General features: G+C 38.5%; 1 protein-coding gene across 4 annotated transcripts; it reads right to left on the reverse strand.

Moving 5' to 3' along the window:
• Positions 1-10,489: 10,489 nt before the first annotated feature.
• On the reverse strand, positions 10,490-44,479 carry LOC101540186 (cytochrome P450 2C5-like). 4 transcript variants are annotated; one of them, XM_004621961.2, is made up of 10 exons: positions 44,470-44,479; positions 41,650-41,807; positions 41,124-41,286; positions 40,820-40,972; positions 35,680-35,840; positions 33,705-33,881; positions 26,848-26,989; positions 21,771-21,958; positions 12,176-12,317; positions 10,490-10,671 (listed from the first exon to the last, which is right to left on the reverse strand). In XM_004621961.2, exons 1-10 carry the CDS (start codon positions 44,477-44,479, stop codon positions 10,490-10,492), a joined length of 1,476 nt encoding a protein of 491 aa, XP_004622018.2. The 4 variants fall into 4 exon arrangements, with proteins under 4 accessions (XP_004622018.2, XP_004622019.2, XP_004622017.2 ...); XM_004621962.2 differs by lacking the exon at positions 44,470-44,479 and having other exon boundaries at positions 40,820-40,963; positions 41,118-41,286; positions 41,650-41,817; XM_004621960.2 differs by lacking the exon at positions 44,470-44,479 and having other exon boundaries at positions 41,118-41,286; positions 41,650-41,817.
• Between the last annotated feature and the right edge of the window lie 18,433 nt (positions 44,480-62,912).

A 62,912-nucleotide genomic window follows, 5' to 3' on the forward strand; every position in this document is an offset into this window, starting at 1 on the left:
AGGTCTGTCTTTCTTGGGGGTAAACTCCAACAACAATAGTGAGTTTTGTGTTGAAATATGGAACGTAATCAAAATAAAGAAAAAATGAAGTGAAATTCATCAGTTATACAGTTGGGGGTGGGGAGCGGAGGCGGGGTGTATACCAGGGATTTTGGTGGTGGAATATGGGTACTGGTGAAGGAATGGAGTTTGAATATTGTATGGCTGAGACATAGACCTGAGAGCTTTGTAACTTTCCACATGGTGATAAAATAAAAATTTTCGAACATAAAATAAAATAATTCTTAAAAAGTGGTTCCAAAATGCAGCCATGATATGTAAACACTGAAATAAATAATTTAATATCAGAAATGACTCATCTTTAGATTCATGTTGACTTGGAAATTATGACTTTGAAGATGAATGTATATATAAGTATATTTATTATGCAAATTAATTGGATGATTTATGTAAATTGAACATTTTTATATTTTACAATACTGTGAGAGCAAAAGTTATACATAAAAAACTTCATATAACTAAACACTTTGAATGAGCAAATACATTTTTTTTTACTAGTGCTATATTTTATTTTTAGCTATGTGGCATCAATGTATTTTTATACAAATGTAGTTGCATGCATCTCAGCCTCTAACTTCGCCCTCTCTACTTCCCCTACACCCAGAATATTACTATTTCGTCTTTAAAAGCTGATTTATGATCTTGCCACAATCAATAGAGAAGCGGCCAGGCATTCTGGTGAGCAACGCGGCCCGGAAAATGCTCCGGACCTGAACTGGGGCCAACAACACCAGGGAGCCGGAAGGAGGAGGTGCAGCCTGCACATCTTCTCCAGATGGAGCCCTGGCGACACTGAGCAGCAACTAACACGGCTCTGGGATTCGGGACTGGGACACATCTGAGCCGCGCAGCCACTAACGCGGCCGCGCAACCTTTTCTAAAACCTGAAAACATACAATCTTTTAATGGAAAACTAATTATCAAATGCTTCCTTAATAGGGTTAGCTTGTTTGGGGGTATAAACTTCCCCCAAGTTTATAAACTTATAAAGTTTATAAACTTATAAACTTCCACAACAATAGTGAGTTTTGTGTTGAAATATGGAACGTAATCAAGGTGAAGAGAAAATGAAGTGAAATTCATCAGTTATACAGTTGGGGTGGGGGGCGGGGGGTATACCGGGGATTTTGGTGCTGGAATATGGGCACTGGTGAAGGGATGGTGTTTGAATACGATATAACTGAGACATAAAACTGAGAACTTTGTAACTTTCCACATGGTGATAAAATAAATTTTTTTTAAAAAAGAGGCTGATTTATGTTGTTCCATTACTTCCGCTATTTCTTTCTTTTTTTACCTATTTATTTATTTATTTATTTATTTATCACCGTGATGTATAGTTACAGACTTACAAACTTTCTTGCTTAAGTTTCAGTCATACAGTGATTGAGTACCCATCCCTCCACCAGTGCCCATTCTCCACCACCAATGATCCCATTATCCCTCTCACCACCACCACCACCCCCCACTTCCACCCACCTGTGTGGCAGGGCATTCCCTTTTTCTCTTTTGAATGAGCAAATACTTATAAAGTAATTACCTAAGCAAATTTATATGTGTTTGCCAGGAGATATTACCTCCTTTACACATACTCCTGAAAAAAACTGAAAAATATGAGATTGTAGTTTGTATTTTTTATAATAAGTAAAGGGTAAACAGAAAGAACTAGTAGTCTTTCCTGTCCTTATTGTATACCTAATATTTCTTAATTAGGAATTAAACTAAGATCTGCTTCCCATAAAAATAGTTACAAAGACCACCAAATTAACTTGATTTGCTCTATGATTCAGTGTTTCAAGATAAATTGAGATTTTTCAAATGTGTGTAGTTAATAATTATATAATTTAATCAAAAACAGGGTCAGAAAAGTTTCTTCAAATAACCTTTAAACTTAAGTGAGTACACTTTGATTTGGTGTAACTTTTGAAAAAATTTCTTCACCATTAGGTACAGTAACAAAAATTTCAGGTTTGAACATCGGTCATACGGTCATCAAACACCCATCCCTTCACCAGTGCACGTTTTCCACCACCCAAATCCTCAGTATCCCCCCTACTCCTGTATTCTACACCTCCTCTTGTCTGTGTGGCAGACAATTTGCAAAATATTCTTTCTCTATTTTAGTTACCTTTGATATTTCAAGACCAGTCCTACCATACCTCATACCCACCAAAAACGCAATCTAGACAATGTGTTTTGTATTGCTTGTTATGTATATAATATAACATCACTCTAGGCATTTGAAGATTTTAATAATTAGGGTCTAAGGAAATCTCTGTTGCAAGTTGCTTGGGTCCGTGATTCATTTGTATGTCTCTGGATCATGACTGTGTGGGAACTTAAGTAGATGGTGGTGGATGTGGCGTCATCTCGGAGTCCCATCCAGGCAGGGAAGGAAAAGGGCCCAACTCCTTCCCTGTCCTGCAAGACTTGGGATTTGCTTCTTAAAAGAGACTCACTTTAACTATCTATCATGACTTGAACTATCATGATAAACACGGGCTTAAAGCAAAAAAAAAAGTTAAAAACCAATCCTACAGATAATAAAAGGCTAAGAAAAGGTAGGAATAGTCATATCAGATTAAATGGACTTCAGTCTATAAAGGTAATAAAAGACAGATGGACATTACATATCAATCAAAGAATGTATACACTAAAAAATATCCTAAAATATATGCATTAAACAAAGGATCATCAGAATACGTGTAGTAACTACTAGCAGGCATAAATAAACTATTTACAGTAATATAGTAGTAGTAAGATATTTTACTACCACACTCTCATCATTGGATCAATCAATCAGAATGAGAACCATTAAGGAAATTGGACTCTTAAAGAAAGAGATGGGTATAATAGATCTATAGGACTCTCCATTCCCCGAAAGCTGAGTTCATGTTCCTTTCCTGTGCTCATAGATAATTCTTGTTTGCTTTATTTTGGTGCTACACCCAGTGGTGCCCAGAGGTTATCTTGGCTCTGTGTATGGGGATCACTCCCAATTGGGCTCAGGGACCATATGGAGTGCCAGGGATTAAACCCAAGTTGGCCATGTGCAAGGCGAGTGCCGTATTTGCTGTACTATTTCTTTAGTCCGTTGTTCTTTTTTTAAATTTAATTTTATTTTTGTAAGGTTGTTCACAATAATTTATTGCATTCAAGATTCCAACACCAATCCTACCACCATTACACCTTCTCACCACCATTACTTTGAATTTTCCCAACAACTCCACCCCCAAGCCTGCCCCCAAAGCAAGACCTAAATAATTTATTTGGTGTTGCTTGTTATGAATAATGTACTAAAAACAATCCAACAGTTTTCTTAGAAAAAAGTGTGTGAAGATTGTTGTATCTCACCAAAAACAAAAAAAGAAAAAATAAAAGAAGAAAAAATGAAATCATGCAAGTTTCCAGTTAATGAATGGAACTAGAGGGAATAACGCTAAGTGAAATCAATCAGAGGAAGAGAGACAAACACAGAATAATCTCTCTCATGTGTGGAGCATAAAGAAACATGAAAAGAGAATAAAAACAATGATTGGTGGCTTCAGACCCTGAGACTGGCCAAAAGAAGTGTTTGCCAAGACAGTGAGGCAAAGGGTACATGATAGAAATAGAGGGATATTAAGACATTGGAAGTGGATGGAATACTGTCTACCTGAAACTTTGTTATTAATAGTGTTGTTTATCATGGTACTTTTTAAATAAATGTTTAAAGAATAAAAAATAAGAGGAGATAATCGGGACTGGAAAAATAGAACAGTGGTAGGGTGCTTGCCTTGCATGCAGCTGACCCTGTTTTAATCCCTGGTATCCCATAGGGTTCCTGGAGCTCACCAGAAATGATTCCTGAGTGCAGAACCAGGAGTAACCCCTGAGCACTGCCAGGAATGGCAAATCAATTATATTCTATTTATAGGTTCCTCTTAGTGAACTTTGGTCCACTGGTAATAAAGACAGATTGTCTGTTGTCTATTTTCCTTCTAAAAACCAGTCATGATTGTGCTTTATCAGTGTGCAGGGGAGGGAGGTGAGGGCAGGGGTAGGGTAGAGGTATTTATAATTTTTTCAGCCTTCCAATGTGCATGTAGGATTCAAAACCACTGATATAAATCTTTTGATGCCAAAGTGACTCAAATCTCTGAGTTCAAACTAACCGCCAGAAAGTTAATGTTTTTAGAGTAATCAATGTTTTCTGTGCTTTTCACAATGAAAAATAATGGCAATGCTAGATCTAACATAAGGTACCCTGTCCTTGAAAATGAAAATTTTTCTACAATAGCATTTAAAAAAAAGAAAATGAAATTTTTTGATGGAATGGAGAGATAATATAGCAGATAGGACACTTGCCTTACACATAGTCAACTAAGGTTCAGTCCCCGGCATCCCATATGGTCCCCTGAGCACTGCCAAAAGTAATTTCTGAGTGCAGAGCCAGGAGTAAATTCTGAACACTGCCAAGTGTGGCCCCCAAACAAACAAAAACCAAAAACACAAAATTTTAACTTTTTTGAGAAACAGTAACAGTAGGCTGGAGGATGAGTCCAGAGGTTAAGGCACTTGGTTTGCACTAAAGCCAACCCAGTTGGATTCCCTGCACAGGTATGTTCCTCCATACACTCCCAGGATCCCTCTGAGCACAAAGCTAGAAACAGTATCTGAATATTGAGGGTGTGCTCTACATCCCCTACAAAAAAACCCAAACTAAAATTAAATGTAAGTAAAATATAGTGATAAATAGCATTTAAACTATGGATGCCTCTGTGTGAACTCATGGAAGTCACTCTATGTACTGTGTATACAGTAACACTGAGATTTGATGATCTGTTAAAATTTGACTTTCGAAATATCTAAATTGATTAATGATTACTGAATGACTAAACTTGGCAGCTTGAAGTTTACTTTTATAAGATTTCAACTCAGTGGAATGTAAGACTCACTGTAATTATTACCTAAACAGAGAAAAGTTGCATCACTACAATTTTAAGCAAAAACTACCTAAAACCCTAAACATGGTATTATGAATATATACCCTGTGACTATTACAAAATAACAGCTTCCTATTATATAGGTGTTTCTTGCTTGAGTTCAAGGATAAAGATGCTATAGATTCTCAGGAAAAGAATAAAATTAAGACATCCTCCTTCTCTCCATCCCATAAGAGATGAAATTTGCTTAACCCAATCTCAAAACATCAGGGACAGAGTTTGAGAATCTGGGTTCCCAGCTGGGTACTCCAGGCATAACTGCTTCTAATGCCTTTTTCAAATGTGCCTTCATCAAAAGTAGTGTAATGAAGTATGCACAATAATGAAGGGAAATTAGCACAAAAAAAGTATTTATTCAGTGGAACAAGGGAGGCTTCACTAAAAAGACCAAGGGCCTAGAATCATCACCACATTTATACTGATCAATAGATGACATTTAATGGTCACAACACTCTAAATGTCAATGGGTGGCCAGATTGATAGTACAGGTGGTAAGGAGCTAGCCTTGCACACAGCCAACCTGGGTTATTTCTTGGTACTGAATATTGTCCCCAGCATATCACCAGGAGTGATTTCTAAGCATGAAAACAGGAGTAAACCCTGAGCACTGCCCAGTATGACCCCAACATACATACATAGAATATATGTTTTTATACATGTTTTTATATCAGGGAGTGATAGTTACAAGATAGCACTGTAGCACTGTAGCACTATCATACGGTTGTATATCAATTTGCTTGAGCAGGCAGCAGTAAAGATTCCATTATGAGACTTGTTGTTACTGGTTTTTATTTTGGCATATTAAATATGCCTCATGTAGCTTGCCAGGCGGGCGGGGTACTCTTGGTTGCTTGCCAGGATCTCCAAGAGGGACACAGGAATTGAACCCATGTCAGCCGCGTGCAAGGCAAACGGTTTGTTCTAAATTAAACCACTGTATCATAGTCATCCTGTTGTTCATCGATTTGCTCGAACAGGCACCAGCAATGCATCCATTCATGTTAGCCCTGAGATTTTAGCTCGTCCTTCCCATGGTGCCACATTGGATGCTCTTTCAGAGTCAGGGAAATGAGACCCATCATTATTACTGTTTTTGGCATATAGAATATACATAGGGAGCTTGCCAGGCTCTGCTGTGAGGGCAGGATACTCTCAATAGCTTGCCAGGTTCTCCAGAGGGAGAACTAGGCTATGAGAGGTCGCTTCTGGGACCTTTGTTTTATAGTCTCTGGATCTTGGCCATTGATCAGATTACATGGCTCTAAGCCTTTTGTGGATGTGACTGACTAGCTACTGGAAATTGGGGGATCTGGGTGGAGGAGACCCAGTCCCAATCCAAGCCGGCCTGAAAATCTCAGCCCGGGGTCCCACACACCTGGGTTCCTCTGCTGAAACCTTCATGCATGAAGCCTGTCCATGCATGTGGAGAGTGGCCTGGAGCAGGGCTGTGACTGAGTTCTGAAGGTTTTCGGCTGCTGGGACTCTGCTGGGGGCCGGGAGATAAATTTAACCCGCCCCCCTCTGATGGGCCCTGGTGAACACAGCCAGGCACAGGGGCAGGAGACTCTGCTCTCTTCCGGGAGTTTCGTTTTATAGTCTCAGGATCTTAGCAAAAGATGGGATTACACGACGCTGGGGCTAGTTACATTAAATAGTTAAATTAAATTAAATAGTTCAATTATTCATACACTCATTTAGAAAATAAAAAATGCTTTGTCAAGACATTATGAAATGTTTTATTGCTCTTTCATGTGGATTCTGGGGCCTGAACAATAGTTCAGTGGGTAGAGTATTTGTCTTGAATGAAGCTGACCTATATAAGATGCCTGGGAGACCATATGTCCTCCTAAACAACACCACTGTTGGTGTATAACATCTTACATATTTCAGGCCTAGCTAGGCTTGGATGTAAAAATTGTTTTTCCGTTACTGTAACTGACTATGTTTCCATTTATGTAACTGACTTAGATTATGTTTCTGTTGACTAAGTTAATTTACATACTCTGCCTATGTGTCTGCATATTATTGGTTAGGATGATTAAGCTAGTTAATAAAGAGGGGCTGAACAGGCTGCTCTTTGTCACCAGAGATAGTTTGTGATCCTCTATAAATCCTTTATTTTTTTCGCATGCATATCTCAGTGCCTCAGACAGCCTAACCAAACCTTAGTGCAACATCAGGCCCCAGTGTGAGGCTCAAAGATAAAGGCCTGGTACGGAAGAAATCAAGAAGGAAAATGATGCACTAAGCGTGCATAGCCTCTCAGCAGATTGGAGAAAGTGAAAAGAAGAAAGAAAGGAAGAAAGAAAGAAAGAAAGAAAGAAAGAAAGAAAGAAAGAAAGAAAGAAAGAAAGAAAGAAAGAAAGAAAGAGAGAGAGAGAGAGAGAGAGAGAGAGAGAGAAAGGAAGGAAGGAAGGAAGGAAGGAAGGAAGGAAGGAAGAAAGAAAGAAAGAAAGAAAGAAAGAAAGAAAGAAAGAAAGAAAGAAAGAAAGAAAGAAAGAAAGAAAGAAAGAAAGAAAGAAAGAAAGAAAGAAAGAAAAGGTGATTTTGGAAGCACTAATGTAGAAATATTTTGGGCAAAAAAGATTACTGATGATAAGCCTACTTTAGATATGACCTTTGAGAATGGGACAAAACTGGAGGGTATGTTACATTCAGGTGCTGATGTTACTGTTGTTGCCTCTCATCATTGGCCTGTGGTTTAGCAAAAGCATGGTGTGAACCTTACTTTTTCTAGTATGGGAGTGGTCACTGATGTTCAACAGAGTATACAACCTCTTCACTGAAGTGATCCTGATGGAGACACAGCAGTCATCCAGCCATATATTGCTCCAAAAGCTATCACCCGATGGGGATGAGATTTGTTGCAAAAACTTGGTGTGAAATAATTTAAAGAAAAAAAGGTGTCTCAGCAATCGCCTTTTTAATTTGGGCTGCTGCTCGAAGGACAGCTCTCCCAATAGTCTGGAAAAAGGTTCAGCCTGTGTCCATACAAACATAGCTAGTATTAAGATGTTGATGGAGTTTTTGGACTGAGGAAAGGAGAAAAACACCTTAAGAGGTATTTTACCTGCTGGCAGTCAGGAAGGGCTTTGGAATGCCCCTAGGTGGTGTTTCCTTTGAACCTCAGGAAGGGCTTTCTTATGTTGATTTTGCTACCATACTGGGTGTACCCTAGCAGGCAATGTGTAGAGAGAGAAGTGGGGGAGACTAGTGAAGGAGGAGGGGAATCCAGAGAGCAGGGATGAAGGAGTGAGGTGCTAGGAAGGAAGAGTGGGGGGGCGAGGAGAGAGAGGAGAGAGGAGAAATGGGAAGCTCAGAGAGACTGGAACAGGCGTGTGGAAAGAATAGAATAAACGGCATCTGATCAATCAACCGGCTTGGCCCTCCTTTCTTAATTTCAAGTTCACTTTTTTCCATTGTTGGTAACCTGAAGTTCTTGTCAGGGTCACCAAGGACAATGTTCCTAATGGCCTGAATAGTTGTCGAAAGGCTTTCTTTTATATTTTTACTCCTGATATGTGCATTAGCGATTATAAGATTTTCATGACCAGATTAGGATACCAATGTGCGCTTTCTCATATATATGAAGAAGTGAAGTATTACTCTACTAAGCGCTTTTTTCCTAAGTCTTGAACTGGGGGCAAAATTTTTCTGAGTTCAGCTTCCTAGCTAAATGGCATTGCCAACAACACATGAGTGTTCTTATTCTTCTGCACCCCTGGTGGCACTGGTTGTTTATTTTTATTATTTTGTGGGGTTTTTTTGGGGGAGGGATGAAAGGTACAACCAGCAGTGCTCAGAGCTTACTCCTGGCTCTGTGCTCAGGGATCAGTCCTGGTGGGGTTTGGAGGGTTATATGGAGTGCTAGCGATCAAATTCCAGTTGACTGTCTGCAAGGTAAGTGCCCTATTTACTATCACTTCCGCCCCGTTCCTACTTTTTCTGATGTGTGTCAATCTCACTGGTGTGAAGTAAAAACTCATTTTGATTTGTATAACTCTAATGGTGAGTAGAACATTTTTCCATATGCCTATTGGATATCTGGGTGCCTTCTTTGAGGACATGTCTGTTCATCTATTCTCTCCATTTTTTTATAGAGCTATTATTTTCTTATTACTTTTTTGAATGCTTCATGTATCTTCTAATTTAGTGCTTTACTAAGTGTGTGATGAGCAGATATTTTATATACATTATCAAATATTGGGCAAAAACTTGCTCATACTACTTATTTTCTTAATTCTTTTAATTTCAGTGAAATCAAGCAATGATATCGTGTTAAATTTGGTATTAGACATTTGTATCTTCTCTCTTTTTTCAGAGTAGTCTGGTGTTATCAACATGATTAACTATTTTAAAGAGTTTTGCTTTCATTGTTTTCCTATATTGATTGTATGCTTGTAATTTCATTGATTTCTGCTCTTATTTTTCTTGGTAGTCTTCATGGCTTATGGGGATAAAATGCATCACCATCACTTATTTCAATATCTCCTTACAGAATAAAGCTGCTTTTGAACAGCTTTCCCACACTTTCAAAATTGGTATCAATATCTCTCAATAATACTAAACCCAAAGGCCTCTTCTATTCTCTTTCACTCTTTCCTGTGTGAATCATTATTAAGGTCAAAATATCTTCTTTGCATTATTTTCATTTTTGGAGGCTAGAATACCCAGCAGTGCTCGGGGCTCATTCATTGGGGTTTACTCCTCAGGGACTACAACTGATGGTACATTTAGAACTATATGGGGTGCCTAGGATTAAAACCAGGTCCACTGCATGCAAGGCAAATGTCCTCCCTGCTTATTATCTCTTTAGCCTCTCATTTTCATTCTTCTTTTCTTATCTGAATTATGTAAAAAGGAATAAAATCTAGTACTTGGCTCATCAAACTATAATTTTTGTTTAGAACATAAAGAGGAGAAATATATTTATGAATAATTTGAAATATATTAATCATCTTCCTCTGTCACACTGTCTATCTAGAACTACTCAATATTAAGTAAATATTATTATGTATAGTGGCCAGTACAAAAGTTATAGATTAATGAAGTAACTCATACATGTGCATTGAGATTAAGGAAATTCTCTTATTTTAAATTTATTTTATTTTATTTTTCTCTCTTGATGTCACACCCAGCGATGCACAGGGGTTACTCCTGGCTCTACACTCAGGAATTTGTCCTGGGGTGCTCAGGGGACCACATGGAATGCTGGGAATCAAACCTAGGTTCGTGCAAGGCAAACACTTTACCCGCTGTACTATCTTTCCTGCCCTGGAAACGCTCTTTTAATGTAAATTGGTTGTTCTGGGTTTTCAATGAAGATGGAAGAGGTAGACAGGGCAATTTCAGATAATGGATAAAAATGAAAGGAGGAAAACCCAGCCTAAAGTGAGTAGAAGTCATAGATAACATCACAGTAAAAACCAAATGGTCTGTACTCTTCACACAGGAATGAAGCAGAGTTTGTAGTTTGGAGGCACAGAAATAAATCCATTGGAAGTTGGAGTGGTGTCAATGTCCTTGGGGTCAACTTCAGATTTCAAGGTAAAATTCTGTAAAATGGTGGTGAGAAACAAAAACAGCTCCATACGAGCCAGACTCTCTCCAGCACATGCCCGTTTCCCTGAAAATAACAAACACAGAATGCAAAAATTTCTTGAATATTTTTTCTCTTGTGAGGAGAATATGCAATACCTATATGATGAACAGTTGCATTAGACAGAAGTTTGAATAGGCAGATGGACAAAAGGTAAATACATATGCTATCCACTTACCTAAACACATATTTCTCTTTAAGCAAATATTTACTGAGGTTCAATATTATGCCAAACACTTCATTAGATAATTCTATAGTTGCTATTTTTACATCTAAAATTTTGATCAGTGTTTCTCTAGAAATGCACATGCATTAGTAGAAATTTCTGTTCCTACTCTGTTATTCCATTACTTTGTTTTCATTCTTCATAACCTCACATTTCTGCTATTACTTCCTTTGTGAAAATTCAATGAACCAAGAAATTTAGAAATTTTACTACACTGTTATTTTTAGTATGCCCTTCATTTATATTTTCAATAATTAGATTAAATTGTGTTTCCAACCTTTTGAAAAACTGGATGAAATATCCAAAGATCCAGTGATCTGGATCAATAATTATTATCATAAAAAGGAAATTGCATGAATACTAAGATTGATGTTTTTATTTAAAGACAGCAATTCTATCAACCCACTCAAGTGTCCAAGAATAGATGACTAGATAAAGAAATTATAGTACATATACAAAATATACTATTACTCAGACATAGAAAGTATAAAGAAATTTGCTACTGCTACATGGAGAAACCTGGAGAGTATCATGTTAAGTGAAGCTAGAGAGAGAGAGAGAGATACACACACAATGATCTCTCTCATATGCAGGATATAAAGAACCATATTGGTGGGACAACATATGCCTAAAGACAGTGGAAATGAAGAACATGAGAACTGGTCTTCAGTAGGAAACATGCCACTTGAGAATGCTAGGGGATAGGACAGGGAGGGGCAAAATATCTAGGGTGGAGGGGAGTGTTCAAGCAGGAGGAGGAGATGATGCTGAAAGGTGGTAAAGTGTATGTATGAAACTCTATCAGCAACAGTACTGTAAATCACAGTGCAAAAACTTACATAGAGTTTTTTCCAAAAGCACCTCTCGTAGGAGCAGACTGGTGTATGGGAGGTAAATGGGGTTTGGGGTGGAGAGCAATGAAAGAGGGAAGTGGACACTGGTGAAGGAATCCATGTTGAAACATTGTATGCCTGAAACCCAATCAAGAATAACTTTTGTTTGTCCGTTTGGGGGCTACATCTGGCAATGCTCAGGGGTTACTCCTGGCTCTGCCCTCAGGAATAACCCCTGGAAGTGCTCAAGGGACATGACCGTGTGGGCACTGGGAATCCAACCCAGGTTGCCTTGTGCAAGGAAAACATTCTATCCTCTGCACTATTGCTCCAATCCCCCACCAATCATGAATAACTATTGTAATTTCACAAAGGCTAATTTTGGAAAAATAGAATGGGTGCTACATGGGTTTTTACTAATTCCCAAACTGTACCTTGTCCTCCAAGTACAAAGGAATTAAGCATTTGTTACCTGCTGAGAAAGCCATGAAATGGTCACTTTTCTTAAACTTGCCGTTCTTATCCAGAAAGTGACCAGGGTCAAACACCTTTGGGTTGGTAAATTCTTTGTCATCATGCAGGACTGAAGTCAGTGATGTTAATATGATTGTGCCCTGAAATAAATATAAACTCGGTTAGGAAGAAGTTGTGAGGCTGGAAGAAATACTCAAAATAATTCATTTCACTATTATAGATTTTTTCAAAAATCTAGTTCCAAGAAATGTCAGTGCAACTTGCGTCATATAAAATGAAAAATAAAGAACAATAAGTATAAAACTAGTGGTGGTTATGTTAAATAACTAGGGCTTCAATAGTGTTTAAATACTGAATACTTGGAATTTAGGATACCAGACCTCAGAATCCATCCTGCTTATTTGGACACTGATATCTTAAACTATCAGATGTATTATCTTATTTCTATCTTCACTAATTTCTAATTTGGATAAAAAATAAAATGGAAATATGTCTGAAATTTGAAGATTTTAGTATTATCTGCATAAGACTTCTATAAATAAAAATGTAATCAAATAAAAGATACTACCTTTGTATTAATTAAATAGCACAGTAACAAATACTAGTATTTAGTATAGACACATAGTTTGCTTTTCTTAACTAAAGAACATGTGATGGTCTTTTTAACAATGTTGATGAACTAGACTATGTTTACACTTTCTTCTGTCCCCTTTTATTTCTTTTAGAAGTGATTTATAATTTTTCACTAAGTAGTTGTTTCTTCCTTTTTAAAGTGAATTCATAGATATTTAACTATTTTTGAGATGATAATAAAAATGGAACCACTTATTTTTTCTCTCTTTTCCATATCTTTGTTAACACACCAGAATGTAATATTTTTGTACATTTGATTTTCTAGCCTGTAACTTCATGGTTTTTTGGTTCTAGGACAGTTTTAGTGGAATTTTGGATTCTCTTTGTATAATATGATGTCCTATTTACGTAGTGATCATATAGCTTCTTTACTAATCTGAATTCCTTTATTTTATATTCTTGTCTAATTGCTGTATCAAGGATTTCTCATGTAATACTTGTCTTGTGCCTAAACTAAGGGGAAAGCCTTTCAATTTTCCCTCTGATAGCACAGTGGTTGGGCGTTCGCCTTTCACGCGGCCGACCCGAGTTTGATTCCTCCACCCCTCTCGGAGAGCCCGGCAAGCTACCGAGAGTATCGAGCCCACACGGCAGAGCCTGACAAGCTATCCGTGCATATTGGATATGCCAAAAACAGTAACAATAAGTCTCTCAATGAGAGACGTTACTGGTGCCTGCTCGAACAAATTAATGATATCCATGAGTTTATTGTATAAGGCTTTTACACTACAGAGATAAGTTCCCTCAACCCCTATTCTGTTGAGAGTCTCTACCAGGATGATTAGATTTTGTTAAATGGTTCTTCTGCATCTAAAAATATAATCAGACCTGCTGAGAACGGGAGATGTGTGCTGAAAGTAGACTATAGATTGAACACGATGGCCGCTCAATACCTCTATTGCAAAACACAACACCCAAAAGGAGAGAGAACAATAGGGAATGCCTTACCACAGAGTGGGGTGGAGAGGGGAGGAGGGAGTGGGGGGGAGGGATACTGGGATCATCGGTGGTGGAGAATGGACACTGCTGGAGGGATGGGTACTCAAGCATTGTATGACTAAAATACAACCGTGAACATATGTAAATCTGTAACTGTACCCTCATGGTGATTCACTAATAAAAAAATAAATCAATAAAAAAATATATATAATCATGTGGTTCTTGTCCTGTTAAAACTGCTGTGAATCATATTAAGTATGTATGTTAAAACAAACTTGCTGTGAATTACAGAATTATTTATGTTAAAGCAAACTTGCTTCCCTGGGACAAATACTATCTCACTTGATCATCATGTATGATATTTTCAATGCAGTATCAACATTGTAAAAATGACTATTTTACCCAATGTATTTTATGGATGCAACACCATGCTCATAAAAATTTCTATGGAACTTTATGTATATCTATTATTTATATAAAACCTTAATACAAACAAAACAGCCAATATAATCCTAAGAAAAAAGTATCTGGGAAACATCTCATTCTCAAACTTTAATCTTTATTACAAAGCTATAGTAATTAAAACTGCATGGTAATGAAACAAAGACTCTCAGATCAGCAAACTATAATTTTAGATACAGAGATTAATTTCAGATGTATGGGCAGTGAATTTATAACAAAGGACCTAAGTTTATGAAGTGAAGCAAAAATAGCCCTTTAATAAATGATATTGGAAGAAATGGTTAACTAAATACAAACAAATAGAAAAAACCCTGGACCCCTTCCTCGCACAGCAAATTATAGTTGATTCAACATTGGTTAAAAACACCAATATCAAATCTTTATTCATAAAATATACTGAGGAAAATATAGACAGAGCTGCAAGATCTTGACCTCAGAGGAGGTTTCAAAGATATGACCCCACTGGCAAAGAAAACAAAGCAGAAAACATCAAATGGGACTATATCAAATAAACGCTCCTTTACTGCGGAAGAAATGAGGTGTAAAATAAAAATATACCCAAGTGACTGGTAGAAATTCTCTGAATATCACATATAAGATAGAGAGCACAAATAGTATCAATGCCTATATTATCACCGTGAAAGCTCAACAACACAAAATAATAAACAACCCTATCAAAATAGGAAGGGTGAATGGACAATTTCTCAAAGATGTATAAAGACAGCCAAGACATTGGAAAAATGTCACACCATCACAATTAATCAGGGAAACTCAAATCAAAGTGATAATGACAGCATTTTACACTAGTAAGGATGGTTTATATAGAAAGATCTGGAAACAGTAAGTTTGGTAGATCAGTGGGGAACCAGAAACTATCTACTGCTGTTTAGACTGTTTCTTACTTCAGCCTCTGGAAAATGGTTTGTACAGTCTCAAAAAAATTAGGAACAGAGTTTTCCTTTGACCCTGCAGTTTTATTATTGGCCACTACCACCACAACCTGAAAACATTAATCAAAAAGACTGTCATTCCGTTGCTCATCGATTTGTTTGAGCAGGCACCAGTAACGTCTCTCGTTGTGAGACTTATTGTTACTGTTTTTGGCATATTCAATATGCCACGGGAAGCTTGCCAGGCTCTGCCATTGGGCGAGATACTCTTGGTAGCTTGCCAGGCTCCCCGAGAGGGGCGGAGGAATCGAACACGGGTCGGCTGCCTTTTAGTGCCACCAATAGCCCAACCTGTACCCGAGATGGATGGGGAGCAAAGTGCATCCACAGTCTGACGGTGCCTTTAAGCTTTAAGTTTCTGATACTCCCAAATTGCTGCTGTATCACTGGCCAAACTCCAACAATTCAGAACCAAGTTTCTCTGATAAATTAAAAGGCCAAAGGTTAGGTATGTGAGAGCCATGCCCACAAACCACCTCCAGCTCAGCTATACTAGCTTTTTTATGGGCCTTGCTTGACAGAGCCATAAACAAATCTTGGAAGAGATCAAAAACTGCATTTAATCTCAGGCCTGTGCAAGGCTGAACAGACCAGGGTAAATCGGAGGGGGCAGGGTCAGCCTGGGGTACACCCGATCAGAGAGTTGGCAGCCTCTTGCTCCCACAATCCAAAATCATCGCCATGGCCCCACTAGACTCCACCATCTCAAGACAGACCTTAATGAGATAATAACCTGTTGAAAATTTGAGTATGCGGATTTTGTGACTCAAATCCCCAGGCTTTCTTGGGGTTGGGATGAGATACCACCTCTCACTTCCCTATACTCCTGGAAGCTCCGGCAATCACCCCCACCAACCGACTCCCAGTGCCTCCATGTAAGCTCTTCTATCGGCCTTGCTTCAGAGACCAATAAATAAATCTCAAAAGCCACAGTTAATCTCGGGCCTGTGCAAGGCTGAACAAGAAAAATAGGAGTGGCATGGGTCAGCCTGGTGCCCACCCAAGCAGAAACCCCCTCCCTCACCCCCAGCTGCTTGCTTCCACAATCCAAAATCACTGGCATGTCTCTTGCCAGACTCCACCATCTTGGGACAGACCTCAAAAAGATAGAATCTGCTGAAAATTTGAGTAAGCAGATTTTGTGACTGAAATCTACAGGCCTTTGGGGTGTGGGGGGGTCAGGCTGGGCTACCTTCCCCCACCTCCTTCTGGAAGCCTCAGCAGTCACGTCCACATGCCAAAATCCACCCAGTTAAAAAAAGCTACTCAAGCCTTACCTTCCCAATAAAATTACAAAATGCCCTGAACAAACACAATGACCTCCTCTTAGCACCTGTATTGCAAACCATAATGTACAAAAGGAGAGAGATGCAGGTGGGAGGGGGTGTTGGAGAATGGTCGGATGGAAATGGGGGTCATTGGTGGTGGGAAATGTGCACTGGTGGAGGAATGGGTGTTGTATCATTGTATGACTGAAATCTAATCATAAACAGCTTTGTAATGGTCTTACAAATATTCAATAAAATTTTAGAAAACACATGTACATCTATGTTTATCACAGCATTATTCACAACAACCAAGATTTAGAAACAAATCCAAATGCCCAACGATTGAATGATAAAAAAACTTGTGGTGTATACACAATGGAATCCTACTCAGCTATGAAATAAGATTAAATTTGATAGTTCACTGGATGGAATTAGACAAAGTCATACTGAATTATGTGAACCAGAACAAAAAAGTACAAGGATTAGGTGACTCCTCTCATTTTAGAATCTAAAGGAAAAATCAAGTGATTGTAAAATTCGCAGTGGAAACAACTGCAAGTTATGATCACGAGAACCATGACCTGAGTGTGCTGGTGAGAGAGGAACCAGGGAATAAGGGTAAAGGGATCCTTACACTTTGATAGGAGCCATGTTGTAGCAGTAAGAAAGTAGATAACAGTAATATTTTGTACTATCATAAAAAATACTTGGGCTATAAGGCTAAAGGTGAGAGAGGCCCTGGATTCGACACACGGCATACACAGCCTGGAACCCTGAGAACTGTGAGGATTAGCTTGAGAATCTGGCATTTTCTGGAATGGTCCTGGCACGAAGACTACCTCTGGATTTGACCTCTCGAAATAAATTTTTAAAATACAGCACATTCTCACACTATGCACATAAATTAATTCAAGCTAGATTAAGAACTATATAAAATACATATTTTATGATATAAAATACATGGAAGGAAAAATGATATTGACTTCTATAAGTTCTTCAGTTATTTAATAAGAGAAATAAAGGTATAATAAGCAAATTAAAATACATCAAACTATAAACATTCTTCACTATGAAAGAAACTCACTGAAACAAAAGACATCATATTGAATGAGTAAATTATCCACTATTACAATATGACACATGGCAAATATTGAAGATATTTAAGGAGTACACAAAACTGCAATAAAACTAACAGAGGAGGCAGCAAGAAGCCGGGCCGGCAGCACCGCAAGCTGGAGAATGCTCCAGACCTCAGACCAAGCCAACAACACCAGGATGCCAGATGGAGAAGGTGCAGAGTCCCCGCCTTCTCCAGATGGAGTCCCGGCGACACTGAGCTTCTACTAACATGGCTCTGGTTTGTGGGACTGGGATATCTCTCCAAACCACGCAGCCACTTACGCGGCTGCACAACTTTTCCTGATATCCAAAGAAAACACTCAGGAACGGCTCCGCCACCTCTAAGCAGCCATTATACCAGAGGCACAGAAACCCAAAGACTGCTGGCAGCTGCATTCGTGGACTTTGAATTTAAGTACGGTCCCGTGCAGCCCCTGGAGAAAAAGGGTTTTTGTCCTCATCCTTTTCCCCTCTCAGCAGCATGGTGACCACCACCGTTTAGTGCCAACTGGACAGAGAGATAGGAGCTTGTAATGATGGGATGCATGGGGAATCTCTCCATGGGTGGGGGCCCCCCCGCAGGGCAGAACCAGCCCTGCTTCCTGCCCAAATGAGACCTCAGCGTCCTCCCACAAACAGCTCCCCCACTTCTGAACAGCCATGATCCCAGAGGCACACAAACCAATCTTGGAATGCAGCGGCTGCTGGCAAAAATACTTCTGGACTTAATACCAGAATCTCAAAACTAGGCGGCCACTTTCACGACTGTGCAACATCATATGGTCATTGTTATCAACAATAGAAAAAATACAATCTAATGATGCCATTCTGACAGGTCTGACTGTTGGGGGGAAAACTCCAAATAATGATAGTGAGTTTTCAGTCAAAAATTGAATGTTATCATAGCAATGAGAGAGTTAATTAAAAATCATCTTCCACACAGGCAGAGGGGTAGAGGGAGGGAGGGTCTCTGGGGTTCTTGATGGTGGATCATGTGCACTGGTGAAGGAATGGGTGTTTGATCATTGTATGACTGAGACTTGAAAAAAAATATATGTTAAAAATATACCAAAAAAACCTAACAAAGGACCCCATCAGAAAGGGGAAGAGGTAAACAATGAAGAGATAAAGATGTCCTTAAGGCACGTGGGAATATGGGAATAATGATTATTATCAGTGATTATTAAATAAAACTGTGAATGAGATAGCATCTCATATAGTGAGAGTGACATATATCAAAATGACCAGAAATTATGAGAGCCAGCAGGGAAGTAGTGAAATATGAACCTTCATTCAGTGTTGGTAGGAACATAAACTGGTTTAACTACTATGGAAAACAGTATGAAGACCACAAAAATATTAAAAATAGAACACCATATGACACATAAATTGTACTTCGAGTATCTTCCAAGAACACAAAAACACTTATTTGAAAAGATATATGCACATCCATTGTTCATTAAAGCACGACTTACAATAGCCAAGATCTGGAAAACAACTTAAGAGCTCAATGACAGATGAGTGAACAAAGGTGTGGAACACCTACACAATGGAAAACTACTCAGCCATGAGAGAAGATGAACTCTTGCTTCTTAGTCTAACCTGAACTGGAGGATGTCATGCTAGTGAAATCAGTCAGAAAGTGAAAGACAAATACTGGGTGACCTCCTTCACATGTAGTAAAGTAAGAAAGTAAGGAAATAGACTATTGAGAATGAAAATATTCCCTAGGCATCCATGTCTACCTCCCACAACTGCCTGCAATATTGACTTACCCACAGGTCCTGTTCTACCAGTTCATGACTAAATCTTCAAAGAGATGAAAGCTAAACAGCTAAAATGTATGGACATTCTGGGATACCCTCGGGAAGCAGGCAGGCTGAGTACCCTGCTGAAGCCCCAACAGCTGTACTCACACCCCACCACTGGAGCCACACCAAGGGTTAACTCCACCACTCCACTAATAATCTCTGCAGAGACACCAAATTGCAAAATATTTCTAGTACCCTGGTGCCAAGGCTGGGAAATCTGGGGTCTTCTCAGAGTGGGGGTAGGAAGCCTCCTCCTAGACCCCATATTTCAGGAAGCTGCGGCAGCCACAATCACATCCCACAGCCACGACCACGTCTACTTATTGGCTCAGACCAAAGATCCTGAAGTCTCTGGTATGTGACTACACAACACCTAATTTCTCAAGATGCTGAAATTTCAGCAGGAAGACACCCAACTGGATGCTAAAGTAACATAGAATCCAGCCAAACTCAACAAACAGAAACAATAATACAGAAGGCTCAACTAGTAACGAAGAGCTTAGTAAATCCTTAGATACGGACTTAACAACCCAGTGATGAGATATATCAATTTTCACAAAAATTGAGTTTTATACTTATCAATTTTAATATTGGAGCTTTGTTATCTAATAAAATTTTAGCTATAGAATTAATTATACCAACAGTTGTGGCTTTTTTAACATTAAAATAAATATATAATTTCAAATTTTTAAGATTTACCACAGAAATTAAGTTGCCTTGTGGAGGAGAGTGGGCTAAAAGTAACCACTGTACTGTGGTGGAGTGTACTGTCACTATGCTAGTAGCAAAGTGTGTACCTTATGAGTGTGTAAACATTTACATGTTTGCAAACCAATGTTACCTCAAAAAATTTAAAACAAATATGGATCAGATTTCCACAAAGATTGATCCTAACTAGATGCACAGAAAGATAAAATTAAATAAATCATCATATGCAATAACTCATAAGCGATTACTGACTCAAGTGGTTTTTATCCATTAGGCTAAACCTTTTGGGAAATTATTGGTCAGTATCTTGTTTATAACTCACTGTGGTGTCATTCCTAGTTTCATATTATTGAAATGTGAAAACCAAAGCAAACAAAAACAAAGTAAAGCAAAACCTAAAAATACCCAAACAGATATCTCCTTAAACATGAGCACAAAAATGTATAAATCTGTAACTGTACCCTCACGTTGACTCACTAATTAAAAATAAACTATTAATTTTAAAAAAATTACTGGAACAGAATAATGAATACTGGCATAAATGATATGATCCACTTCCCTAATCAGTGGGACATACAAAGCACCTACGTGCTTTTTTTGTCAAAGTTGTAACTGAAATCTAATCTCTGGAAAACAATCACACAAACACTTATTGAAAAGAAAATATGAAATTTTAATGTATTGATGATGACTTGAGTTTGAATGCCATAAAACCACTAGAAACAAAAATAAATTATTATTAAATATATATACTGAAGTACTTAAGGTGTTGATAGATGCATTTATATCTGCAAATGCATCTAAATGTATACACATGAATTTATATATTATACAATGCTAAGCACAAATATTTTTTGGTTTTAGTTTTTTTTAAATTTTTTAATGTAAATCTGGGAAATTCCATTCCTTAAAGTTGTTATGTAAAAGATCTGTGACTCTATTTTAATAATTGTTCCTTCGTATGTTTTCAAGTAATATAAAAAAATTCTACTTAAGCTTAAAAAAGTAAAAATAAGAAGAGTCAATATATATTTTTCTTGCTTTTTTGCTTTTTTTTTTTGCTCACACCCAGCGATGATCAGGGGTTACTCCTGGCTCTGCACTCAGGAATTACTTCTGGAGGTGCTCAGGGAACCATATGGGGTGCTGGGAATCGAACCCAGGTCGGCCGCAGCAAGGCAAATGTCCTATCTGCTGTGCTATTACTCCAGTCCCCAAGCAGCCAATATTTTTCTTATTAAATATTGTTCAAACAGTTGAATATTTTTAAAGAAATAAAAAGAACCATAACTATTTTACCACAGTGGAATAAAAAACTTATGTAAACTCTTACCTGAATTTAAACCCACTGTAAAAATTGATTATAATAATTTTTTTAAATTCTTACCTAGATTGAAAAATTACTTAAATACAAGCATTAAATCTGTAAAGTTTGGTAAATAAATGATGGTAACTCTTTGGGCCCCTGTACTTGGAAATGTCCTTTACACAGTAGGGGGAAGCCACAAATACATCAATGCAATGTGGTCTATTTGATCATCTTATAACAGACATTGATACCAACAATCAATATGCAGATTGATTCTCTCACCTTTTTGCATGCTCATCTTATATTCTTAGATGATTGGATACATAATGTGAAAGAAATACCTTTTCAATAGAACCACTCAGAACAGAATAACAACAACAATAAAAGTTCTTACCTTGGGGATAAAGTAATTTCTGAATTTAACATCACGGGTCACAGCATGAGGCAAATTGTTGGGAAGGAGGTCAATGAATCTCTGGACCTCATGCACCAAGGCATCCATGTAGGGCATGTTGCTCCTGTCCTGCATGCAGGGCCTCCGGTGTCTGCCAATTACACGCTGGATCTCCTCTTGGGCTTTAGCTGATGAAATGCAAGTAAAACTCATTAAAAAAGAGAATGATAAGTACCACATGTGTATACCATTTCAGGGATATGCAAAGCATTATTTAAGTCCTAGCATCGTTATAGGCACCAGCTACATTTCAGAATTTGAAGATGTATTTAACTCACAAATAAGATACATCTCTCCACACCCATATACTAGCACATGTGATAATAAAAAATAATGTCTCAAAATATAAATAAAATTAAGAAAATTTAGACTGTTTAAAAAAGGTAGGAAGTATTAATTTTATATCTAATAATTATCAGTTAAAAATTAAATTACAGGGGCTGAAGTGCAACAAGACTGCCAGGAGTGATCCCTGAGAGTAAGCCCTGAGAACTGCCGAGTGTGGTCCACAAACAAATTGAATTACAATGACTTTAAATGTGGTGTTGCAGCCATCAGACCAGAATCCATAAGGTACATTGAAGACAAGGTCGGTAAAACCCTCCACGATATTGAATATAAAGGTATCTTCAAAGATGACACGCAACTGATCAACCAAATGGGAATAGAGATAAACAAATGGGACTATATTAAACTAAGAAGCTACCGCACCACAAAAGATACAGTGACCAGAATACAAACACAATCTACAGAATGGGAAAGGATATTCACCCAATACCCATCTGATAATGGGTTGATATCAAAGGTATATAAGGCACTGGTTGAACTTTCTAAGAAAACATCCAACCCCATCAGAAAATGGAAAAAGAAATGAACAGAAACTTTCTCAAGGAAGAAATACAAATGGCCAAAAGGCACATGAAAAAATGCTCTTCATTGCTAATTATCAAGGGAGATGCAGATCAAAACAACTATGACATACCACCTCACACCACAGAGAATGGCACACATCCAAAAGAACAAAAGCAACCGCTGTTGGCATGGATGTGGGGAGAAAGGGGCACTTCTACACTGTTGGTGGGAATGCCAACTGGTTCAGCCCTTTTGGAAAACAATATGGACGATTCTCAAAAAACTAGAGGTAGAGCTCCCATTTGACCCGGCAATACCACTTCTGGGAATATATCCCGGAGAAGCAAAAAGTATTGTCAAAACGACATCTGCACTTATATGTTCATCGCAGAACTGTTTACAATAGCCAGAATCTGGAAAAAAACCCGAGTGCCCAAGCACAGATGACTGGTTGAAGAAACTTTGGTACATCTATACAATGGAATATTATGCAGCTGTTAGAAAAGATGAAGTCATGAACTTTGCATATAAGTGGATCAACATGGAAGGTATCATGCTAAGTGAAATGAGTCAGAATGAAAGAGACAGACATAGAAACATTGTGCTCATCTGTGGAACATGAAATAACAGAATAGGAGACTAACACCCAAGAATAGTAGAAATAAGTACCAGGAGGTTTGCTTCATGGCTTGGAAGCCGGCCTCACATGCTGGGGGGAAAAGGCAGCTCAGATAGAGAAGGGAACACCAAGTAAAATGTGGCTGGAGGACCTGCTCAGGAGGGGAGATGTGTGCTGAAAGTAGACTATAGATTGAACATGATGGCCACTCAATACCTCTATTGCAAACCACAACATCCAAAAGGAGAGAGAGAACAAAAGGTAATACCCTGCCACAGAGGCGGGGTGGGGTGTGGGGGGTATGGGTTTGGGGGATGGGTGGGATACCGGGTTCATCGGTGGTGAAGAATGGGCACTGGTGGAGGGATGGGTTCTCGAACATTGTATGATGGAAACACAAGCACAAAAATGTGTAAATCTGTAGCGGTACCCTCAAGGTTATTCACTAATAAAAATGAATAATAAAAAAAATTTGGTGTTGCAGCATAATTGTGTATTGTTTGCATATTCGATTTTTAAGAGTGCTGCTTTCATCTTACAACTTTCCGAAAGCTTTAAATGCTGAAGCTTGTTTCTTCTCAAATTTATTCTCCATTTCTAAATTAAACTCCATTTCTATTTCTTACCTGTTTTTAGACTTTCTGATTTTATTTACCATGTCTAGCCCCATCTCACACAGAAGATACAGTTCATGTAGAAATACAAACACAAACAATCACACACATATATTATCCTTATTTATTCCTCTAATATACTTAGACCACAATTTTTGGCTATTAGAATATTCATTTTAACATAATTCTAACTATGCAAACCAGGTGTCCTAGTAAAACAACTATGATTATGCAAAATGTGGGTTATTTTATTCCACTTAATAATGTATCTTTATTTTAGTTTATACTTTTAAAGAATGTTTTGATGTACAATTATTTCCACGTTCTGAGATAGCTTGTTGCAAAACTGAATTAAAATAAGTATTACATTAATAATTGATAATAAAAGGAAAACTGTGCTAATTAAGCACTACTCTTGTTCTTTGTATCTCCTCGGATAACTGTTTTTCCATAATTCTATTTTGAATTTTCTGTTTTCCTGGCCTGGTATCATGTAACTTCCTGACACTATCATTCTAAACAAGCTCCCCAGATTCTTGAAGTTCATTAATTCTCCTGACATAATCTCAGACAATGAGAGGGTAAAGGAAAAAGTGAGTGTGGGGACGTGGAGGGATTTGTCAAACATACAGGTCTGGGTATACTTTCACCAAAACACAATTAAACAGTTGCTGTTAAGAACTCTAATAATGGGGCCAGAGTGATAGTACAGCAGGTAGGGCATTTGCATTGCATGTCGCTGACTCAGGTTCAATTTCTGGTATTCCATATGTTCCCCCGAGCCTCTCCAGGAATAATTCCTGAATAAAGAGCCAAAGTAACCCCTAAGTATTGCTGAGTGTGACCCCAAACCCACAAAGGAAAAAAAAGAATTCTAATGCTGTAATGCAGTTCTAAATCCTCATCTATTTTATAGGACCTAATGAATCTCTCTGTAATATTCCTAATCTCTCCTCAATACTGATGTGAAATTCTTTAAATCTGTGTGCGTTTGTGTGTGTTGGGGGGAAGTGTATGCTTTATATTTCATATGCAATAATGACAACCAAGTACCTACCTTTATTGAAAACAGGGAAGTCTTCTCTACAGTAATTCACTATCTAGAGGGTGTTTATTTTTGTTTCTTTTTAAAAACCAGTTCCCTAAATTTCAGAAGACAGAAGAGTAGTTGAGGATCTCTGAATTCAAGAACTGAATTCTTATTTTTCTTTCCAGTTGTGCACATCACACTTTTCCTGTTCCTTCCTGTCAGGCCCCTTAGATTCAGATTCGCCAGAGAGAAAACATCCCTCACCCTACTGAGGTAAAACATTGAAGAAGTTGTGGAGGGAAGACAGCAGAAAGAGCTCTCACCCTCAGTCTATTCCTCTATTTTCATTGACTCTAATTTCCAATTACTCAAACTTAAAACTTAGGGACATGAAAGTTTCTCCTCAATATAACTACCTCTTCTGACAGACTACAGCCTCATTTTATCAATGGAGTACCTTGTTGCTAGATATATTTTATATGTTTCAGAAAACTGCTAAAAGTTCAATGTTTTTAAAGCTATTTCCACACTTCTTTACTTTAGTCACATTCATCAACGTAACAGGATGTATAATACTGTTAATTAGATATATATATATATATACACATATATATAGCTTTTTTTTAGTCACATCTGGCGATGTTCAGGGGGTCTCCTGGCTTTGCATTCAGGAATCAATCCTGGAAGTTCTCAGGAGACCATATGAGATGCTGGGAATTGAACCCAGGTCAGCTGCATGCAAGGCAAACACCCTACCCGCTGTGCTATCACTCCACTGTAGCACTGTAGCACGATCATCCCTTTGTTCATCAATTTGCTCGTGCGGGCATCAGTAACATCTCCACTGTGAGACTTGCTATTACTGTTTTTGGCATTTCAAATACGCCACAGGTAGTTTGCCAGGCTCTGCTGTGCGGGCAGGATACTCTCAGTAGCTCGCCCGGCTGTCTGAGAGGGATGGAGGAATCAAACCAAGGTTAGCTGCGTGCAAGGCAAATGCCCTACCTGCTGTGCTATCACTTTAGTCCTGCTATCACTCCAGCCCCTGTTAATGATACTTTTAATGCATACATCATTTCAACACCACACTCATCACCAGAGAGACCACTTCCCTCCAGTGTCCCAAGGGCTCCTCCTAGCACCCTTCCCATATAAACTTATATAGACAAAATCTCTAGTTATGATGACTTTGACTATTTATTGTTCCCTCACTGTGTATCTGGTTTTAGTCCCACACATGAAGATCTTTTTAAAAAAATTTACTGTGGATGTGGTGACACCTACATGCATATAGATCATGTAGATCATATGGGTGAGTAAAACTAAGTTCCTGAAATTCCACAAAAATATAAATCAATGGTAAGTTGTTAAAATAAGCCTGAAGATTATTACATTTATTGTGAATACAACCTTTAACAATACTTTCCTGTCAATGGAAATTATTTAAGAAACATTCAGTAGATTTCTAAAATTTCAAGCTGTGCTTTAAGATGGATAATTTATATTTTCTATTTCCTGACTTCTGGATAGTGCATTATCAGTACAGGAGAGGTCTCTAATAATACATGTACTGTTCAGACTAATTTTTTTCATACAATAACAAATATGTAGTTCTTGCCAATTCAAGATGGACATCCTGTCACAGATAACCGCCCATGAAATCCAATCACTGTTTTCCTTTTTTTTGTTTTCTCCCTACTATGATTTAATTTGTCCCAATTATACTCTCATATTATACAAAGATTCCCATTATTTCGTCTCTATTACATTTAAGAAGATTAAGCAAGTAGTGAGACAATTGAATGATGAAGTTTTTCTAAGAAAAACAAGACTCTCTGTGTGCCTTTGCTCTGTCTATCAAGATGCTTCTGAAATTCTCCCAGTCTACCATGCTGGTGATACCTGTGACATCTGGGTGCTTTAGCAGCAGAAGCAAAGCATATCTCAGTGTGGTGCTTGTTGTCTCTGTCCCAGCTCCAAATATATCAAGTATAGCGATCACCAAATTTTCTAAAGTAAATATCAGCTCTTGACTCTGTTTTTCCTAAAAAGATTTTGACAAAATTATTTGAGAAATAATTTCCAGAACTAAAGCTGATCCAATATGGCTCACATTATGAAATCAAACAACATATAATTTCCAGTTATATTTTATAAAATATTACCATATGATATGATAAAACAAATAGATCAGATGACTAGAAGGTTATTTTCCAGTATCTAATCCCTTGCTCACCTAGAAGTTCTGATTATTAGATTTTTTCACAGTTCGATGTGTCATGCAACATAATCTTTATCAGTAAAGAAATAAGGGGAGATTGAACGTGTTATTTTCTCTACTTCTCCTTTTTATCCCAAATTAAGATGGAAGAGCATAGTAGATAACATATTGGGTGAGAGAAATCAACATTAATTAAGGCTTATTACAAAACACTCTGTGTGGATGAAGAATACTGGAAGGCACTTGATTCTGATATTTCAGGGTCACTGTATTAAACTATACTAATATCATTATAGTCCCTGAATGGGAGGTGAATACATGCATTACTTGTGAGAATAATAATAAATCTACTCTGAATTATAGAGAAGCATAATATTAATTATTAGAAAAAGCTGAACTGGATGTTTGTCATGGAAGATACAAATATCTGATTCAAGATTTTACAATTTTCTCAGTGGAAAATTTATATGAATTCAATATTGTAAGTTCTTTGAAATTCTATGATAGCTAATATGGCAGCTCAACCTTAAATATATTCTAGCAAAATAGATTAACAAAGACAATATAGTCTCATAAAATATTATATATCATGTTCAATGAAATGGGCATTTTGACTTAGGACACAAATTTAAGAATAAATATAGATTTAGAAGACACTGCAAATTTACCAGTTACACATGCGGGGTGGGGGGCTGGGGAGGTGGGGGGAAGGGGGGAGGTATATCGTGATTCTTGGTGGTGGAATATGTGCACTGGTGAAGGGATGGGTGTTTGAGCATTGTATAACTGAGACTTTAACCTGAAAGCTTTGTAACTTTCCACATGATGAATCAATAAAATAATTTAAAAAATAATAAAATAAAAAAAGAAGACACCGCAAAAACCCTCACCCCCAGAGTCCCCCAAGAGTGATTCCTGAGTGCAGAACCAGGAGTTACCCCCTGAACACCGCTGGGTGTGGCCCAAAAACTAAAAATAAAAAAGAACTGAAGTAAAGATGTGACATAGAATAGCAAGGGGAAGTTCTACATGTGGAAGGTATCATTAACATACAAAAGAGTATGTATTTGCAAACATATCCCTCAGCTTGCACTAATATTATCATGCTCATGTAATTATCAGTGAGCAAATACATGTTGAATACTATGTATAAACATAATAAAGCAGAGTTAAGTCTTCTGAATGTTTGAAATTTCTCGATATTCATGTCCTTGTTATCATTGGCTTCACATAGTACTTAAATTTCTCAGTTCAAAATAACTCTAATCATCATGAACACTGCAAACCACAGTGTTTATATAAAGGGGAAAACAAAATTTTAAAATTAATTAAAAAACTCTAATATCGGTAAAAAGAACAGTATTACTCATCATTATCCCATTGATTGTCGAATTTCTCGAGCAGTCTCAGTAACGTCTCCATTTGTCCTAGCCATGAGATTTTTAGAAGCCTCTCTTTACTTGTCAAGTAAATACGAGTAAAGTATACTCACAAAACATTATTTTCATTTTCTGAATTAAGTTTGAGATGCAGTGGGTATGTACACATGGGCTATGATTATTAAAGTGGACAAAACAATGTTAACATGAATTACATGAAATAATGCTGAGAGAAATCAAAGATGATCTAAATAATCAGAAAGTCTTCCCTTAGACACTCTATGTTGTTATAATGACATTACTAGTGTAACCTCACAATGATGGCAGAGACAAAGTTCCCAACAATCAGTCCTTACACTAAAACAACTATTAACCATGCACAAACTTTTTAAATGGTCACTTGAATCTGATGATTTTTTTGGTCAATACACAATGCAGTGCTTAAATCAGTGTCTTGCACATTTGACACATCATGACTTATATTCTTCTTATATTTTTCCAAGGCAGACAATTCCTGAGAGTATGTATGGCATTTCTGCCACAGATAAAGTTTCCAAAGTGGCAAAAGAGATAGAATTTTCAGAACTGGAGTAGCATTCTGATCACTGGGAGGGTGACAGAGAGAATAGCTAAATCCTGACAGCCTTTAGAAACTTCTCCACTGGCTTTCACCCAGGATACAAACAGAAAGCTACCTTTTACTTCGCTTTTTTTTTAAATATAGGCATTTAAGGGCAACTCTCTGTAAGGGCACTGATCACAGAGATAATTAGAGATTTAAGTATCTACACAGATGAGAAATAAAAGTATTGGCAAAAGTGATAGAGAAAATTACTAAACAAATATGTAGTAAACAACAATGTAATTCCAAAAGAGAAAATTCTTATTTGTCAAGGTACCTTATAACAATAATATTGATCTATTACCGGGCTGGAGTGATAGCACAGCGGGTAGGGCACTTGCTTTGCATGTGGCCAACTCGGGTTCGATTCCTCTGCTCCTCTTGGAGAGGCAGGCAAGCTACTGAGAGTATCCCACCTGAATGGGAGAGCCCTGCAAGCTATCTGTGGCATATTCAATATGCCAAAAACAGTAACAACAAGACTCACAATGGAGACATTACTGGTGCCCGCTCAAACAAATCTATGGTATAACAGTGACAGTGATCTATTACCAACAGAAAAAAAAGCATGAGCTTTTTTTAAAAGACAGAGGCGTATGATCCATTAATAGATAAAAATTTAAATTGACACAAAATGTTTGAGTAAGCCCAAAAATTCCATTTACAAGATAATACTTTAAATAATTGTCTTAAATATGCTCAATAAGAATATAAATAAGAATGTAAATGTCTTAAATATAAAAATCAAGAGATAATCATAAATCTGCATAAACAAGCTGAGAATTTATAATAAAAAATAAGCTAATAGTTTCAGATACTAAAAAGTACAATATCATAAACAGACCACCAGGATTATAAGGATAATACAGCAGGTAGGGTGCTTGCCTTGCCTGCTGCTTACTTGGGTTGGATCCTCAGCATTTTATATGGATCCCTGAGCACCTCCAGGAACCCTGAGTACAGAGGAGTAAGCCCTGAGCTACAGTTTTATGTGGCCTAAGCATCACCCTCCCTCCAAAAAAAAATCCAGAAATAGGCAACCATAAAGAGTATGTTTTAATGTCTAAAAGTAGGGAGAGAGTATGGGGAAAACTGTCTTCCATAGAGGCAGGGGGAGGGCTGGGATGGGGGGGGGCAGATACTGGTAGACATCGGTGGTAGAAAATGTGCGCTGGTGGAGAGATGGGTGTTCGATCATTGTATGACTGAAACTCAAGCATGAAAACTTTGTAACTGTATCTCATGGCGATTCAATAATTTTTTTAAAAAAAGAGTATGTTAAATCTAACTAGAAATAACTAATGAACATAATAAAGTGACAAGCTACAAAATCAATATATTAAAGTCTTATAGTGTTAAAATGTCCATCTTATCTATACAGTTTACAGATTCAACATAATACCCATCAAAATCCTAAAAACATTTTAAGGAAATAAGACAAGTAACATTTGTATGTAATATTTACCATTTATAAGTTTTGGTGACATTTATGTGGAACTACAACTACTGTGGACAAAAAAGTCCTAAGGTGAAAAATATGGAGCTATCATAGGACTCTAACTCAAACTACATTACAAAGAATCACTAATAATAAAAATTAAGATATTGAACAAAAATAGACATAGGATATGGAATATAATTGGGAGTCTTGAAAGAAGCACCAGTACATATGGACAGTTAACTTATAACAAAAGAGTAAGACCGTACATTGAAGAAGAAAGTTTCTTGAACACACAGTGTTCGGACAGTTGTATAGCCACAGGGGAAAATGACAAATGAAAATAGATCATTATTTAACACCTTGTGCAAAACTATGAAAATAACTGAAAGGTGCCAGATAATCTCGTCATTGGCCACGGTGCAGAGTGCATGCCATCTCCTGGAAGGGAGCAGAATATGACACTTGCCATAACCATACTACCGGACCTTGCATCAGGCTGTTTCATTCGGGGCGCCCTAAAGAGGGGTGGGTGAGACCCCTCCCCTTCCCAAGGGACCCGGCCCTAGGAGCCAAAACCTCTGGAACTCAACCGTTGCCATGCTCAGGCTGCTCTCCACATGCTCTGGCCAAGCCTCACTCAGAAATGAATGTATTTCTGAACACGCAGAAGCTCATACCTCACACCACCCATACTCCAAGAGTACCACACAACATTTGATGGGGTTTAAAGTAGGAGGCAAGCAATCTTAGAGAAAAATATTTTTTTACAGATATATATGTGTGTGTATACATACATACACATATACATATGTGTGTATATATGTAGATAGATGATAGATAGATAGATAGATAGATAGATAGATAGATAGATAGATAGATAGATAGATAGATCACTGTCACTGTATAAGCACACAGAGCCTGGCAAACCGTGGTGTATTCGATATGCCAAAAACAGTAACAATAATGGATTTCATTCCCCTGACCAAGACACGACAAGGATAAATGGAGATGTTACAGGTGCCCATTCAAGCAAATCGATGAGCAATGAGATGAAAGTGATACAGTGATACAGTGATATATAAGCACACAAGGCTCTTATAGAAAGAAGGGCTTAATGGCCCCTGGGTGAAATCCAATATTATTCACACTCTTTCCTCTAAGGAAACTTTTTTGTAGCATTTTCAGCTGTTTTTCATAACAAACAATGCAAAATAATTTACTTCGGTTCTGCTTTGGGGCAAGGGTTGGGGATTCAGGATGGAAACATCTGAAATATGGCAGTAAGAAGGTGTAATAGAGGTGGGATTGGTGTTCAAATATTAAATGTAATCAAATATTATGAACTACTTTATAAAATAAAGAAAACAAAAAACAAAATAACTCAAATATTCAACTATAGATGAATGAGGAAGTTGTGATATATATGTATATACACACACAATAGAATACAGTCATAGAAGGTCATGAGCACTTTGGTGGTAGTGACATGTAGTAATGTAGTAATGTTGTGTATAAATACCATAAAAGCTCTTAACTCTAATAAAAGTTTTTAAAAATCAATTCAAATTTTATAACACGTTGCACCCTGTGAGATGGTTTATATTTTTAAATATTAGAAATAAAGGTTGACAAAGGTATGGAAAAAACAAACTCATGCATGTTTGGTATGTAATTCTATAGAAAATTTCATGAATATTCTTCTAAAAACTAAAGATGGAAATACTATAGTATCCAAAATTTCTATTTCTAGTTATTTATTTGAAGAATATGAAAGCAGTCAAAAAACTTATACATCTCTACATTGACTGTAAATTATTCTTAATAGCCAAAACATGAAAGGAGCCTTAATGTCTATGAATAAATCATTTGAAAGAGTAATGTGGCTTATATGGTTTACATACTAAATGGAATACTAAAAATGATGAGGTTATGTTGTATTTGGGCATGATAAAATCTTCCTTGTAAAGTAAAATAAGACAGAAAGTGCAAAGTAAAATAAGACAGAAAGTGAAAGATAAATTCTGGATGCTTTTATTCACATCTATGATACAAATAAAGGATCAAACTAACCAAATACCAACACAAAAATAACTTTTTGGGACCAGAGCAATAGTACTGTGGGTAGGGCTGTACTATTTCCACTCTGGAGAAGACTTTGTTCTCCCTTAAACACATTCCCCCTTTTTTCTCCTCTTACATCTCTAAAAGTAATTTTTATTTAATAAAAACTATCTTGCTTCAAAAAATATGTTTACGACTTTGTTCAAAATGCATGTGGAAATTCAATGGACCCAGAATAATAAAGAAGATAAAAATCTTGAAAAATAACAGATAAGATTTACAGTTCAATTTCAAATTTCTATAAAGCTAGTTATTTAGACTAGTAGTAGAAATCCAAAATTTCATTTCTTATATTTAAATCAACTGATTTTTGACAAGGTATTATAATTGTTTACTCCTGTGGGAAAAATCAACTTTTCAACAGATGTTTTCAAATAACCCTCCTCCTCCATATCATGTTTCCAAACACAACCCTCCTCTTCCATTTCAAATTCTCTCTAATTTATATTCAAGTACTTTTATTTTTATCTACATTATCCAAACATAGAACTCTATATGTTATATGCGTTAATATCATATCTGAAATTCCTTTTCCTGTCTTTCCTGAAAATATTTGAGATTTATCTGCAGTCACCAGCTATAGAAGAAGACCATCATCCTGAGCCCTCTTTAACCTTCCCTTACACACTGTATATAATGATTATGTTTATCTTCCTATTACAACGTGGTATTCTATAATTTCCAAATTTTCTGTAATTGTATCCATTTTAGTTGAGTATCATTTTCTCACTTCTTGAGTGAATTATTAGTTACCATAGAATAGGACAAAATATTCTACTTATTTTTAACAATTCAATTTGCATTTTCCCTAATGATTAGTGTAGATTCCTGCATATAATACACAATGAAAGTACTTGACGGCATTATTTGTATACTTATTGAGAGATCCCTGGTAAATGCAGAACTATTCAACAAACCACAAAGTGTCAAAAGTGTACTAACAATCAAGTAATTGAACTTCCACTAACATCTTACCTGCTCCATTTTGATGAGGAAACAATCAATAAAGTCTCTAGGATTATCAGTGTCCAAGGATGCCTGATGTTCCACCATTTTTTCCATAAAATAACTTTTGAAATAAGAAATATTTTGATGTAACTTTTTATAAATCCCTGGGTAATAATCAAGGAGAATTGGAAAAGAATTGCAGAGCTAAAAGAGAAAACAAGTATATTAAATAGCGAACATTTAAAAATCTACATATAAACACCAAGCCTGGTTAGGAACTGCATTATATATTTAAATAAGTCTTTGTCTTAAGAGAAAACATTTACTTTTTTAATAGCTGCTATTTTTATGCTGATAGATGATTTATTAGAAAAATTTTTAGCCAGGTGATCAATCTGATAATCATGCCTTTCATTCATATGTAATGTTTATAGAATTCAAGAATCCATATCAATACTCTGATGTATAGATTAAATCTTTCATATACTCTTAAAATATTGAAACTACTAGAATTCACGTTTCGTGGGTTTTAGACAACACTCAAGAGATACACTGGTGGCTACCCCCTACCTCTGTGATCAGGAGGTAGATTTACATATTTTATTTTACTTTTGTTTTGTTTTTTGTGCTTCATGCTATAATACCAATGGCTTACTCCTGGCACTGTGCTCAGGGATCACTCCTGGCAAGACTGGAGAATCATCTGTGGTGCCGGGGAGTGAACCTAGATCAGTTGTTTGGAAGGAAAATATCTTACTTCCTGTACTGTCCCTGCACATCCACAAATGAACATATATTAAATGACTGTCACCGTCACTGCCACTGTCATCCCGTTGTTCATCAATTTACTTAAGCGAGCACCAGTAATGTCTCTATTATACTCAGTCCTGAGATTTTAGAAGCTTCTCCTTACTCGTCTTTCCCAACGATTGGAGGCTCTTTCAGGGCCAGGGGAATGAGACTTATCTTTACTGTTTTTGGCATATCGAATACGCTATGGGTAGCTTGCCTAGCTTGCCAGGCTCTACCAATATTAAATGACACCAGAGATTAAGGAAGTTTGGGCAGTAAAGAAAATCCTGCTATTTCTACTAGCTTCAAATACAGAATTAGTGTTTTAGAAGTGCAAGTGTCTTTAAGATACTGTGAAATATCTCAACAGAAGATACTATCTAAATATTCTACAAATATAGAAACTGTGCATTAGAATAGTGAGATTTCTTTGAAATAACATCACTATCCATGAGGCAGAGTACAAATGCATCAGCTAATACAGAGGAAAACTATGATTTTCCTTGTCACCCTTCAAAAAAAACCCAATTATTTTGTTAGCTTGGAGGCCACTTGAAGCTTAACACGTCACTAAAATAGTACTCCTTGAAAAAATATTGTCCTCTTCCCTAAATACAGATAGTTTTGCATCTAATGTGATGAAAGTATTATTCAGAGTTGAAAGACAATATTTGTAGGGAACAAAATCTTTTAATGATTGTAAAGAAACCGTAATGCAATGGACATGTTTTGGGGAAGTTACCAAAGTACTTTATAGATTTGAAGTTTAGTGAGAAAAGCACGTAGCAAACTCAAGGGTATTTAATTCCAGGGGGCAAGGCCGTATGATGAGACTGACGCTCTGCCTACTGCGCTAAGAGGACTGCTGGGGCAAGGCCACATCTCAGAGATGAGCAATCTGAGAGCTAAGCTCTGCAGGGCTGTGGGGTCCACATATTTACTAATCAGCTTAGTCTGCTGAAAGGTTTGCCATCTTGGAGAAAAGAACAAAATAAGGACTGGAGAAATATCACAGTGGGTAGGGCATTTGCCTTGCACGTGGCTGTCTGGGGTTCGGTTCCCAGCATCCCATATGGTCCCCTGAGCACTATCAGGGGGTAATTCCTGGGTGCAGAGCCAGTAGTAACCCCTGTGCATTGCTGGGTGTGATCCAAAAAGAAAAAAAAAAAGAACAAAATTATTCCTATGTAAAAGTGAAAGATGGCCTCACCTGAATCCATGGGGAGCTAAAAATTTCACTATTTTCATTCAATTTTTTCATCAAGTTTAGAAAATCTTGATCTGTATAATTAAAACGATTCTGGAAAATAATGGAGCAGATCACATTGCATGGAGCACATCCCAGGATAAAGGTGGGGTCACAAGGTGAACCTAAAGATCAGAGAATATTTTAAAATACAATTAAAATATGCACATGAAGCACGGTCTTTTAGATGACAAGTAAACCAAAAAAATTAACCTTTAAAATAAAATATTCCCTAAAAATTCCCTTAACAAGAAAAATACCAACTTATATAAAACTGAAAGATCACTTTTATGTTAAATTGGTGTATACTATTTTGACCCAGCTAGCTAAATATTGTTCTATACAATAAATGAATATTTTATTTTAAACCATCTGACAGTAAAGTATAAACCTTAACAGAAAACAATTGTCACTGTCACTGTCATCCCGTTGCTTATCGATTTTCTCGAGTTGGCACCAGTAACATCTCCTTTTTGAGACTTCTTGTTACTGTTTTTGGCATATCAAATACACCACGGGTAGCTTGCCAAGCTCTCCCACTCGGGCGAGATACTGTCGGTAGCTTGCAGGGCTCTCCAAGACGGGTGGAAGAATGGAACTCAGGTCAGCCACATAGCACTGTGGTAAGGCAAACACCCTACCACAGTGCTATTGCTCCAGCCCAACAGAAAACAATTGAAAGATTAAATTTATCTCCACTGCTTATATATTTTTTATTTTGTCATCTGGCCTTTATTGATCTAATAAAATTACATTAAGAATTGAAATGAGTCGGCTCCGGCCGGCCGGGTTTTCGGCCCGGGTGCCCATGCCTCTGCAGAGCCGGTGGATGTGGAATGAGCAGGAAGCAGAGACAGCTTTAGGAATTGGGGTTCCAGCAAGTGCTTGCACCCATATGTATGGAGACTGTGAACTAACTTTGGCTACATGATGTTCCAGGAAGGGAAATGATTCATTTTCAAACTTAAATCTTCGCGGACTTAATTACTATAATACAGAAATTGTAAACCGCGTGGCCGCGGACATTTGATCTCTTCATTCTCATCAGTGGAAAACTTATTATCAAATATTTCCCTGTTAATAGAGCTGTATTCTTAGGGGATAAATTCCAACAAAAATAGTGAGTCTGTTTTGAAACTAACAACAATAGTGAGTTATGTGTTGAAATCTGGAATGTAATCAAGGTAAAGAGAAAAGGAAGTGAAATTATCACTCACGTACGGGGTGGGTTGTGGGGTGAGGGGTGGGATGCATACTGTTTTTTGTTTGTTTGTTTTTGTTTGTTTGTTTGTTTTGTTTTTGCTTTTGTTTCTGTTTTTATTGGTGGTGGAATATGGGCACTGGTGAAGGGATGGGTGTTTGAGCATTGTGTAACTGAGATATAAGCCTGAGAACTTTGTAACTTTCCACTTGGTGATTCAATAAAATAAAATAAAAAAAAAGAATTGAAATGAATTATACATTATTGTGCTCATGTTTCCCCCATACAAAGTTCAAGAACCCATCCCTTCACCAGTGCCCATTCTACACCACCAGTAAACCCAGCATCTTTCCCACCCTCCCCAGTCCCATCTCCCCCCCACACCCCACACTGCCACTATGGCAGGGTATTCCCTTTTGTTCTCTCTCTCTGATTAGGTGTTGTGGTTTGCAATAAAGGTGTTGAGTGGCCATTGTGTTCAGTCTCTAGTCTACATTCTGCATGCATCACCCCTTCCCCGCATGACCTCCGACCACATTTTACTTGGTGTTCCCTTCTCTGAGTTGCCCAGAATGAGAGACCAGCCTCCAAGCCATGGAGTCAAACTCCTGGTACTTATTTCTACTATTCTTGGGTGTTAGTCTCCTAGTCTATTCTATATTCCACAGATGAGTGCAATCTTTCTACGTCTGTCTCTCTCTTTCTGACTCATTTCACTTAGCATGATACTTTCCATGCTGATCCACTTATATGCAAAATTCATGACCTCCTTTTTTCTAACAGCTGCATAGTATTCCATTGTATAGATGTACCAAAGTTTCTTCAACCAGTCATCTGTTCTAGGGCACTCAGGTTTTTTCCAGATTCTGGCTATTGTAAACAGTGCTGCGATTAACATATAAGTGCAGATGTCATTTCGACTATACTTTTTTGCTCCTCTGGGATATATTCCCAGCAGTGGTATTGCTGGGTCAAATGGGAGTTCAACCTCTAGTTTTTTGAGAATCGTCCATATTATTTTCCGAAAGGGCTGAACTAGTCGGCATTCCCACCAGCAGTGTAGAAGGGTCCCTTTCTCCCCACATCCTCTCCAACAGTGGTTGCTTTTGTTCTTTTGGATGTGTGCTAGTCTCCACCTCACACCACAGAGACTAGCACACATCCAAAAGAACAAATCCATTGCCTATATTTTTACCCATTCACAAAAGTGCCTCAATTAATTGGACATTTTTGAAAAATAACACTTAAGAAACTAGTTAATTTAATAGCTAAAGTCATCAGTATTCAATATTTCTGTATGAAAAACCTTTAGAAAATTAGGCACAAATATTAAAAGCAAGAGTATATGGTTAGGAATTTTAAATTATTCATTTATAATTGGATTAGAAAAAAACTGGTGTAGGGGCTGGAGAGATAGTACAGAAGGTAGGATGTTTGCTTTACACAGAGCCAGGAATAAGCCTGAGCTCTTCTGCTTTGTTGCCAAAAACAACAACACACACACAAACAAAAAACAATAAAACATATAACCTGAACTGAAAATCACTGAGACAAGTACACAGTACTGTAAGACAAATGAATACAATGAGCTTACTACAAAGTGGAACAAGATTTGGTATTCCAAAATATGTCTAAACATTTAGAATAAGGATTATTTTCAGCTGATTATTTTCAGCTGAGTACTTTGAAAGAATAGCCCATTTAAGATTTTTCTTTTCTTATCCCTAAAATGTCTAACAGAATTTAGCTAAGGGACTGCTCTCAGGAACACTTACTAGGTATACAATAACAAAATAATATGAAGTTAGACTGATTAGGCTGGGGATTTTCACAAGGTCTGTTTGTTCAAATTCTCCTCTGTGTCTCTTTATCTCTTCCTGGTACAGCAAACATTTGTTTACCAAATATTTTCCTTTTTTCTTCTTTCTACAAATTTTCTTCCTTGTTTTTGAAGTTCAAAACTATGCTTTTCTATATCTCATATAATTTCCTCATTGCCTAACCATTGTGAGTCTCTTGTTTCTATGTTTCTGGATGTAATTAAATGTAAATTTCTTTTTTTACATAAATTACATAAAATAAAATGTAAATTTAATTTCTGTAATTAAATGTAAATTTCTCCTGTTAATCTTTATGTCAGTGTCATTACTAGACAAACCAAAAGAATGTAGAGGGTAGAAAGATCTATTTCTCTTTCCAACATTAGAGAAATCACAAAGATGGAGCAAAGTTTAGGGAACTGAAAACGAAGCCACAGTCCACTTAGACAAGCCAGGTTAAACAGTTACTAATAATGGTTGAAGACTACTGCAACAAAAGAATTTATAACCTTGAGTCTATATATTATAGACTTATGAAGCAGTGCATATTTAAGCACAGAGGGCATTGATAATGAGAGTAATTAATACTGATACATTTTAAACAGGCTATCTTTGCACAAGAAAACACTAGGAATAAGAATTACACTGTAATATTTTTACTTGGTTCAAATCAAAAATCACCTGGTATTATTATTATTAGCTCAAATTGTAGACCTGATCTCTGAATTAAATCTGAGACATGTCTGTGAGACTGATTATATAAATGCAGTCCAACTAAGGAAAACTTTTGTCTCCTGTACCTTGAGATCATTTCAAGTGCCTTGTGCACTTGACAAGTATTCCTAGTAAAGTGTTCTAAAATTGTAGTAACATTCCCTAACTGATCATTTAATGACTCAAAACTATTTTCTGTGATTTATGGTCTAAAAACTTAATTCAGGACCTCCCACAGACACCACCCTATTGATTTACCCAATAGCCCTGATCAACGGATTCCCGACTAAATCTCCCAGGAGATATAAACCAAGAAGCTAAAACTCACGGAAACACCAATCCTCATAGCTGAAAACTGGATCGGCCCTGGGAGGTGGGCGGGTCGAGTACCTGCCATGCTGAAGCTTCAGCAAAAGCATCCACACCCCACTGCTGCAACCATCCCAAAGATTCAACTCTACTGCCTCACTAATATTGTCTACAGAGTTGCCAAACTGTGAATAATGTAGCCTCTCCCCATCCCCCAACTTCCAAATGTCCTGGAAACCACGCAAACACCTTAAAAATGCCGCCTTGTGAGCTTATTGGCACAGACCATATATCCTGACCCAAGCGGTCTTGGACCAAGCAGCCTCCTACATCTCCTAATTCCTCAATGCTGAAGTTCCAGTAGGAGCACACCAAATTAGATGGGAAAATCATATAGAAGCCCACTAAACTCAACAAAAAGAAACAGTAACACAGAAGGCTCCACTAACAACAAACAGTCTAGTAAATCTTTAGACAAGGACTTAAAAACCCCAAGATGGAATATAACAATTTTCACATTTGATTTTTTTATACTTATTGACTTTACTATTAGAACTGTGTTATCTAATCTATTTAAATTTTGGAATAATTGTACCAATAGCTGTGGCTTTTTGTCTACATTAAAATAATCTCAAAAAATTAAAATAAAACTGAATTTAGTAGGGAACTGAATAACATTTCATATTTCATACCACACTGAATATACAAAAATGGGTGTACACACAGTGGGCATAGGTGCACACATGTGCCAGTCTCAGTTGACTCTCTGCTGCAGATTCCCCTGCTTAGAGGGCCTAGGGACAGTGTAGCAGGGAAGGTGTTTGCATTACAAGCAGACACATCAGGAGTGATCCCTGAGCACAGAACCCAGAGTATGACCCAAACAATACTTAGTGTGGCCCCCAAACAAACAAATAAACAAACGAGATTCTTCTTTTCACATGGGATAGACCGTTTATATCCCTAAAAGTAGTTAGCCCAACCTGAGACCTTTCCAAGGGCAGAGGTAAAGCAGGAAACGCCCTCCAAGCATGAGTTAGAGCACAAATAATCAACCCACCATTCGTTTTTCTCAACTCCTCCACAAGGCAGTGGGCTTCCTCTTGAACTCGGTCCTCAATGCTTTTCTTACCCATCCCAAAATTCCGTAGGGTCATGAGAGAGAAGCGCCTGAGTTCCTTCCATGTCTTTCCAACACTGAACACTATTCCAACTATGAGAGAAGACAGATAAAGGAGAAACATTGTAGGTAGAGAGGAGGTGATGTGAATTGGCCAAATGTTGCTGAACAGTACAACAAATTCCTGTCTTTCATCTCCTTCATCCCCAATATCAGTGCTGCACTTGAACACACCCACACCTACCGTGTCCTTGATTAAGTTTTTCAACTACTGGGTTGTCACTTCTTCCAGCAAACTCTTCTCCCAGATCTACCAGGGCTTCCTTCACTGCTTCATATCCATACAGGACCACAGCAGGCTTCATGCCAAAATACACAGTGAACACAGGACCATAGACTTTTGAGAGCTGGGAACGAAGGCAAATGGTAAGTCAGAATTTGATAAAATATTGTGCTTTCTCCAAAATGATATTATCGTGTTATTTTTATTTTTTAAATAACTACAGTCTAAAATAGCACTACAATTTTAGGATAACACACACACATATGAAACACAATTGATTCTCTACACAAACTCCTTCCTTTAATTCACTGTTCACAGTGACAATAAAATACAAGATAAAGTTTTAAAATAACTGGAAGTAATTTGACTCACAATTTGGACAGTGAGTCAATTTTAATAAAGTGACACCGGTAATATATCTTACTTTTAAAATTTGGTGTAAATTACTTATATTTTAAATCATTAAAAGAACATAAAATATACTCACATTGCTCAGGGATTTACTGATGTTCTTAACATCTACTTGTAAGATGTTTCCAATAATTGGCAGAGGAGTAGGGCCAGGCGGAAGCTTTCCTTTACTGGCATTCTGTTTCCTGCGGGAAAGGAGAAGCCAACAGGAGAGACAAAACACCAGCAATAAAACTGGATACATTGAAGCTTTCTCTTCTTACTCAGAGAAGCTGACCTGAAATCTAAAGGTTTTTTAAAAACACTCTCTGCTAATATAACTTGTGCCTTTCTGTAAACGCAACCCAACCGGTTACAGGCTCCGTGAGTGGACTTTGACCCACTGATAAAGGTAACAAAAGGGCCTTCAGTCCTTCCTTACCTTTAGTCCAATGACCATCCGTAAATACTGGTTTAATTTAATACTTCTTTGAGATTACCAGGTACTGATAATTTTTTAAAAATGTTTTAAGACCTGGCCATTTCATTTATTTATTTTTTGGTTTGGCGGCTACACCTGCCAAAGATAAAGCCTGGGTGAACAATTCAGAAGTAGGGACACCAGGAAGATTAAGAAAAGAGACAAAAATAAGAGAGCAAAAGCCTGCTATCAAGGGGCTAACAGCCTCCTGGACTGAGAGTCCCGACTGTCCTCCACAAACAGTATTTATTGCTAAGAACAAATAATCACTAAAAGGAGAAGAACAACACTCTTTGGTCAGACACATAACAATCTTTTTTTTTTTAATTGCACCTAACAATCCTGATCTATCTGCGTGAGACTATTACATATCAGAGGGTGTTAGTTTACTGGGATAAACGTAAGTGTAAAGGGCTAAAGACTTACGGGGAAATTCTTTCAGGAGGGGAACAGAGAGACAGCAGACAGGACCCCTGCTGAAGTCGTGTTCCAGGCAGCATTCCAAAAATGGACTCCAGGGTTCTGACTGGTTCCCGACACCCCCCCCCTTTTGGTGTTGCTACTCCCTGAACTAGTAGTCCTGGCTGGATAGCTGCCAAGACTTGGTGGAGTTCCCTTGGAAACTCTCTGGCATTTGGACATACTTGGGCAGAGGGAATGATGCAGATATGGTGTTGTGATTCACTCTGGGTGTTTCTCAGGAACAGTGACTCCAACGTGGTGAATCTACTGAGTGTCCTTTAAATCAACCCACTATGATTTAAGTAGGTTAAATCAACCACTTGTTTAAGTCATTTCTGACTTTAATTTATATAAAAGAGCACATTACTGAAATGTATTGCCTCCTCTTTTCCTTTACTTAATCCATGTAAACAATCATTTTATGTTGACTTCTGAAAATATTAACAGCCATTTTATATAAACAGTGAGAGACTCCTTTTATCTAGACCCTTTTAGATTAAGCTTAACATGGTCTTAAGGGAAGGGTTAGAGAAGGTGGCTTTTCCTGGGGCCATCTCGCTGCATTTCACAGACTACAGTCCTTGAGACATGTTAGATTTTCATAACCCCATAAAGCTCTTTTAAGTTGCTTCCTTTGTGTCATGATCCTTTGGCCTGTTCCCTCGCCATGCTCTTGACCAATTAAACTTCTGATGCCCTTAAGCTGTCTCATGTCAAAGCCAGGGTACCTTAGTGCTTGCCCCAGATCTATCCAAGGCCCTTGGTAGGACCCACCTTTTGAGGTGTTAGAAATTAAGGACAATCTTAGGGCCTTAAGTCCTGAAGCTTAAATTAAACTATGTGACAGATGCCCAGGAATTTCAGGATTTAGCTGCACACTAATATTTTTCAGTCAGTTAACTCTCATATTACAAAAGCAAGTATTAACTGCCTTCCTTTGTCTATATAGAAAGGACAATGCTCCAAAATAAAAGACATACAAAGGCATAAAGGAAAGAGAAAAGCAAAATATTTCACTTCAATCACAATGCAGTCTTCCACAGAAGTTTCTTAGATCACTTAAGACAAGCATAAATGATCTCAAACCGAATTGTTTAAATTTATCAACTCCAATTCTTATAACCTTATTTATTTTCACACAACTTTAATACAAATAATTATAAAAACATTATTGAGCTGCACATATAATTTAAATGATGTATTTGACCTTCAGGTTTTTGCTCCTGGGGACAGAAGTAATGTTATTCCCCTGCCTGCCCACAACTTTTTTTTTTTTTTTTTTGGCTTCATGACTCATGGCCTCAAGATGGCAGACATCTCCATCCTTTGATGGTGCAAACTCTACAATGGCTTCTCCAGAGTGCATCAAATAGTGAAAACATAATGACTAAAAGAAGAACTGTTAGAATTTCCATAAGGGATGAGAAATGTATTAGGGGACTGCAACTATATAACACCAGTCATGATTCACATAGATCTCAGTGGGAAAGACCTTGTAATTTATGAGGAAAAGTATCAGAGATTTCAAGTTGCAAATGTTGTATGTCATAACAAATACATCCCTAATTAAGCAAGTGTTTTCTAATTAGTGTCCATGAATGCTGTTTTCAGGACTTGGTAAAATTCTGATTATATATTAAGCCAGCTTTAGTTTGTAAATTTTGATTTCATCCCTAAGAAAAACTCACACACACTGATTGTTGCAAGTGTGCTATTTGGATAAAGGTTTGATATCAATTTGTTGTTGACTGTGTCATGATTAAGTAACTGTGCTACCAGTTCTCAACAAAATGGACAGTTTGATACCCTGATAAAGGGCAGTTCCAGCAGCAGCTGCGGTAGACATTAATGCTATTAATCCCAGGATTCCAAAGATATGCATTGATATAAACCTTCATGATCCTTTCAGTATCTACTAAAAAGCTTTCTACAATGCTCATTGAAGGAGAGTCCTGCCTGCTCAGGAAGCTTAACAGGCATCCATGGGTGTAAGTAAGTAAAGGGAAGGAAATGCTTGAATTTAGGCAAGTGAATAATCTGCAAAAGACACAGACTAGGGTTTGCTGTTCTTTATCAAATCTTACTTTTACGATTGATAGGATAGGGTATTTTCACGATAGTTTATATAAAATCAGTGTCAATTTCTGTGAAACTGAAGCCAGACAGAGTTCCTTTACCAATATTTTGGTACTTCCCTACCAATCCTTTCATGAGTTTTAAAGTTGCAACAAACCTCAACAGTTCCAGATGTTGAGGTCTGCCTGGAGTACTGGGCTTTGGAGAAAGTTCTCTCAAGTTCCATAGTACAATCATGTTGGAATAAGCTGTCATAGTTTCGGTTTCTCCCACAATTACCTTACTCAATTTAATTAATTTTTGTGTACACTGTCAAAACCAAAGTTCTCCAGTCAATTATCTTGCCATGGGGGATAGTTAGTAGGACTCTATCTACTCTGCTTGTTCATTATTCCATATTACCCAACATCTAGAACCAGAGGTCAGATGGTTTGACTTTACAAGTTAACATATCTGGCCTGGAGATATTTGTAACTCCAATATCTTTTTGAGTCATAGGTCCAAACCATTTAAGATAAAAGCCTAATAACAACTGTAAGGCTAAATCCTTCTGTAGTACTGAAGCCAGACCTGATTTGCTAGTTGGAGACATGATCCCCATAGCCTTAATAGGTTGGGAAAGTGGAAAAAATCCAAAGGTGCAGTTTCTTAGAAATGTCCATCTTTTTCCAGTGGTTTTTCTGATGCCAGGGACCTGGCATCCATATAGTTTCATTAATGAATTCCAAAGGTGGTATATCTCCCATTTCACTACCTGCATGGTGGGGGATGAGTGAAGAAAACCCTTTAATTGTGCTCACCAGCATATCTTACCAATATATTCATAATATAAATTATAGCTAGAAACATAGTAGTTGATGCCTTACCAGTATTGGTCTTGATCAATACTCTCTTCATTGCTCGAATCTCCATGACTACTGAAGCTAAGGCATCTTTAAAGATGAAAGACCACTGACAAGCAAGTGGAAGCACTAAAAACAAATGGGACTACATGAAACTAAGAAAGGTCTGCGCCTCAAAAGAAATAGTGACGAAGATACAGAGACAGTCCATGGAATAGGAAAAATTATTTCCCCAATACCCATCAGATAAATAATTAATACACAAGATATATAAGTTACTGGTAGAATTTACTAGAAAAAAATTCCAACACCATCAAAAAAGGAAGAGAAGAAATGAACAGAAACTTCCTCAAAACAAGATATACAAATGGTCAAAAGACACAGGAAAAAAGGGCTCTACATCAGTAATTAGCAGGGTGATGCAAATCAAAACAACAATGAGATATCATCTCACACCACACTGTCACACACCAAAAAAAAAAAAAAAAGAAAAACAAGAAACCAGTGCTGGTGCAGAGGTAGAGAGAAAGGAACTCATTCATTGTTGGTGGGAATACTCACTGGTTCAGTCTTTTTGGAAAATAATATGGGCATTCCTCAAAAAACTAGAAATCCAGCTTCCATTTGACCCAATAATACCATTTATGGAATATATCTGGGGTCTCAAAGACACACAGCAGAAATGCCATCTGCACTTCTATGTTCATTGAAGCCCTTTTCATAATACCCAGAATCTGGAAACAACCCAAGTGCCCAAGAACAGACGACTGGTTAAAGAAACTTGGTACATCTATACCACATGATCTGTGCAGCTGTGAGAAAAAATGGGTTTATGAAATTTGCTTATAAATGAATGGAGAGTATCATGCTGAGTAAAATGAGTCAGAAGAAGAGGAACAGACAGAATGATTACACTCATTTGTGGGATATAAAATAAAACATAGAATGATACTAATACACCAGGACAGTAGAAACAAGGGCTAGGAGGATTGGTCCACAGTTAGAAGCCTAGAGCTTCCAACCTAGTGCTTCTCCCAAATGTCGAGGGGAAGGCAGTTGAGATAGAAAAGGGACCATTATGACAATGAGAGTTGGAAATGATCACTCTAGACAAGGACTGACAAACATGATAACCTCTTAGTATCTGTATTGCAAACTATAATGTCCAAAAGAAGAGAGAGAGAGAAAGAGAGAGAGAGAGAGAGAGAGAGAGAGAGAGAGAGAAAGAGAGAGAAAGTGCCTGCCAGAGTCCGTCCTTAGGTGTGGCAGGAGGGATACTGGGCACATTGGTGGTGGGAAATGAACACTGGTGAGGGAAGGGTGATGGAGCATTCTATGACTGAAACCCGATCATGAACAGGTTTGTAACTATAACACACAGTGATTCAATTAAAAAAGAAAAGAAAACAACTTCTTTCTGCCTCCTGGGTAAACTTCTTTATTAGTCCCAAGCTGTGCAGTAATGCCTGATGGATCACTGTCTTGGATCTTTTGAAGAAAAGGTTGGGTATCTTTTCTTGTAAAAATATAGGCATATCTTCTCCACCAAATATTTGCATCTTCCTATTTATTCTGTTTCCCATTTTCTTCTTCCCTAAACCACTGAATCACTGCCACCAGTTCCACTTTCTGGGCTGAGAAATATGGTGTTTGCCTCATCTTCATAGTGGATCCCTAATAGGCCCCTCTTAAATTCCAATTCATTACTTTTAAGAATTGAAACAAGTTAGAGAAGTGTTTTCATTATCTATCAGCCCTAATGAAGTCAGAAAGCTCTAATTGCCATCCCAATTCATTGGAGTGCTTCCTTCATGTGTAAATTAGTAAAGACAAAGACTATTTTATTTGCATCTTGATTAATTAATTGGTGTAAATGGCAGCATCTTTAAGTATTCTTCCTATTTTTGTAAACAAATTTCCAGTTTTTCTTTTTGTTTTTGTTCATGAGGTAAAAATATCCAGTCCTTAATTTTGTGTTGGTTAAAAAACAAGAGGAATTTTTGTAGAGGAATTTTGGAAGGAAAGCTAACAAGTTTATTTCCACATTTAAGGAGATATACTCTAATTTGATTTTGTAAATTCTATCTTGTACCCATTTTAATTCAAATTTCTTTTTTTTTTATAATTTATTTATTTTTAATTAGAGAATCACCGTGAGGGTACAGTTACAGATTTATACACTTTTGTGCTTATACTTCCCTCATACAAAGTTCGGGAACCCATCCCTTCACCAGTGCCCATTCTCCACCACCCGTAAACCCAGCGTCCCTCCCACCCTCCCCAATCCCATCTCCCCCCCACCCCACCCTGCCACTGTGGCAGGGCATTCCCTTCTGTTCTCTCTCTCTAATTAGCTCTTGTGGTTTGCAATAAAGGTGTTGAGTGGCCGCTGTGCTCAGTCTCTAGCCCTCATTCAGCCCGCAACTCCCTTCCCCCACATGGCCTTCGAATACAATGTAGTTGGTGATCGCTTCTCTGAGTTGCCCTTTCCCCGGAACGTGAGGCCAGCCTCGAAGCCATGGGGTCAACCTCCTGACACTTATTTCTACAGTTCTTGGGTATTAGTCTCCCACTCTGATATTCTATATACCATAGATGAGTGCAGTCTTTCTATGTCTGTCTCTCTCTTTCTGACTCATTTCACTCAGCATGAAACTTTTCATGCCCATCCACTTAACTACAAAATTCTTGACTTCCTTTTTTCTAACAGCTGCATAGTATTCCATTGTATAGATGTACCAAAGTTTCCTCAACCAGTCATCCGTTTTGGGGCATTCGGGTTTTTTCCAGATTCTGGCTATTGTAAACAGTGCTGCGATGAACATACATGTGCAGATGTTGTTTCGATTGTACCTTTTTGCCTCTCTGGGATATATTCCCAGCAGTGGTATTGCTGGGTCAAATAAGAATTCAATATCTAATTTTTTGAGAATCGTCCAAATTGTTTTCCAGAAGGGCTGAACCAGTCGGCATTCCCACCAGCAGTGAAGAAGGGTCCCTTTCTCCCCACATCCTCTCCAACAGCGGTTGCTTTTGTTCTTTTGGATGTGTGCTAGTCTCTGTGGTGTGAGGTGGTATCTCATGGTTGTTTTGATCTGCATCTCTCTGATGATTAGTGATGCAGAGCACTTTTTCATGTGCCTATTGGCCATTCGTATTTCTTCCTTGGTAAAGTTTCTGTTCATTTCTTCGCCCGATTTTTTGATGGGGTTGGATGTTTTCTTCTTGTAGAATTCAACCAGTGCTTTATATACCATTGATATCAACCCCTTATCTGATGGGTATTGTGTAAATATCCTTTCCCATTCTGTGGATAGTCTTTGTATTCTGGTCACTGTATCTCTTGCGGTGCAGAAGCTTTTTAGTTTAATGTAGTCCCATTTGTTGATCTCTGTTTTTACTAGATTGCTTAGTTCCGTGTCACCTTTGAAGATACCTTTATCTTAAATATCCTGGAGGGTTTTGCCGACCTTGTCTTCAATGTATCTTATGGTTTGTGGTCTAATGTTGAGGTCTTTAATCCATTTTGATCTGACTTTTGTGCATGGTGTCAGGTCAAGGTCTAAACACATTTTTTTGCATGTGGTTGTCCAGTTGTGCCAGCACCATTTGTTAAAGAGGCTTTCCTTGCTCCACTTCACATCTCTTGCTCCCTTATCAAAGATTAGATGATCATACATTTGGGGTTGTGTGTAGGGATATTCCACCCTGTTCCATTGGTCTACGGCTCTGCCTTTATTCCAGTACCATGCTGTTTTAATTGTTACTGCTTTGTAGTAAAGTTTGAGGTTGGGGAGGGTGATGCCTCCCATCATCTTTTTCCCAAGAATTGTTTTAGCTATCCTTGGACGTTTGTTATTCCATATGAATTTTAGGATTGCTTGATCCATTTCTTTGAAGAATGTCATGGGTATACTTATAGGGATCGCATTGAATCTGTATAATGCTTTAGGGAGTATTGCCATTTTGACAACATTGATTCTCCCTATCCACGAGCAGGGTATATGTTTCCATTTCCTCATGTCCTCTTTGATTTCATGGAGTAGCGTTTTGTAGTTTTCTTTGTAAAGGTCTTTTACTTCCTTGGTTAAGCTGATTCCGAGGTACTTGATTTTCTGGGGCACGATTGTGAATGGGATTGCTTTTTTCATGTCCCTTTCCTCTGCCTCATTGTTTGCATATATGAAGGCCATGGATTTTGGGGTATTGATTTTGTAGCCTGCAACTTTACTGTATAAGTCTATTGTTTCTAAGAGTTTCTTAGTAGAGGTTTTAGGCTTCTCTAGATATAGTATCATGTCGTCTGCAAATAGTGAGAGTTTGATTTCTTCCTTTCCTATCTGGATGCCCTTAATCTCTTTTTCTTGTCTAATAGCTATTGCAAGTACTTCCAGTACTATATTGAAGAGGAGTGGTGAGAGTGGGCATCCTTGTCTTGTGCCCGATCTCAGAGGAAAGGCCCTTAGTTTTTCCCCGTTGAGGATAATGCTTGCCGTAGGCTTGTGATAGATGGCTTCGACTATCTTGAGGAAAGTTCCTCCAAACCCCATTTTGGCGAGGGTTTTCATCATGAAAGGATGTTGGATCTTATCAAATGCTTTCTCTGCATCTATTGATATGATCATATGGTTTTTATCTTTACTTTTGTTGATATGGTGGATTATGTTGATTGATTTCGGAATGTTAAACCATCCTTGCATCCCCGGGATGAATCCCACTTGGTCGTGATGTATGATCTTTTTGATGAGTTGTTGGATCCTATTTGCTAGTATTTTGTTGAGGATCTTCGCATCAGTGTTCATCAGGGAAATTGGTCTGTAATTTTCATTCTTAGTGGTGTCTTTGTTTGCTTTTGGTATTAGGGAGATATGTGCTTCATAGAAACTGTTTGGGAGAGTTCCTGTTTTTTCAATTTCCTGGAAAAGTTTGAGGAAAACAGGCAATAGGTCTTCTTTAAATGTTTGGAAGAATTCGCCAGTGAAACCATCTGGGCCTGGGCTTTTGTTTTTGGGGAGGTTTTTGATTACAGTTTCAATTTCCTTAACATTGATGGGTCTATTCAGGTATTCCAGGTCTTCTTTCTTCAGTGTTGGGAGATTGTAGGAATCAAGGAATCCATCCATTTCTTTTAGGTTCTCCTTTTTTGTGGCATAAAGACCTTCAAAGTAGTCTCTAATGATCTTTTGAATCTCACTGGTTTCTGTTATGATGTCCCCCTTTTCATTTCTGATTCGATTTATTAGAGTTTTCTCTCTTTCTTTCTTTGTGAGTCTTGCTAGCGGTTTATCAATCTTATTTATTTTCTCAAAGAACCAACTCTTTGTTTCATTGATCTTTCGGATTGTTTTTTTGGTTTCGATGTCATTCATTTCTGCTCTAATTTTTATTATTTCTTTCCTTCGGTCTGGTTTGGAGTCCTTTTTCTGGTCCTTTTCTAAGGTCTTGAGTCGTGAAGTCAAGCTATCTATGTGGGTCCTTTCTTCCTTCCTGAGGAATGCTTGGAGAGCTATAAATTTTCCCCTTAAAACGGCTTTAGCTGCGTCCCATAGGTTTTGGTAGCTCGTGTCTTCATTCTCATTTGTTTCTAAGTATCTTTTGATTTCTTCCTTGATTTCCTTCCTGACCCACTCATTGTTCAACATTGAATTGTTTAATTTCCAGGTGTTTGATTTGATTTTCCGTGTTTGTGAGTGGTTAGCTTCTATCTTCAGCGCATCATGGTCTGAAAAGATGGTTGATACAATTTCTATTTTTCCGATTCTATTGAGGTATGTTCTGGGGCCCAGTACATGGTCTATTTTAGAAAATGTTCCATGTGCACTGGAAAAGAATGTGTATTCTTTCTTTTTGGGGTGTAAGGCCCTGTATAGGTCTATTAGGCCTCTCTCTTCAATTTCTTCTTTCAGAGTCAGTGTTTCCTTGTTGAGTTTTGTTCTTGTGGATCTATCTAGAGGCGATAAGGCCGTATTGAAGTCTCCGACTACAATTGTGCTGTTAGTGATGTCCTCTTTGAAGTCTGTTAGGAGTTGTTTTAAATATTTAGCCGGTCGTTTGTTAGGAGCATATACGTTTAAGAGTGTGATTTCTTCCTGTTGTACATATCCCTTGATAAACAGAAAATGACCTTTGCTGTCCCTTTTGATCTTTTTCATCCTGAAATCTATGTTGTCGGATACCAGGATGGCCACTCCAGCTTTTTTAAGGGGGTTGTTTGCTTGGAGGATTGTTTTCCATCCTTTGACTTTGAGTCTATGTTTACTCTGTTTGTTCAGGTGTGTTTCTTGCAGGCAACAGAATGTTGGGTTTAATTTCCGGATCCATTTGGCCACTCTGTGTCTCTTGATAGGTGCATTTAGGCCATTGACATTGAGAGAGATTATTGTGATGTGGTTTTGTGTCATCTTTCTGTGGGATTTGTTGTTCTTATGGGGCTCCTCCTTGTCTTACAGTAGCCCCTTTAGACCTTCTTTCAAGATTGGTTTTGAGTCTATGAAGGACCTGAGCTGTTGTTTATCCGAGAAGTAGTGTATGGTTCCGTCGAGTTTGAGTGAGAGTTTAGCCGGATAAAGTATTCTTGGTGAGGCATTCATTTCGTTGAGTTTTTTCACTATGTCCCACCATTGTCTTCGGGCTCGGAGGGTTTCTTCTGACAGATCGGCCGTAAATCTGAGGGGTGCTCCTTTGTATGTGATTTCCTTCCTTGACCTTGCTGCCTGCAGAATTGTGTCTCTATCCATGGTATCCGTCATTCTGACTATGATATGCCTTGGGGTCTTTTTATTCGGGTCTCTTTTTGCTGGTACTCTTCGGACTCCTTGTATCTGGATGCCTGCCTTCTCCAGCTCTGGGAATTTCTTAGCAATGATATCTTTGACTGTGTTTTTTTCATTGGGGTTGCTTTCCTGCGGTTCTGGTACTCCAATGATTCTTATGTTGTTCCTCTTGAAGTCATCCGCCAGGGCTCTGATTCGCTCTATAGCCATTTTGAGGTCTTTGGCCATGATTTGTTGTTGTCTATAAGCTTTCTGCAGCTCATCTTCCAGATCACTGATTCTGTCTTCGGCTGTAGTCATTCTACTGTTGAGGGCATCTAGTGAGATTTTTAATTCATCTACTGATTCCTTTATTTGTGTGACTTCCGTTCGTAGGTTTGAAATCTCTGCTCTCATTTCTTCATGCATTTTATTGGTAGACCGTTCCAGTGCTTCATTCATCTCCTCCCTTAACTTATTGGATGTCTGTTCCATGGTTGCTTGGAGTAGGTCGACTCTCCTCCAGATTTCCTCTCTGAATTTTTTATCTGAGAGGTCGTAGATGTGAGTAGCCCCTGTTGATGTTTCTGGAATCTTTTCTTCTCCCTCTCTTGGCGGAGGGGATTTTCGCTGCTTCTTCATATTGTCACGGAAGTATAGAGTTGGCACCTGGTAGTTATTTATTCCTCTTCCATTTTGTGGAAAGAAGGGGCTCCGATTGTGCTAAACTTCCCTTTTTCCCTGATAGCTTTTATACTGTCAGCCTAAGCTACTGGGTATTTTGCGTAAGTGTTTGAGATCGCAAAAGTGAATTTTCAAAGGAATGCACGGTACCGATTGAGCTGAGGTAGGAAAGAATAACTGTGGCCGCGTAAGCGGCCGCAGCTCCGAAAATAGGCCACGCCCACTTTGAGACCACGCCCACTAAGACACAGGCCACGCCCCCAGTGTCTTCCTGTTGATGGGGGGACGGGAGGGCGTGGCCGAGGGATGGTCCTCGTACCTGAAGGACGTGCGCAATTACAAGCCGGTTCGGGAGATGGGGTGCGCAGGGAGGGCAGGGAGTGGCTTCAGAAATTCGGGGGTCGCAGACGGCAGCGGGAAGGGGGAGTGGGAGGGCGTGGCCAAGGGATGGTCCTCGTACCTGAAGGACGTGCGCAGTTACAAGCTGGTTCGGGAGACGGGGTGCGCAGGGCGGGCAGAGAGTGGCTTCAGAAATTTGGGGGACGCAGACGGCAGCGGGAAGGGGGAGCGGGAGGGCGTGGCCGAGGGATGGTCCTCGTACCTGAAGGACGTGCCTTAATTCAAATTTCTTAAGTGGGAATTCCCACAATAGTTCAGATCCAATTTATATCTCTATTTCTAAAAGTTGTTTAAGGTGTTTAAGTTATCAATATAAGCTGTACCTTCTTGTGGCACAATGATATTTCTATTTATTAAATGGCCAAAATATAGAATTGGATATTCCTTCTGGATTTTATCAGAAACTAGCCAAAGACCTGTCTGAGCCAACTGATCTTTTAATACTGGAATACCAGTTAGAAGGTAATCATCAGTTTGGGTGACTATCAAGATATCATTCATATAATGACATAACATAAACACACTCCTGTAAGCCAAGACTAAATGTGAGGCTGTTTAATATTACTTGAGGCCTAACTGTAGGCCTGAAATGATTTTAGGGCCTAATGATTTTAGGGCTAATGATAAAGAAGAGCATTATCACGTTGACTGATAAAGGTCAAACATACAGACTATACAGTTTAAACCACAATATCATGTTTGCTTGGTTCTATTAGTTTTATGTGAAAGAAAACTTGATTATTTGTTTCATATTTTTAAAATTTGGTGGCAGGAGGGATACTTCAGACATTGGTGGTGGGAAATGTACTCTGTGGAGGGACGGGTGTTGGAACATTGTATGACTGAAACCCGATCATGAAAGATTTGTAACTGTGTCTGTCCTGGTGATTCAATAAAGATAAATAAATAAATAAATAAATAAATAAATAAATAAATAAATAAATAAATAAATAAAAAGGCCCAGTTTCTTTTGAAAGAGAATCAGTATTGCATTTATTCTAACTATTTCAAATCATAAATTATCTAGGCCAGATATTCTAACACTTCCAAAGAGAAACAAAACAAACAAGTACACTTACAGAAAAACACCCTTGATCTTTTACTAAACGTTTAGATAGCAGCATAAGAAAACACTTAAATTTCCAAAGCTGATAAACACAAGAAGCCTTCTTTGATGGCTTCTGTGCCTCTGTTATTTGTAACACAGCCTAACTTCTCATTAAAGCCAGCTGAGATCAACATTCCATCTCAGAAACCAAACCTTTCAGTCTAATACTAGTCTAACAAGATCCAAAAGTACCTAAATTTTTTTAAATTGTTGGGTTGCGTATCCTCTGATCTCTAGTGATGATACATGTTTCTCAGGTCTGTTGGGGTCTCAGCAGCCAGCCCGAGACCCTGGCCAAATCCCCTACCCTTAGAAGCAGGAGCAGGCTCCCTTCACCGGAGCCTAAGGCCCCGTGCCAGCACTCCACCCAGAAAGGTGCCCTTGGTTGAGGAGGTAATGGAATGAAACCTGAAAGTCACCACTTGTTGGAGATAACATACCTGACCTTGAGAAGCGGGGAACATAAATCATTAGCTAACATCTGTAGAGGGCACAGCAAAGTGTTTATGCCAAGAGTTGATAACCAGGTGTTCACAGTATCCAAACTACCCTAAAATTTTTATATAAATATCAATGTGTGACAGCTAATAAAATGAGAGTTTTTTGACCTTCAACTCTTCCCCCTCTGCGTGGTTCTTTCTCGGTGGTGGAGGTGGGGTGGCCGAGGTTCGCAGAGGGCTGGGCCGAGGCTTCTCCCCCTCCCACTCCCTCTCTCATCGGGAGTAAGTCCGGTGGCTTGGGGGCTCATACTCCAGTTTTCTGGGGTCTACTGGCCAGGACCCTGATAAGGCCTAAGAATTTGTTTTACTTCTGATTTCAGCCTGGCTCTAATATTCCGGTGTTACACACACACACACACACACACACACACACACAGACAAATTGACTCCAGAGGGGTAGCTGCCCACCCCCAACTCAAGACCCCCCAACACACACACATACAAGCTCAATTGGGCCCTACAGTGAAATAAATAGTGCTCTCCCACTCCTCAAAGCTCACTGCTTAGTTTTTTCTGGCTCATGATGGGAATTTCCACAACAAAGAAAATACAAATTAGAATTTGCACTCTAGTGTTCACAGTAATATTATTTCTCATAGCCAAATATATGAAATCCACCTTAATACTTATTGACAGATTCTTCATAACAGATTGTAGTAAATACACTTAATGAAATACTATACCACCATAAAAAAAGATAAAATTGTGCCTTATTCAACAATATGGCTAAATCTGGAGGTCAACAAGTTAAGTGAACTAAGGGAAAGGCAACTTTGGATAATTTCATTCACATAAAATATATACACTACAAAGAACAAAACAAGCCTCTGAATTCTGACTTCAGAAATAAAATGGGTTCAGGAAGGTAGGAAAAAATGGAGAAGATCCAGTGGTCTATAGGGAGGCTCACTAATACTTTGGTAGCAGGTATGTGTATAACATATACCTGAAAATTTGTGATCTTGAAATCATAGAACTCATATTTGAGTAGAAGTTTCTCTGTAAGACTCTCAGAATGTCAAAGCATCATATAACAGAGAAAATTTAGGGCCTGAGTGATAGTGCAAGGGCTAAGATACTTGCTTTGCATGCAATCATTCCTGGATATGCCCCCAAATCTTGTCAGGAGTGATCCCAAAGAACATAGCCAGGAATAATCCCTGATACGTTTGGGTGTGAGCCCCCAAACTACAAAAATATATGAAAGAGATTAGTTGAAAAATAAAGGACTGGATCAATAGTACAGCAGATAGGGCAGTTGCCTTGTACACAGCTGACCTGAGTTCAATCGCTGGCACATCATATGGACCTCCGAATCTACCAGGAGTGATGCCTGAGCACAGAGCCAGGAGAAAACCTTGAACACTGGCAGATGTAGTCCAATAAATAAGAAAACAAAAAAAAAACACAAAGAAAAGAAGAGAAAAAAATGAGAGATATTTTCAAAGCCATCTACCACGAACCTATGGTAAACATTATCATCAGTGGGGAAAAACTAAGGGCCTTTCCTCTAAGATCAGGGACAAGACAAGGATGCCCAGTCTCACTACTTCTCTTTAATATAGTACTGGAAGTATTAGCAATAGCCATTAGACAAGAAAAAGATTTTAAGTCATTCAGATAGGAAAGGAAGAAGTCAAGCTCTCACTATTAGCAGACGATATGATACTATATCTAAAGAAGCTTAAAAGCTCTAGTAAAAAACTCTTAGAAACCATTGACCTGTACAGTAAAGTCGCAAGCTATAAAATCAATGCCCAGAAATCCATGGCTTTCCTATATGCAAACAATGAGATAGAGAAAAGGGACATGAAAAAAAGCAATCCCGTTCACAATCGTGCCCCACAAAATCAAAAACTTTGGAATCAGCTTAACTACAGAAGAAAAGGACCTCTCCAAAGAAAAGTATAAAATGCTGCTCCATGAAATAAAAGAGGACATGAGGAAATGGAAACATATCCCTTTCTCATGGATAGGGAGAATCAACATTGTCAAAATGGCAATACTCCCCAAAGCATTATACAGATTTAACGTGATCCCTATAAGGATACCCATGACATTCTTCAAAGAAATGGATCAAGCAATCCTGAAATTTATATGGAACAATAAACGCCCACGGATAGCTAAAACAATTCTTGGTAAAAAGATGATGGAAGGCATCACCCTCCCCATCCTTAAACTTTACTACAAAGTGGTAACAATTAAAACAGCATGGAACTGGAACAAAGGCAGAGCCGCAGACCAATGGAACAGAGCGAATATCCCTACACACAACCCCAGATGTATGATCATCTAATCTTTGATAAGGGGGCAAGAAATGTGAAGTGAAGCAAGGAAACTCTCTTCAACAAATGGTGCTGGCATAACTGGACAACCACATGCAAAGGAATGAACTTAGACCTTGACCTGACACCATGCACAAAAATCAGATCAAAATGGATTAAAGACCTCAACATCAGACCACATCCATAAGGTACCTCAAAGACAGGGTTGGCAAAACCCTTCACGATATTGAAGCTAAAGTTATCTTCAAAGATGACACGGAACTAAGCAATCAAGTAGAAACAGAGATAAACAAATGAGACTATATTAAACTAAAAAGCTTCTGCACCACAAAAGACACAGTGACCAGAATTCAAAGGCAATCTACAGAATGGGAAAGGATATTCACCCAATACCCATCTGATAAAGGGTTGATATCAAGGGTATATAAAGCACTGGTTGAACTCCACAAGAAGAAATATCCAACCCCATCAGAAAATGGGTCGAAGAAATGAACAGAAAGTTTTCCAAGGAAGAGATATGAATGGCCAAAAGGCACATGGAAAAATGCTCTGCATCACTAATCAATAGGGAGACGCAAATCAAAAGAACCATGAGATACCACCTCACACCACAGAGAATGGCACACATCCAAAAGAACAAAAGCAACTGCTGTTGGAGAGGATGTGGGGAGAAAGGGACCCTTTTACACTGCTGGTGGAATGCTGAATGGTCCAGCCACTTTGGAAAACAATATGGACGCTTCTCAAAAAATTAGAAATTGAGCTTCCATTTGATCCAGCAATACCACTTCTGGGAATATATCCTGGAGAAACAAAAAGGTATAGTCGAAATGACATCTGCCCTTATATGTTCATCGCGGCACTGTTTACAACAGCCAGAATCTGGAAAAAACCCGAGTGCCCGAGAACAGACGACTGGTTAAAGAAACTTTGGTACATCTATACAATGGAATACTATGCAGCTGTTAGAAAGGATTAAGTCATGAACTTGGCATTTAAGTGGATCAACATGGAAAGCATCATGCTAAGTGAAATGAGCCAGAAAGAGAGGGACAGGCATAGAAAGATTGCACTCATCTGTGGAATATGGAACAACAGAGTATGAGACTAATACCTAAGAATGGTAGTATATAATACCAGGAGGTTTGGTCCATGTCTTGGAAGCTTGTGGAGAGCCTCCACAGGACCGAGTGCTTCGTAAACAACACCTGTTCTTGTTAATTTCACCATGCTTTGAAAACAGGATGTCCTGTCACCCCCACAAGGTGTAAGAAAACAGGATGTCCTGTCACGCCCACAAGGTGTAACTAGCCTATCAGCTGCAGCCACTTGGGCGTAAACAGGCAGCGCGAGAGGTATATAATGAGGGAAGCTGCCTAGCTAGTGGGTTCCCCTCTGGTTCCTCTTCCTTCGTCCTTCATCCATCCTTCCTTCATCCTCTTTTCTGTTTGCATGAGATGGTCTCTTAATAAATCGCTGTAAGAAGAGTCTCCAGGTTGCGTGTTATTTTACAGCTGGCGTTCCTGGGTGGGCCCGAACTACCAACTAAAGGTAAAAATAAGGTAAGAGTTCGGTGCACCCCACTCTAGAAAGTGAGCGGGAGACCAGGATTCTTTTTTAGTGTGCTGTGGATTAGGATCCGAACAGCAATCCCCCACTAAGATGGGGCAGATTCTGGGCCTTTTCAAAATCTTTCATATTTTCTCAAGCCGGACTGAAGAGGGCAAGTCATTTATGGATTTGATTCAGTCTCTATCCCGCAGAATAGGAGACCTGGAACTCTACATTTCCAGAGAACAACTCCGGTCCTGCCTTAAAGTAGTTTATGAGGTTAACCCATGGTTCCCAGACGAAGGAACTCTAGAAAGCAAGATTTGGAGACAAGTTAGGAAAAATGTCTATAAGGCATCTAAGAAAGGGACTGAGATCCCCGTGGAATTCTGGACTACATGGGAGATTGTTAATTCTATTCTCCTATTTTTGAATAGTGCAATTGATGTGGAGAACATTAGGAATAATACGGCCTCAGGTCCTCCCACACCTAAGCCTCAAAAAGGTTGTCATAGTCTGAATATTTCTCAGACTGATTACTATAGCTCCACGTCCAGTGCATCAGATGAAAGTGATGCAGATTATGAGTCTGCTACTGCCTTCTCATATTCTGAGTCCGAGGTGTCTCGTACGGGCCTACATCTCCGTACTGTAGGGAGTATCTTGCATACTGGAGTAAAAAGGCGTACTGGGTACCTCAAGATTTTCACGTGGTTGCTAAGACATGCTTAAGCCGTTCTCAGTACTTGGAATGGAGAATGTGGCTCAGCAAGGAGGCCAAGGCAAAGCTTCAAGGCCTAGGCCATGCTGGACAAAACTTTTCAGGGATTGAGTTGACTTGTGAGATGTTAACTGGTGAAGGGAAATGGCGCGACCCAGAAAGGCAAGTCACCTTGCCTCATGCTGTTCTTGCTCATGTCCATGAAATCGTCCTGCATGCATGGGAGAAGGTTGATACAGAAGCAGAATTTAAGGAAAGTTTTACGAAGATTTTCCAGAGAGCCTCAGAACCTTATGTAGATTTCATAGGAAGGTTGATGAAAGCCATTGAAATGCAGGTTAAGGATAAGGCAACTCAGGAGCTGTTGATTAAACTATTGGACTTTGAAAATGGTAATAAAAATTGCCAGGCCATTCTGGGCCCTATTAAGGAGAAGGAAGACTTATTTGGGTATTTGGAAGCATGCAGGAATGTTGGCTCTGCTAAACATAAGGTACAGGTCTATGCCTTACAGAGACAAGCTCAAAAAAGATGTTTTAATTGTGGAAAACCAGGCCACTGTAGTAGAGATTGCAATGCGCCCCCAAGCCATGCTACGAGAGCACGTCCTGGGCCCTGTCCCAGGTGTAAGAAGGGAAACCACTGGGCCAGAGACTGCAGAGCCAGACTTGCACCTCCTGGGCCCTGTCCCCGGTGTAAGAGGGGAAATCATTGGGCCAGAGATTGTCGCTTTAATTTTGATGTAGTGGGTGACCCCAACTCGGGACACCTGCAAGGGGACCAGCCCCAGGCCCCACAAAATCAGGAGATGTTCCCAGTTTCAGCCCCTTTTCGCAGTGTGGAGTTTCAGAGCTCCAATCAGTATAATCGCTGCAGCCAGGGACGGCGGGAAGCGCAGCCTATTTCCTGCCCAGATACAGTTACTACAACCCCTTTTCAGTATAGAACACTGCGACCTTAAGCCCATCACCTCTGCATTTTTCAGTGGACATATGCAATGTTAAATCAAATACAAAAAGGAGGTATTTTCTCAATTGAATGTAGCAGGAAAACTCCTCATTCGAGGAAAAGGCTATGCTTCTGTTTCAACAGATGATAACCCCACTAAGAAACTTTGGATCCCTTTACGTCTCATCAGAGGTAGAATTCAACCACCTGATTTGGATCTCAGACCTCCAGTAGACCAAGATGTGCAAACTGGTGCTCAGCCTGATTCCTGTGATGATATGAGCTGAAGAAGCAGCTTCTTGGGCCATTGCTACAACATGGCTTGCTTTGACGCCTGTGCATAGATTATCCCCTTCCTTACCCATCTTGATAGGACCAGAGTAGAAGTCCCCTCCATTTTATCAAAGAGTGGGCGGGGTGGGAGCAGTACTGTCCTTGTTGCTTCTCGCTGCTTTGGTTTTTGCCTGGTGTCTATATAAAATGCAGCAAGAACAACTACTTATAGGGCGTGGTATTTACGGGCACCTGCGGCCCTGGAAGCACAGCAATCCCCGCAGCTTTGGCTTACAACTCTGAAACAATACTCTCGCTTAGAACAATCAGGTCTAGCCAGATATAGCAAAGGTATTATGCAGCTGAGAGCCCTTAACTGCAGGGGACCTCCTGTGGTTGAGGAGTTTGAAAGGGTGCATTATACCCCACCTGACTCTTGGCCCAACCTAAGACAGGGACCTACAAGCGAGAAGGCTCCCAATGACGGGTAAGGCCAAGGGGGCCGAGGTCGCTACGCAGACTTGCTGTTCTAAAACAAAAAGGGGGTACTGTGGAGAGCCTCCACAGGACCGAGTGCTTCGTAAACAACACCTGTTCTTGTTAATTTCACCATGCTTTGAAAACAGGATGTCCTGTCACCCCCACAAGGTGTAAGAAAACAGGATGTCCTGTCACGCCCACAAGGTGTAACTAGCCTATCAGCTACAGACACTTGGGCGTAAACAGGCAGCGAGAGGTATATAAGGAGGGAAGCTGTCTAGCTAGTGGGTTCCCACCTGGTTCCTCTTCCTTCGTCCATCCTTCCTTCGTCCTCTTTTCTGTTTGCATGAGAAGGTCTCTTAATAAATCGCTGTAAGAAGAGTCTCCAGCGATTTATTAAGTGTTATTTTACAGAAGCTGGCCTCACACGCTGGGGGAAAGTCATCCCAGATAGAGAAGGGGAACACCAAGTAATTATGTGATTGGAGATCCTGCGTGGGAAGGGAGATGTGTGCCGAAAGTAGACTAGAGACTGAACAGGATGACCACTCAATACCCCTATTCAGACCACAACACCCAAAAGGAAAGAGAGATATCAAATTGGAATGCCCCACCACAGAGGCAGGTTGGGTTGGGGGGATGGGACTGGGGGGGTGGGAGGATACTGGGTTCATTGGTGGTGGAGAATGAACACTGGTGGAGAGATGGGCTCTTAAACATTGCATGAGGGAATAACAAGAACAAAAATGTGTGAAACTGTAACTGTACCCTCACTGTGACTCACTAATTAAAAAATAAATTTAAAAATATTTAAAAAAGAAATGTTTTTAGCTGTTTTTCTCCATAGAATTTCTGCATATGCACATATCAATAGTTTATAATTGTTCTATATATTTTTTAGCAGAAGTAATTTTTGTATGGACCACTCCAAGTGATGCCTACAGGTAGTATAATTGTGACAGTTCACTGCAGTTCTTGGGCCCAGGGGAAGTCAGGATCACCAGGAACCCCAGCAGTGCTCAGAAGCCACCAGGGTCACACCCAACAGTGTTTGAGGACCATCAGGGATACAGGGCTACCCAGGAGACATTCAGTAGGTATCAGATTCACAGCCTTACACATTCTGGACATATGTCCCAACTCCCCAAAACCTATAAATATTTTTTATCAAGTTTAATTTGCAATTTTAATTAAAAAGTACAATGTTCAACTATGCTTTGAAAACACAAGTGTAGATAAAGTCTTGGATAATTTACATCTGGATGGCTATTAGAAAAGACTAATTTTCAAGAACTTGAAATGGTTTTGCTTTAGAATGATCCCCAAAGGTTAATCTTAATGGGTGTTTCCCAGGTCTTCTGACAAAAGCTGAATATATACACATTAGTCAAGTTTGATAAATTTCATTTCCCTAATTGACAACAGTCCAATTCTACTAAAATATACATTCACTCCTGTTTCTAAACAATCCCAAACCTCAGAAGCAACCAGTACTCTGGATTATAGTAATAGATTAGTTTTGTGTTTCTGGAACTAGAAAGAAACACTTTTAGAACACTGTTGTCAATATTTTCCTAACAGGATGAAAATTCTCCAGTGCATAATTTCTTTTATTTCCAAGATGATACATGAAGAAATTCCAGGAGGCATGTAGTCACAAGAGCTCATCTATTCTAATACTCTTTGTCCTTCTCTGTGACTGTCATTATGAGGACAAACATAATCCCAAAACTTTTGGATTAATTCCTATGATTCTTGCCTGCATTGTGGAAAGTGAAAAGGAAGTTTGAAAATTGGC

Source organism: Sorex araneus, chromosome 11, assembly GCF_027595985.1.
Source record: "Sorex araneus isolate mSorAra2 chromosome 11, mSorAra2.pri, whole genome shotgun sequence".
NCBI lineage: Eukaryota > Metazoa > Chordata > Mammalia > Eulipotyphla > Soricidae > Sorex > Sorex araneus.

Bases quoted from the DNA above. Each gene is read 5' to 3' on its own strand.
- LOC101540186 (XM_004621960.2), bottom strand. From the start codon at position 41,817: ATGTATCCAGTTTTATTGCTGGTGTTTTGTCTCTCCTGTTGGCTTCTC. The intron at 40,973-41,117 runs GTGGGTGTGTTC...CTTCTCTCATAG, and splicing joins TAATCAAGGACACGGTAGGT to TTGGAATAGTGTTCAGTGTT. The intron at 33,882-35,679 runs GTGAGGCCATCT...TTTCTCTTTTAG, and splicing joins TTAGCTCCCCATGGATTCAG to CTCTGCAATTCTTTTCCAAT.